We start from the raw sequence: 52,516 nt of genomic DNA on the forward strand, positions 1-52,516 counted from the left end.
ACTCCTCCTGCATGGTGGGGGAGCAGTGGGTCTCCCATCATTGACCTCTTAGGGAAGAGGCCCATTCCTCCATAAGGAAACTGGCAGGATTATGGGACTTCATGGGTATTACCAAGAAAACTGCCACTGATCAACCCCCTCAGAGCTCACCCAGACTGGTGCTGTTGAGGGGTAGCTGGTAGGGGGAAGCCAGTGCACAAAACTTGCCTTAATGCAGGGCCTCCTCACCAGTCTCACCAGGGCCATTCCTAACCCTTTGTTCAATCCTCACCATCACAATAGACTACTGCCTGGGGACAGACATCTGTCCTGCTGATCACCACACACCTCCTAAACCAGCAAGAGCCATGTGCTCAGGAACATCCATCAACAGAGTAAATAGAACCACCAACAGATCTATATACAAGATGAGTCTACCTCCCCAGAAGGATTTCCTTCCTAGGCCCCTTGCAGGAAAGATCCCACAAAGAGTAATCTTGTGGCCATCCGCCATCACTACCATTTCTGCCAGTTTGTTTACTGTGTATGCAGGATTCACTTTACGCACTCAAGGGGAGGGATGGTAGGTCCTGGTGAAAGCAGACACTGACATGAAGAAAGAAACATGAAACGTTTATTAGGGGGATACCAGGAGTGACAAAGCACAGGGGACAGGATTGAAAGGGGAAACACTCTGACCATTAGGCAGATCTGACACATGTTCTAAATATACACTCTTCATAGCCTGGTTGTTACTGCTCAGGGAGGTCTTCAAATCTGAAACAGTCCTGTAAGGCAAAAGGATCGTGAGTTATTTCAATGGGATCTTCTGTTTTGCTATATGCATTTTGCCTTCACAGTATATGTGAGGCTTTGGGTCAACACTTGCATGTGTGGCTGTCAGTGGGACCAGTACAGGAGCTGGTCCTCTTGTATTCACAGGGATCTGCAGAACAAAGGTATGTTGCCATGTCAGTTTGAAGGATAATGCTCTCCAGCCTGAAACCCAATAGTAGGTATAATACCATGGTTCTTTGTTCACCCTCAGCTTCCAGGAGAGCAGAGCACCAGGGCCAGGAACCAGAGGCCTCCCATTTGATGCCACTACATAGTTCAGGGGCAAGGGAAGGATGCTAAAGGAAAGAACTTAGTATTCCCACACATCACCAAACATCTCTGAGAAGATGGGACTTCAAAGCATCTTGTCCTCCCAGTTGAATAGAAGCCATGACAATCAACTCAAAAGGAGTATATTCCAGACAGGCAGGAATTTGTGGCCAGGCCCACTCTGTTCCCACGTCCAGCGCAGCCACAGAGGGTTATGTATACTCAATAAGCACAAACACTGTGAAAGGAAATGGGAAGCCCAGTGTCCACACATAGAATCACAGCCTCTCATGGGTCAAACTGCTGCTGCCAGCCCCCTCCTGACCCCACTCTGCTTCGCTCCCTGAGAAGGGGTCTTCTACTGCCCACAGTGCTGTTCATGATGACAGATAACGCTGGAAAGATGTACATTTCTGGAGTCCCACAGGGAACCTGGAAAAGTGCTTTCTAAGAGGACCACAATCCCTACGAGTGAGTGGGAACCACCTCTGTAGATCTGCATCACCATTGATCAAATGATCCTTAGCTTAGGCACAGAGCAAGTGCAGAGTCCTTCAGTGCCAAGGACCACTGAGGAGCTGACTCTACATCACTGGATGCAAACAAATGTGGCTGGAGAGTAGGTGTGAAACTCCCATGGTGGGTCAGGGGAGACCCTGTCAGCTGGCACAGGTTCTCAAATGAGAACCCATTCACAGGCACACAACAGAAAACATGGGTGAGGTTTTGGCCCTGCAGGTTGTCACTGGTTTTCCTTCTTCACAGCTGTTGGTCCCATGGACATTTTCTACTACACGTATGTCACCTGGCAGAGTTCACAACTGTCTCACCCAGGACTCACCTGAAGGGATTCTGGGTTGTCCCTACCCCCACGGAAGAAACACAGATGACTTGGGAATCCCACCTTACCTAAGAACACTCAAATCTTCCCAAAGCACCAAAGCACGCAGTACAAAGTGCAGACTGACTCATAGCTTTTCACATTTCCCAGCTGTGAGGAACACCAGAGACATATTCCCAGGTTAGTCTCTGGACCTGAAAAACCACAAGGCTGCCCCTCCCACATAACCAAAAACTAGAGGAGTCAACTAGACTGGCAGACTTTAGTGCAGAGAGAGGAGTCACCATCAAGTTATTTTTAGACACATACACACACACACACACACACACACACACATACACGGTGTGCATCCTGCAATCGTTCATCTCTAAGCATCTGTGGCTTCAGGAGGCACCACCTACGGTGAGGATCTCTAATGGAGAAGCCTATAGGCCCCTGGGAAAACATCCTGAATTTTGAAATGTGAACATGCCTCAGACAGATCACAGGATACACCTAACAGACACTAGGCCAGGACAGGGTGCTGTCCAAAAAGGAATAATCTTCCAGAAGTGGCTACAACAGAAAAATCACACAGCATTTATCTTAGCCATCTCTAGGTCCTTTTTAGGGATGGTAGTGCTATTCATCTCAAGAACTGGTCTAGATTCTAAATCTGACAAAGAATGAAAGTTTATTGTGGTTTGCGCACCCTCTATGCCTTCCTCCCCCATCTTGCACTCTTTCTCACACTCAGTCCCTTATCAGAATAGATGGCTTCCCACATGACCCAAGTGACTATTTTGCTAAGGGAGATACCATCACGTGATGTTAGGGAGACACTATAGGGCCCAGGTTAAGTGTTTCCATAAGGAATCAACCAACAGAGGACAGCACAGGGTACAACTGGCGGGAAATCAACACTGAAATTCGGTTATCAAGACACATCAAAGAAAATCATGTTTTCTTCATAGATTAATAATTGAACTGAGAATAGCCATGGGTGGGTACCCCCATGGGTGGGATATCAGTGCATCCTCCAAATGAGTGGCATGCATTCTCTTCTCAGGCCACAGGTTGATGGTTCAATATTTCAGTCTACAGATGAGGCCTAGCATATGCGACTGGCCATTACAGAAATATTTAAGGAATGTACTTAGCCAATTGTATAGTCATGAGCAAAGAAAAAATAGGTGGATTTAGCAGTAAAGCTGCGGTGTTCTACTCATAACATTAAAGGAATAAAATTACATGAACTGATGAATGCAGTACTGTAGATTCCAAATAAAAATAAAATATCAGAAAGGAATACAGAACATAAAGACTCCTAACTCTGGGAAACGAACTAGGGGTGGTGGAAGGGGAGGAGAGCAGGGGGTGGGGATGAATGGGTGATGGGCACTGACGGGGGCACTTGATGGGATGAGCACTGGGTGTTATTCTGTATGTTGGTAAATTGAACACCAATAATAAAATTAATTCATTAAAAAAATAAAGGAAACTCCATAAACAATAAATAAAGGTCTTTTTTAAATAGTCTTTTTTCCCCAAAAAAAGTCTTCACCACTAGTTCAAGGTGGGAAGAAGCTCAGGACCATCACCCTTCCAGGTACATTTCTTCAGGATGGAGTGATGGAGGGAGTAGGAGGGTCTGCAGTCAGGGGAGGGGTGGGAGCTCCAGCTGTCATGGGGACAGGTGCCCTGCGGCCTGGGGGCACCTGAGGAATATACCCTCCTGTTACCCCTTCAGACAAGCTGCTGTCCTTAGGTAGTGCTTGTGATTCTCTCCAGGACACACAAAGATCACCCACAGGAACTGGAAGGACGCTGAGTGGTGGTTCATAGCAGCAATTGGGCTGCTGCACTTCACAAAGTGCCCCTTACCTCTCCCTGGAGGGTTCTGCGTCTCAGGTCTTCCCGGAATCAGCTCCTGCCTCCTGTGTCTCTCAGGCAGCATCTTTCTTCCAGTAAGCCCAGTCTTGAACAGATAATGGATATATATAAGAATCACAATACCAGCAACTCTCTTGACAATAAACAGCATAGCCGTCCTCCCACAAATGCCCGTTACAACGTCTGTCAACCTCCCGTACCTGTGTTTCAAGTAGGCTTTCTCCCTGCTTTGCTGCGCTATCTCCCTCTCCCAAAACCGAGCCTTGACCTGGGGGAGAAAAACATCTCCACCTTCAGTTGTGCCAGACTGTGCACCAAACAAAGAGGATGAAAAAGCAACCACTTACCCAGTTGTCTTGAGCATTCTTCTCATGAACTGCGATCTGAAAAAGCCAGCACACCAAAAGCCCATGGTTAAGGACTCGAGGAGCCACTGCTGTCCCCTGCAGGAGGTGCCAAGGGTTCATTACATTGGGCAGAGCTCAGGTTACCTGGTGTCTGAAGGTCAGTTCTGACTCCTGCAGCTGTTCTTGCATTTCTTGGACTTGTTGCCTGTGAGTTACAATAGCTTTCATCAGATAAAGCCCATTATTGGGTAGGATTTTAAATAACTGGCCCATGTGGCCATCCTCCTCTTATCTGTCCCCTCATCCAATTTATCCTGGCACAGGAAAACACTTATCACATGATTACAAATGTACAGTTGGATCAAAGCTATTGTTACATCCTTCCCTTACTCACTTTGTCACACCTGCAGGGTTCAGAGTTGATATAATTTCCTTACCTGTCTTCAATCATTCCCTAATTTATCCTGTGACAAGTGTCTTTTGTCATAAAGCTCTTCTCTCCTTTAAGTTCTATCCTTACCATGTTTCCCAGGGTGGCAAAGACCAGGGCCATCAGATGGCACTGCTGTGTTTTGGGTATGATTCAACCTACAACAAACTGCTTTCCTAAAATGAAGACAATTTACACCACCCTCGGGGACACTGGTGTGGATGAATTTTCCACAGAGTCAGGCTAGCGCTGGAGATCAGGGCATGTTTAGTAATGTAATTGTGTGGTCGTCTCTAAAACTTCTATTTTTGTGTCTGTTCTCATTGGATGTCCTATGAATTTTTCTTTCCATTACTTGTTAATTGAGTCTAAATGTTGTACCAGGGTTAAAAATAAAGAGTTAACAGATATTTCAGATGCTGCTAGTATTTAATAGCTGAACTCACTTGTATTTGTCTATTTCTTCTGTGGCTACTTTCAAATTTTTCTCTGTAGCTGACAGCTGATTCTTCTTTGCCACCAGTTCATAGTGTGTCTTTTTCAGTTTCCTAAAATGGGAAAGGTATTTACATAGTCCAGTAGTCAAGGCCTGCAAGCTCTGTAGTTTTTTCTCCCAGGACTCTTGATGGCCTAGATTTGAATGTCCCTTCTCCCCTCCCCGGCCAGTAAACACACAGACTGACAACATGATCAGAGAAATGAATCGAATCCCCCATTTAGGGTTAAAGAAAACCAAACTCTGGCTGCTGCCAAGTCCCCTGCAATTAGAGATGTCTTTATATTCTCTACTTCAATTCATTCATCATCAAGTCTTCAAATAACATTACACTTTGTGCCCTCTCAGAGCTGGTCTTTGTTTGAGATGGTAAAGGCTCATTTCAGTTCAAAGTGAAAAGCCATGTCTGACCAACTATACCCATTAGGATGAAGCAGGGGATCAACATTAGTCCTATACCTCCTTGGGGAGCCCTAATTCTCAGGCCAAGGATGTGCCTGGACAAACAATCAGCCCAAAGAAAGCCTTCCAGAATATGACTTCATCAGTATTGCAGCTCATTCCCAGTCATCTATAGGGTTTAGAAATACAACACCTGCCGCCCCTTTGAACATCCCAGTGGAAGAAAAAGCCTATCTTACTGCCGGCAAAATGTACTGAAGTATAAAATTATGTGAACTGTCACATAGTCAGGGTGTTAAGTCCAGGAAACAGATTTCAGGTAGAAAACTATCAACCACATGGAGTCAACCTACTTTCAGAAGACTGAGTTCATTGATAGTGAAGGTAGCAAAGGGCAATGCTTAGAAAGGCTGATTGGCTGTGTTGTGCTTATATTCTAACACTTGATTGACTCAAGAATCACATGCAAAAAGTCTCTTAGAAACTAGACAACTCTCTTTCACCATACACAAAGATAAACTCAAAATGGATGAAAGATCTAAATGTGAGACAAGAGTCCATCAAAATCCTAGAGGAGAACACAGGCAACACCCTTTTTGAACTCAGCCCCAGTAACTTCTTGCAAGATTCATCCACGAATGCAAAAGAAACAAAAGCAAAAATGAACTATTGGGACTTCATCAAGATAAGAAGCTTTTGCACACCAAAGGATACAGTCAACAAAACTAAAAGACAACCTACAGAATGGGAGAAGATATTTGCAAATGACGTATCAGATAAAGGGCTAGTTTCCAAGATCTATAAAGAACTTATTAAACTCAACATCAAAGAAACAAACAATCCAATCATGAAATGGGCTAAAGACATGAAGAGAAATCTCACAGAGGAAGACATAGACATGGCCAACATGCACATGAGAAAATGCTCTGCATCACTTGCCATCAGGGAAACACAAATCAAAACCACAATGAGATACCACCTCACACCAGTGAGAATGGGGAAAATTAACAAGGCAGGAAACCACAAATGTTGGAGAGGATGCGTAGAAAAGGGAAGTTCTTACACTGTTGGTGGGAATGTGAACTGGTGCAGCCCCTCTGGAAAACTGTGTGGAAGTTCATCAAAGAGTCAAAAACAGACCTGCCCTACGACCCAGCAATTGCACTGTTGGGGATTTACCCCAAAGATTCAGATGCAATGAAACGCTGGGACACCTGCACCCCGATGTTTATAGCAGCAATGTCCACAATAGCAAAACTGTGGAAGGAGTTCGGTGCCCATCGAAAGATGAATGGATAAAGAAGATGTGGTTTATGTATACAATGGAATATTACTCAGCCATTAGAAACGACAAATACCCACCATTTGCTTCAACGTGGATGGAACTGGAGGGTATTATGCTGAGTGAAGTAAGTCAATCGGAGAAGGACAAACAGTGTATGTTCTCATTCATTTGGGGGAATATAAATAATAGTGAAAGGGAATATAAGGCAAGGGAGAAGAAATGTGTGGTGGGAAATATCAGAAAGGGAGACAGAACATAAAGACTCCTAACTCTGGGAAATGAACCTGGGGTGATGGAAGGGGAGGAGGGCGGGGGTAGGGGTGAATGTGTGACAGGCACTGAGGGGGACACTTGACGGGATGAGCACTGGGTGTTATTCTGTATGTTGGTAAATTGAACCCCAATAAAAAATAAATTTATTATTTTACAAAAATAATAAAAAATAAAGGGTTAAAAAAATGAAATAGGAAAAAAAAAAGTAACCGAGACAAAAGCCCTAGACACAGAAAGACCCTTGAGTTTGTATCTGGTCTCTCAGGCAATCATGCAGCAAATGTTTTCTGGAAGGGCTGTAATGTAACGGCTCAGTTGTAAGGTGTTGAAGAGAGAAAGGTGGTCAAAGCAATGTACTTTCCCCCAGAAAAGAACTTACCAATGAACAAAAACAAGATACCAGTGAGAAAGAGCAGTCTCCACCCCTGCTGTGTTAAGGAATAACACAAAGCTGAGACTCCAGGGAAGAGAAGGAACAGTTTTACTTTTCAACATGAATGAGGGACTCTAAGGTACTCATCTCCTCTTGAGAAAAAAAAAAAAGTAAATACTGGACAAAAGAGGAAACTCTGGCTTGAATGCATCAAACTAACTAGCACAAGAAATAGGAGAACAAGATGGAGAAGAGGGTAGCCTAGGAGAAAGCTAGCCTGGCAGTTGGAACCAATCTCCCCAGGACTTATCAGTAAATTCTGGAACAGGCAAGTGAACTGCAAAGAAGCTGAACAACTTTATAGGCACAGGCTTAGGAGGAAACAAGTGAATCTCAGGGTCAGCCAGCAATGGTGAGCCCTGGTGAAACTACAGGCTTTGGTTTGGACCCAAGAGGGTCACACACAAAAAATCAGGTGAATGGGAAATACCCTGGCCTTCTTAAGAATTGAGCCTGCAATGAATGATCTCAACTGCACACTGGATGAAGCAATCCAGTACTGCTGGCGCCCCAACCTACTTTCCAGAAAGAAACTCCCACTGTTTCTGCAGCAAGAGAATTCTACTTTTCTCTACACATTCTTGACCCAAGTCTCATACTAAACAAATGACCTCATTTAGGGCTAATAAGAACTTGTAATGAGACTGAAACCTAAAGGACAATGTAGACAGACCCAAAGGGGATCCAGGTATCAAAGGGATTAATGCTGTTATGTACTCTCTTCTACCCCAAGTAAATCACACAACAACATGTGACAAGCAGTTAGAAGAGAAAGGAAAAGGCAGGTTCCAGAAATCAAGGTAGGCAAGGCAGACACCAATTCTACTGAATACATTTGGCAAAAATACTGTAGATCCTATTCTAAAAGGAAGACAATTTTCCATACTGGCCACCACACAAATTCATACAACATTATTTGTGACAATTAACACAGGAATATCTTACTCTTCTGCAGCCACTTTTGTCTGTTCATAGAATTCAGTCAAGGTATCCACTCTCTTCTTCAGCTGTTTCAATTCTGCTTCCTTCGTTGTTTTCATGGAACTCAATGCATTGCACTTGTCTTCCAGGACCTTTTTACTGTCTGTAAAGGATGGTTTTCTTCTGTGTGTGTGCACATGACCTGAGAACTTGCTTGTGACGGGGGAAGGAGAAGGGTAATGACCTTCAGGACAGGAAGGCATTCTTTCCCTTCTCAGTGCACACTCGTTGCCACCACATGGGGATATATTTCCCCCAAACCACATACCTTCCAGGTCATATTTCTTGGACCTCAAGACTCTCAGCTCTGGATCTTCAAATTCATCTTGCAACTTAAAGACAGATATGAGAAAAGACATTCAAGCAATCATGATCGCAGAACAATGTGAGTGTACCTAATAGGACAGGATCATTCAGTACAAGAAAGAAAGATCTTGAGCCATAAATGGGAGAGGGTGAAAGTAAGGAAGGTGGAAAATAGTTCAAGTCGAAGAACTCATAAATGGCTTTCCCCTATTCACATTGAAAATTTTATGTTAAGCATTAAGAGAAGGAATGGACTGTATAACTTGGCTAGCTATCACCCTTCATCTCTCAAATATCTTATAGGATTTTCTACATTTCTCACAGGGCAGGGCTGAATGATGTGATAATTGCCTAGCTATGAAAATAAACCATACTTCCTAGTCTTTGAAATAGCAAAACTCATCATAGTGGTCCTAAGTGAAATTCAGCTCACTGTTCAGAAGGAGTGTCTGTTCCCAGATTCCCACTCTCAACTGTGGTAAACAGCAAGCAAATAGGTGCACTCATCTCACTCAATGAACAAAAAGCCTCCCAAGCTACATTATGGTAAAACTCAACAGCCAACACTTTAAATTTTTTTATTTTATTTAAATTAAAATTTTAAAAATTAATTAAATTAACATATATTATTAGTTTCAAAGATAGAATTCAGTGACTCATCAGTTACATATCACACCCAGTACTTATTACATCATGTGCCCTCCTTAATGTCTATCACCCAATTACCCCATCCCCTAATCCACCTCCCTTCCAGCAACCTGAATTTTGTTTCCTACAGTTAAAGTCTCTGCTATCCACGTTGAAGCAAATGGTGGGTATTTGTCATTTCTAATGGCTGAGTAATATTCCATTGTATACATAAACCACATCTGGAACTGGAGGGTATTATGCTGAGTGAAGTAAGTCAATCGGAGAAGGAAAAACAGTGTATGTTCTCATTCATTTGGGGAATATAAGTAATAGTAAAAGGGAATATAAGGGAAGGGAGAAGAAATGTGTGGGAAATATCAGAAAGGGAGACAGAACATAAAGACTCCTAACTCTGGGAAATGAACTAGGGGTGGTGGAAGGGGAGGAGGGCGGGGGGTGGGGGTGAATGGGTGACGGGCACTGAGGGGGACACTTGACAGGATGAGCACTGGGTGTTATTCTGTATGTTGGTAAATTGAACACCAATAAAAAATTAATTTATTAAAAAAAAGTCTCTGCTATCTTGTCTCCCTCTCTGATTTTGTCTTATATCTCGCTCCCTCCCACTATGATCCTGTTTTGTTTCTTAAATTCCACATACGAGTGAAATCATATGATAATCATCTCTCTGACTTATTTCACTTAGCATAATATCCTCTAATACCATCAAGCATTGTAAATGGTAACATTTCATTTTTTGATGGCTAAGTAATATTCCATTATATAAATACATATATATTCCATTATATGTGTGTGTATATATATATATATATATATATATATATATATATATTCATACACTACATTGTCTTCATCCATTCATCTGTCAATAGACATATAGACATCTGGGCCTTTTCCATAGTTTAGCTATTGTGGACATGCTGCTATAAACATTTGGGTGCAGGTACTCCTTCAGATCACTGAGTTTGTATCCTTTGGGTAAATAGCTAGTAGTCCAATTGCTGGGTCATAGGGTAGCCCTACATTTAACTTTTTGAGGAACCTCAATACTTTTTCCCAGAGTGGCTACAGCAGCTTACATTCCCACCAGCAGTGTAAGAAGATTCCCCTTTCTCAGAATCCTCACCAACATTTCTTGTTTCATGACCTGTTAATTTTAGCCATTCTGACTGGTTCAAGGTGGTATTTCATTGTTATTTTGATCTGTATTTCCCTGATGCCAAGTGATGTTGAACATTTTTTCATGTGCTTGTTGGCTGTGCGTAGGTCTTCTTTGGTGAAACGTCTGTTCGTGTCTTCTGCCCATTTCTTGACTGGATTATTTGCCTTTTTGATGTGGAGTTTGATAAGTCCTTTATAGTTTTTGGATACTTGCCCTTTATCTGATGAGAGATTTACAAATATTTTCTCCCATTCATAGGTTGTCTTTTGGGTTTGTCAACTGTTTTCTTTGCTGTGCAAAAAGCTTTTTATCTTGATGAAGTCCAAATGGTTCCTTTATACTTTTGGTTCTCTTGTCTTTGGATACATATCCAGCAAGAAGTTGCTGTGGCCAAGGTCCAAGAGGTTGCTGCCTGTGTCCTCTCTAGGATTTTGATGTTTTCCTGTTTCACATGTAGGTCTTTATCCATTTTGAGGTTATCTCTTTGTATGGTTTAAGAAAGCTGTCCAGTTTCATTCTTCTACATAATGCGGTCCAATTTTCCCAACACTATTTGTGAAGAAACTGTCTTTTCTCCATTGGATATTATCTCCTACTTTGTCGAAGATGAGTTGACCACAGTGTTGAGGGTCCATTTCTGGGTTCTGTATTTGGTTCCATTAATCTATGTGTCTGTTTTTATGCCAGTACCATATGGTCTTGATGATTAAAGCTTTGTAATATAGCTTGGGGTCTGGAATTGTGATGCCACCCACTTTGTTTTTTTTTTTTTCAGTGTTTCTCTGGCTATTGTCTTTTCTGGTTCCATATAAATTTTTACTATTGGTTAGTATCTGGATCAGAATTTTGGCATCCATGTTCATCAGGGATACTCATCTGTAATTTTCCTTTTTTGTGGAGTCTTTGTCTGGTTTGGGGATCAGTGTAATGCTGGCATCTTAGAAGGAGTTTGGAAGTGTTCCTTCCATTTTATGAAACAGCTTCAGAAGAATAGGTATTAATTCTTCTTTAAATAGTTTGTAGAATTCACCTGGGAAGCCATCTGGTCCTGAACTCTTGTTTGTTGGGAGACTTTTGATGACTACTTCCATTTTTTTGCTGCTTGTGGATCTGTTAGGTTTTCTATTTCTTCCTGTTTCAGTTTTGATAGTTTAGATGTTTCTAGGAATGCATCCAGTTCTTCCAGATTGCCCAATTTTTTTTGGCATATAGTTAGTTGTCCATAATATGTTCTCATAATGTTTGTATTTCTTCCATGCTGGTTGTGATTGCCTCTCTTTCAATCATGATTTCATTCATTTGGATCCTTTCTCTTTGTTGATAAGTCTGGCTATGGGCTTATTGATCTTATTAATTATTTCATAGAACCAACTCCTAGTTTCACTGATCTGTTCTACTCTTTTTTTGGTTTCCATTTCATTGATTCCTGCTCTAATCTTTATTATATCTCTTTTCCTGCTCGATTTAGGTTTTATTTGCTATTTTCTTCAGCACCTTTAGATGTAAGGTTAGGTTGTGAATTTCAGACTTTTCATGTTTCTTGAGAAAGGTTTATATTGCTATATATTACTCTCCTAGGACTGCCTTTGCTGCATCCTAAAGGTTCTGAATCTTTTTTTTTCATTTTCATTTGCTTCCATGAATTTTTAAAATTCTTCTTTAATTTCATGGTTGACCCATTCATTCTTTAGTAGGATGTTCTTTAATCTCCATGTATTTTTCTTCCTTCCAAATCTTCTCCTGTGATGAAGTTCAAGTTTTAAAGAATTGTGGTCTGAGAATATACAGGGAATGATTCCAATCTTTTGGTACCAACTGAGACTTGATTTATGACCTAGTAAGTGATCTATTCTGGACAATGTTCCATGTTCACTGTAGAAGAATGTGCATTCCGTTGCTTTAGGGTGAAATGCTCTAAATATATCTGGGAAGTCCATCTTGTCTAGAGTGTCAAAATACTTGTTTCCTTTCAATAATCAACTTGTACCACGTCTGTCTGATTCTTGACTTTCCTCTCTCAGACTGCATGTTAGCAGGTGTACATTGAAGGGTGTAATTTAAGTTTTCATTAACCAGTTCAAATGTTTTGATGTTCTCCTTCAACAAAACATATATTAAATGAGTCATAATTATTCATTACTTACTTGGGGCACCTGGGTGGTATGGTTGGTTGATGTCTGACTCTTGGTTTTAGTTCAAGTCCTGATATCAGAGTCAATGAATTGAGCCCTGCATCAGGCTACACACTCAGCATGGAGACTGCTTGGGATTCTCTCTCTCTCTCTCTCTCTCTCTCTGACCACCTCTCTCTCAAATAAATAAATAAATATATAAATAATAATAATAATAATTCACTACTTTTACTTATGTCATTAGAACACAATTCAAGCAAAGAAGGGTTTATTACCTTCAATTTAGGAGTTTCATCAGAGAGAAACATATTTTCTGTCTCAGTTTCTGATAGATGTTTCTTTGCTTCCCTGATCTATAAAACATATTAAAAAGGAATCAGAATTTAAAAATAGCATAGAGCTAGACAACCTATCTTCTAATGTGTGACTCCTTTCACAAAAAAAGAGGCAGTGCTCTACATCTGTGATGATTATCTTGAATTGATACTGTTTCTGGATCACATGAAATAGGTCAGTAGAATGAACTACCAGAGGTGGAAGTAACTGAAATGAAATCACAAAAAATATTTGAAAGAGTATCTATACCTTCTGCTCCCAAATGGATATTTCTTCAGCAAGTTCTCTGCTTTCTTTCTCAAACCAATTTATCTTCTCAGTTATTTGCTGTAAATTAACTAAAAGGAGAGGAAACAATGTCTAAGATTATTAGCAAAACCAGTGACATCGAATAATTCCAGTGTATTAGCAGCTGAGACCCAGTATCTGACACTTCAGTGTAACTAACTTTTTAGCATTCCCATTGTGACTGAAGAAAGCAAGTTTTCGCAGCATTTGAAACCTAGATGACCTTATTTCAGTGAGATCCCTACTTAAAATATTTTCAAAAATAAAGAAGTGCAATAAAACATCTTCTAATTTTTCTCCCATCTGTAGACACCATTCTTGGAAAATTTAATCACTTTATTTATTTTTTTTTAATTTTTTTTTAATTTTTTTTAATTTAATCACTTTAAATGCTTATGTCATCACCAGAGATGTAAGAGAAAAATCAAGCATCCTATCAACTTACATTTCTCTCCTCCAATGATTAAGGTACATAAATAATTCCTTGCAAACAACCTAAAAGGAACAAAACCATCCTTGACTCCTGGTTTGTGTCACATCCACTTCCAGGTGCTACTTGGAATTCCACACAAGGAAAGCTCAAAATGTCAATTGACTGACTACTCAAAGGCCTTCAGTGACTTCCTGCTGTTCACAGACTTTTATGAACCCTAGGCTGGGGGCTCTGGAGGACAAGGTCTTTGGAATCAAACATGCTTGGGGACAGTCACCACATTACACACAATCCCTGGAGGGCATGGATAACTCACAGTCCCTAGAAGCCAAGCTTTTTTCATCCCAACATGAGAATTTTACCCTCCACCCTTACAGGAAAACAACACTCATGAAGTATCCTATCACAGGTGGATAACACATGTAAGCTCTAGAACTACACAGACTCCTGTAACAGGCATTTAATTCTCTTAGCCAACCACAAAGTACAAACTTCTCTTCTACTGCCTCAGTGTGAGAGCTCTCATGCCCTGAGATCTCTCTTCTCACCACCAGTACTGCGGTACTCAAAGTGAGAAACACCAGCACTCAAGGCTTTGCTAAGTGCCAGGCAGCACCATGGCTCTCAACAGACAGCATCATGGAATCACTACAATCCATGAGGCCCTGAAATAATACGTTACCCCCATTTGCGCATGCTCATTTCCACTCATTTGTTCCCCTGGAAGGAAAGGCTCCCTCCACTGCAGACTCAAACCATGGTTTAAACCTCTCTTGTGACATACACTGCCTGGCAATATCTGGCTTCTTGTCGAAGTTTAGCCTTTTTGATAGAATCAAAGGAGTGTTTTCTAACCTTCACATTTCACCAAGAGCCAAGTCAGGATTCTATTATCACTTGCCTCCTAAACATCTCTATGAAAGATTACAGTCTTTCTCTTCTCCCTACTCCCATAAAATGTTCCTCCTCCTCACCTCTTAAGAGATGGCAACTCCCTCCACATTGTCACTTAGATTCCAAATGGGGAACAGGAAGATTTTCAAGAGTTAGCAAGTCAATTACACATCAGAAGTCACCATATTTAACCCTAGTTAAAACAAGCTGTACTGAGAAAATATTACAAAGAAAACTAAAGCCTAAAATCTTACCTTGATATTCTTGAGGCTCTACCTAAGAGAGGAAGAAACAAAATTAAGTTTGATGTCAAAACATATTATTAGGAGGAAAGCCCAGTCCTGGAGAAGTGAGAACTTTAAAAATCCCTGCTGGAGTTTTCCCTGACAGAAAAGGGCTTAGCAGGGAAATCAGGCAGAACCGCTGGAGGGGCAGTGAAGCCCCCTCCAGCAAGAGCCCCAGAGTCACTATAAGAGGAGGGGAGCCCGGGGGAGGGGGCGGGCAAAGCTCACTGCAAACCACAGTCCAATCTCGGTAAAGGGCTGGAGCACCACAGCCCTCCAGGGCATTCGGGAGAAGCCAGTCGGTTAGGCGAGCCAGCTCTGTACATAGGTGGCTGTCCACTGTCTCCTTCGGGAGAGTCGGTCCCCGGGAGTGTGGGTCCAGCGGCCCAGGGCCCCAGATCCCTGGGCGCCCAAGTGAACAAAGCCGCCAATCCTGCATTTCCCCTGGGACAGGCAGAAGCAGGGAGGGCACAGGAAAGCGAGGACTCTATGGCCACCAGGCCCACCCCCAAGCTGTGCAGATCAGTGCACCTGCACCTGCCCCCGGGAGCATCTAGCCCAGGGCGGACTGGGAGACTGCAGTTAGTTACTTGCAGGGAGCTCCACTCCAGAGCTGGAAATCTGGCTACTGCCATTCTTATTCCTCTTTGTTTCACCGTGTGCCCAGGAGAGGCGGGGCCTCTAAGGAACAAAGGCCTTACAGGACAAACAGCTCATACTGAGCCCAGCACCTGGCAAGGGGGGGGCATCTTCGCCCAGGCACAGACACCTGAGAATCAGCACAGTAGACCCCTCCCCCAGAGGAACTGCTGGAAGAACAAAGAAAGAGCAAGTTTACTGACCAAGTGGCACTGGAAAGCTACAGGACTGAGAGAAAATAGTATATAGAGCTAGAGGGTCCTTTTTTTTTTCTTTTTCTTGTTTCTGTTTTTCCATTATGACTCCATTTTATATCAGACTAAAAATTTCCAATATTTTTTCTCCTTTCCCACGTTAACTACAGTTTTTTACCAGCTCTTCATTTCTCGGCTGGGTACAGTATACTTTATCGATGGTACATGACAAGGTAGGGTTCCACAAGCCTCTCCCCTTCCTCAGGGTCTGGGATGTAAATTGGAGGTCAGGAGATTCTCAGTGTGTTGGGGGATTAATTTGGGGCAGGGACCCCCCAGCAGCTGAGGGCCACTCTCTTCCTCTTGTTCTTGCTGGGGCTGGTGGTTCAGGAGGCTCTTACTCCTTGGAGGCCATGTGGACCATGAGGTCCACCACCCAGTTGCTGTAGCCAAATTCATTGTCATACAAGGAAATGAGCTTGACAAAGTGGTCATTGAGGGCAATGCCAACCCGGCATCGAAGGTGGAAGAGTAGGTGTCACTGTTGAAGTCGCAAGAGACAACCTGGTCCTCAGTGTAGCCCAGGATGCCCTTGAGGGGGCCCTCCAATGCCCCCTTCTTGATATCATCATATTTGGCAGCTTTCTCCAGGTGGCATGTCAGATCCACAACTGGCATGTTGGGGATGGGGACATGGAAGGCCATGCCAGTGAGCTTTCCATTCAGCTCAGGGATGACCTTGCCCACAGCCTTGGTGGCACCAGTGGAAGCAGGGATGATGTTCTGGGTATCCCCTCGGCTGTCATGCCACAGCTTCCCAGAGGGGCTGTCCATGGTCTTCTGGGTGGCAGTGATGGCATGGACAGTGGTCAAGAGGCCCTCCACGATGCCGAAGTGGTCCTGAATGACTTTGGCCAGAGGAGCCAAGCAGTTGGTGGTGCAGGAGGGATTGCTGACAATCTTGAGGGAGTTGTCATACTTCTCGTGGTTCACACCCATCACAAACATGGGGGCATCAGCAGAAGGAGCAGAGATGATGACTCTCTTGGCCTCACCTCTCAAGTGAGTCCCAGCCTTCTCCATGGTGGTGAAGACCCCAGTGGACTCCACAACATACTCAGCACCAGCATCACCCTATTTGATGTTGGCAGGATCTCACTCCTGGAAGAAGGAAATGGACTTCCCATTGGTAACAAGTTTCCCGTTTTCGGCCTTGACCATGCCATGGAATTTGCCGTGGGTAGAACCATACTGGAACATGTACACCATGTAGTTGAAGTCAATGAAGGGGTCATTGACGGCGACAATATCCACTTTGCCAGAGTTAAAAGCAGCCCTGGTGACCAGGTGCCCAATACGACCAAATCCGTTCACTCTAACCTTCACCATCGTGTCTCAGGGATGTGGCTGGCACTGTACCAGAAGATGTGGCTGTCTGTCGAATGGGGAGGAGCATATAGCCCAGCTCTTCATTTTTAAGTTTTTTCCTTTTTGACTTTCATATTTCTACAATTAAATGTCTTAGATATATTTTTCATTTCTGGATTCCCTTCAACGTATTCAATTTAATTTTGGTAGATATACGAGATACAGATTTTTGTTTTTTGCTTTTTCTGCCTTGCTTTGTTTTACAAGAGTGGAAGTTAGTACCTTCTAAAACAGGATGAACATACACCCAGAACCAAGCGGAATACTGTGTTAGTTCATTCTGTGAGATTATATTCTCTCTTTCCCTTCCCATTCTGCCCCCCTATTTATCTTGTTTATATTTTGGTGGTCAATGTTGGGGCTGTCTAGAAGTATTGCTGGTTTATATAAATTTGGGATTGAGCATCTTCTAACATACAGAACAAAATACCCTTGGAACCAAGAGAATCACCTAAAAGGACCCCTCAGGTAGACTACATTCTCTCTCCACTACCACTTCCTCACGACTACCATCTCCCCACCACACCTTTTTTCCTTTTTCCTCTTTTTTTCTTCTTTCTTTTTCTTCATCATGTGTTTTTAATTTTTGGCTTTTTCTACTTTGTATTAAAATTTGTTTTTCACTTCAGTGGTCCTTTTGATTTATTTTGTTCTGTACTTCTTTTTCTTTTATTTTCTGGTCTCTGTCCTCTTCAGAATCATCTAGGGTGTATTTTATTTATGTTGTGGGTGATATTTTTGACTCATCCCACTCATACAGCCACAATGCACTGGACAAAATGACTAGAAGGAAGAATTCACCACAAAAGAAAGAACCAGAAACAGTACTCTCAGCAACAGAGTTACAGAATTTGGATTTGAATACGATGTCAGGAATTCAATTCAGAAGTACAATTATAAAGCTACCAGTTGCTCTGTCAACAAAGCATAGAGGACTCTAGAGATTTCATTACTGCAGAATTGGGATCTAATCAGGCCAAAATTAGAAATAGATTAAATGAAATGCAATCAAAACTGGAAGTTCTAACTGCTAGGTTTAATGAGGTGGAAGAGAGCATGAGTGACATAGAAGACAAGTTGATGGTAAGGAAGGAAGTTGAGGTAAAAAGGAAAACAATTAAGAGCCCATGAAGAAAGGCTTAGGGAAATAAATGATAGCTTCAGAAGGAAGAATATATTTCTGATTGGGATCCCAGAAGAGGCTGAGAGAGAGAGAGAGGACCACAAAGTGTATCTGAACAAATCATAGCCGAGAACTTCCCAAATCTGGAGAAAGGAAACAGGCATTCAGATACAAGAGAGAGGACCCACCCACAAAAAATAAATAAAAACAATTCAACACCTCAACACTTAATAGTGAAACTTGCAAATTTCAAAGATAAAGAGAAAATTCTTGCAGTGCAAAACAGATTCTTAACTTATATGGTGAGAAATATCAGATTAACAACAGACCTCCCCACAGAGACCTGGCAGGCCAGAAAGGGCTGGCATGATATATATAGGGTACTAAATGAGAACAATGTGCAGCCAAGAATACTTCATCCAGCAAAACGTCATTCAGAATAGAAGAAAAGATAAAGAGCTTCCAGGATAGGCAGAAACTGAAAGAATATGTGACCACCAAACCGGCTCTGCAAGGAATATGAAGGGGGATGCTGTAAAAGAGGAAGCCCAAAGAAATAATCCACAAAAACAGGGACTGAATAGGTAATATGATGACGCTAAATTCATATCTTTCCGTAGTTACTCTGAATATTAATGGGCTAAATTATCCTATCAAAAGATGCAGGGTATTGTACTGGATAAAAAAAAAAAAAGCAACATCCATCTATTTGCTGTCTACAAGAGACTCATTTTAGACCTAAGGACATCTCCAACCTGAAAATTAAGGGGTGGAGAACCATCTACCATTCAAATGGTCCTCAAAAGAAAGCAGGGGTAGCAATCCTCATATCAGATAAATTAAAGTTTATCCCAAAGACTGTAGTAAGAGATGAAGAGGGACACTATAACATACTTAAAGGGTCTATCCAACAAGAGGACTTAACAATCATGAATACTTATGCCCTAACGTGGGAGCTGCCAAGTGTAACAATCAATTAATAACCAAGGTAAAGACGTACTTAGATAATAATACACTAATAGGAGGAGACCTCAACATGGCACTTTCATCAAATGACATACCTTCTAAGCACAACATCATCATAGAAACAAGGTCTTAAATCATACACTGGGCCAAATAGATTTCACAGATATATACAGAACTTTCCATCTGATTGCATATTCTTCTCAAATGCACATGGAATTTTCTCCAGAATAAACCACATATTGGGTCACAAATCAGGTCTCAATCAATACCAAAAGACTGGGATTTCCTCCTGCATATTTCAAGACCATAATTCTTTGAAACTAGAACTCAATCACAAGAAGAAATTTGGAAGAAACTCAAACACATGGAGGTTAAACAGCATCCTACTAGGATGAATGGGTCAACCAGAAAATTGGAGAATAATTAAAAAGATTCATGGAAACTAATGAAAATGAAAATACAACTGTTCAAAATCTTTGGGAATACAGCAAAAGCGGTCCTAAGAGGGAAACACATCGCAATACAAGCCTCCCGCAAAAATTGGAAAAAACTTAAATACACAAGCTAACCTCACACATAAAGGAACTGGAGAAAGAACAGCAAATAAAACCTACACCAAACAGAAGAAACTTATTAAAAAGAAACCTTATTAAAAAGAAAAAAGATTCAAATTAATAAAATCATGAATGAAAGAGGAGAGATCACAACCAATACCAAGGAAATACCAACTATTTTAAAATCATATTATGAGCAGCCATATGCCAAGAAACTAGGCAATCTAGAAGTGGATGTATTTCTGGAAAACCACAAATTACCAAAACTGGGATAGGAAGGAAGAGAAAACCAGACAGGCCAATAACAAGGGAGGAAATTGAAGCAGTCATCAAAAATCTCCCAAGACACAAATGTCCAGGGCCAGATGGCTTCCCAGGGGAATTCTATGAAATGTTTACAGAAGAAATAATACCTATTCTACTAAAGATGCTTCGAAGGATAGAAAGAGATGGAATACCCCAAACTCATTCTATGAGGACAGCATGACCTTGATTCCAAAACCAAAGACCGCACCAAGAAGGACCAATATCTCTGATGAACATGGATGCAAAAATTCTCAACAAGATCCTAGCCAGTAGGATCCAACAGTACATTAAGATTATTTACCATGACAAAGTGGGATTTATCCTAATAATGTTGTTAGGGGGAAGTGCATCTGTAGAGGGCAAACAGAAAACCGTGGTTATTCTTTTAACTTCACATGTTGCTAGGAACCTCTGAGCTTCCCTGGCCCTTGTCACCTAGTCCCACAGGCGGGGGAAGTGAAAAGGTGGAAGGGCACACCAAATACGATCATCTTGTTTTTGAAGGGAAGATTTCTACATTGGGAGGGAAAGGAAGAAATACTCACTTAGAAATAAACTCAAAAGTTTTATGTTCTTAGAGAGCTCTACCCTCAAGTGAAACTGTCATCAGAGCCTAATGGGAAGTTTCCCAAAGACTAGTGAGGATAAATACTCAACTCCAGTGCTCTCTCCTTCCTGTCTCACCTGGGAGTAAACTCAGCCTAGCCCCAGATAAGTAGAAAACTTCACACTAATGTCCTAAGTGGGTAACATACACATAAAGGAATACCAGTAGAATGGAAAAGAGAAATATTTGAAGCAATAATGGCTGAGGATTTTACAAAATTAATATAGTCACCAAATCACAGATCCAAGAAGTGCCAAAAATCAAAAGCACAATAAATAGCAAAACAAACACACAAACAACTAACAAAAAAAAAAACCCAGATATGCCTAATATATAACATTCAGCTACAGATCATTAAAGACAAGAAAACAATTTTGGAAATCTAGAGCAGGGGTTGGGGTAGGTGGATGAAGAGAGAGAGGGGAGAAGTCACACCTTACCCAAGGGGAACAAGTGTAAGAACTATATCACACTTCTTTTCATAAACCATCCATCAAGAAGGATAAAATGTATAAAGTGTTAAAGAAACATCAAACTAGAAACATCAAACTGGCCAGTGAAATGATCCCTCAAAACACACTACAAAGTAAGGAAAACTGTCAAGGATAATGATGGGCATCACTTCAATGGTAAAAGAGTCAATTCTCCAAAAAGGCATAATAATTTCTAATGTGCATGCATTAATAACAGTGTCAAAATACATGAAGCAGAAACTGAAAGAATTGCTGATGGAAATAGATGAACCTATTATTACAGCTGGAGAATTCAAAATCCTCCATCAGTCACTGACAGATCAACGGATACAGAAATTCCATAAGGACACAGGTGAACTGAACAGCATCATCAATCAACTGGATCCGTTAATATCAGTAGAATACTTCATCCAACAACAGAAGAATATACATTCTTTTCAAGCTCACATGGAACATTCACTGAGACAGGCCATATTTGGGGCCCTAAGATACATCTGAACAACCAAAGAAATAGAAATCACAGGAAGTATGTTCTCAGATCACAAATGACTCCAACAGGACATTAAGAACAGAAGGACAGGTGCAAAATGACACAAAAAATGAAGATTAAGTAGTATACTTTTAAAGAATTCATGGGTTAGAGGGGAGGTGGGTAAAGGATGGGTGAAAGAAATGAAGGGGATTTAGAGTACACCTAATGTGATGAGCACAGAGTAATGTACAGAACTGCTGAATCACCATACCATGTCCACCTGAAACTAACATTACACTGTCAGTTATACTTGAACTTTACTTTGATTAAGATTTTATTTATTTATTTGAGTGGGGGGAGTGCACGTACAAGCAGGGGGAGTGGCAGGGAGAGGGAGATGGAGAAGCCCAATTCAGAGCTCCATCCTAGGACCTTAGGAATATGACCTGAGCCAAAGGCTGATGCTTAACTGACTGAGCCACCCAGGCATCCCTATACTTAAACTTAAAAAAAAAAAAGAACATATGGATCACAGAAGGCACTTCAATAGAACTTTATAAATATTTCAATCTAAATAATAATGAAAAATGAGCACATTAGAAGGAAATTTGTAGTAATGAATGCATATAAAAGGTTCAGTGACTATAACATTTTTCTGGTTACTTATGAATAAATGTATAGAAAGCACTTTAGTATACTTACAGCAAGGATGGTTCTCCAGAGGTAAATTAGAAATGCACAAATTCCCAAGGATGCAGTTATAACGGTAAGGGTCCACAGAATCTCAACACCATCAGAGCCAGGAGGGAAATGGCCAGGCAAAATACAGACAAACTGAAATAACATTTGAGATAATGAGGAATCTCAAAGACATTTACAACTTATCTGTCAGGAAGAATAAGCTTTATAAACCCTCAGCCAGCCTATAGGAGGTAAGCATACCTCTCAAATGCCTCCTCATACAGGAGAAGGAGCACAAATTGATTACAAAGGAGCAGGGGAAAATTGTTCGGAGTGATGAGTGTGTTTGCTTTCTTACTGTGGTGATGGGTTTCATTGCTGCTTACCTATGTCAAATATCAACTAACTATAGTCTTTAAAAAGATTCTGTTATCATAAATAAATTATATCACACTGAAGCTGTGGGAAACATCTAATAGGCAAATCTTAAGAGATTGTGTTTTGCCTACAAACGCATTGCAAATTTTTTTCTATAGTGAACAGAACTTAAGAATTTATAAGCTAATTTCAAATAGACAAAATAAGTAAATGCAAACTTAAAGTAGATAAGAAGTCAGTGACTTCTACTGTACGTCTGAAGTGCGTAGGTAAACTTCTTTGGAACATTTCCAAAACTATACCCAAAATTTATGGAAGAATGAAAGCAAGAAGAAATGTACTAGAGATACAAATAACAATGTTATATAGACAGATGTTGATAGATAAGGACATAAGTGAGAGAGACAGAAGGCTATTGTAATAATTTGGGATTACTATTACAACAAAAATTATAATTATTGTGTAGTTTCTGAAAACATTGATATTTCCTTTCAATGCTCACTTTGCTTCTGAACCACAACCCAAAAGGTCAGATTTCTGAAGTACATGGTAATTTGCATCATCAGGTGATCTCCTATATTTTGATGATACCTGTGAGATTTTACATTACTTGAACATCTACCTCCAAATAGCCAATGAAGGTATTCATGTTCCTATTTCTTGGTATGGTACTTAAATCAATCAATAGCAACTATGAAATGTAATTTCTAAAAGAATACAAACTTCCTGGATATGGTCACCAAAGAAAGAACACATCTCATTTGACAAAAACTAGAGTTAGAAGTATTTGAGGAGAAAAGACACTCACAATGCAATTCATCCTAATTCACACCAAGCTTGAATTTTGTGCAAACACACCTCTCTAGAAAGGAGCCTCTGAAATCTATAACATTTTCATTTTAGTCCTCAAAACTGAGGTCATGAGAACATATGCTGGTGGGAAAACACACTGTATCAGAATAGCCATGGTCTGAAAGACAGAAGGAGCTGTCAACACAATGGTTGATCATGGGGATCTAATACACAAAACAGAGGGCACTGGTAATGAATAGAAAACACCCCCAGTCATAGGCACTCTTGTACATCTGGCAGCTCTCTGGATGCTGATATCAGTAACTGACTCTTAATTAGATTACCTCCAATGGGACCAATAACACTAGGCTCTCAGAGACCATGGCCATGAACAAGTGGAGGTGGGAAACACAAGATGAGTTAGTTTATGCAAGAGCTCAGAGATGAGGGGGAAGGGAGAACTGAACTGATCTATGAGATGCATCCCAGGGTGACGGGAATAATTGCAATAATGCCTACCAAGGAATTTCCTCCTTTGAAGACTCAAAAGAAACAGAATAGAGTCTGTTTTGACTGGATGTATTCATGTGGGATGATTCTGCCTCAATACAAGGGTTGTTCCTGACTACTGGGTCTTTCCAGATCCCTCTCTAAGAATCTGGTGGATGCCAATCTAAATAAGTCTACTTATTACTATAGATGTTCCCTATCTGGCTCTTTCTCTCTCCCCTGGGGATACAAGTTTTGCTTTTTAATGCTTGCTTTTAATGATAGAGTGATATATTCACACTGGGAACCAGGTATTTCTTCATATTTGGACACTCCTAAGGACATTCGGGCCCTTTTTACTCGGGTAAGTCAACACTCTGCACTTACTTGGCCAAAGAAAGGACAATAACTTATTCACTTCCTGATCATGTCACTCCTAGTGATTTTCCTATGGCAAATGTCCCAGCAGAATGTGGCCAATTAGTGTCTGCTGGGCTTCTCAGGGCTCTCATTGACTTGACAGGATACAGACTCCCTGGGGTCAGCTTCCAAGAACAGAAGGAAAGGGTTGAATGCAGAGTTATGGGAAGTCAACCACCCAGGAAGCACAGAGCACAAAGGACATTTCACTTTTTAACTCTAGTACCTACACCGATGATTAAGATACCACGGTTCCCCAGGCTGCCAAAGTTCACAAATGTGAACAATATGCTGATAGGAACACAAACTACATATAAGATGGACCCAAAACTTACAAGGCTTGAAGGAGGATCTTGACCAGGCTTCCAGGAGCAAGTCTAATACCCATAGCTCCTATAATTAGTTCCTGACTTATTTGTGTATTTTTTTATTTAATTCATTTACTTGAGAGAAAGTGAGTGACAGAGAAGGCATGAGTGTGGAGGAGGGACAGAAGGAGAGGCTAAAGCAGACTCCCCTCCCCCATAGTAGGGAGCCTAATGTGGGGCTAGATCCCAGGACGCCCAGATCATGACCTGAGCAGAAGGCAGCTGCTTAACCAACTGAGCCCCCCAGGTGCCCTGAGTTCCTGACATTTTTAAAGTCAATTTTAATGAGATATAATCTACATATCATACAAGCCCCCTATATAAGACATAATGGTCAATGGCTTCTATATCTTCACAAATCCTTCCTTCTTGATACAATGAACCTAGTATTTACAGGTTTCCATCCAGCCAACACTGCTCTTTTTGGACCAAGCGGCACAGACAGAACCCAGAATTGATGTGGACGGCTGTGGCCACAACCCCTTCAGGCTTACCAAGAAACCTGCCCTGTGGTTCATGATCTTCAGAAAGAACTGAAGTTTTTCTGAAGTTCCCATCAAGGAGACTGAAAAAGATATTTAACCACAATGCAAAAGAACCCAATAGGATGGAAGACACCACCAGCAGCTTCTGGGCACCTGGGCAGCTCAGGCAGCTAAGTCTTGGTTTGGATCAAGTCGTGATCCCATGGTTCTGAGACTGAGGCCTTCTTTGTGTTCCCTGCACATTGTGTTCGGGATTCTCTATCTCCTTCCCCCTCTGCCCTTCCACCAGCACCTGTGCCCTTTCTCTCTCTCTCTCTCTCTCTCTCTCTCTCTCTCTCTCATAAAAAAAAATCTTAAAAAAAAAGGAAGACACCACTGATGTGCCATGTTTACTCACATTTGTGTTTGGGCAACCAGGACACAGGAATAAGGAGAACCAGAAAAGCAGACTCTGCACCTCCATGTCCTAGTGCTTTCAGGGGGCACTGGGACACCAGGAAGGAGGTGGAGATAGGCAGGAGCAGGTTGGGGTGGGATGAGTGTGGAGGAGTGGGAAAGGGGACAAGGTGGTTATTAGGGGATGGGGGAGGATGCGAACAAAGGGTAAGACTGGGGAAGCTGTTTGTCAGGAGAAGAAGGTAGCAGGGACAGTGCCAAGGTTAGATTAAGTCCTGGAAGGGAGGAAGGAGGGTTCAGAAAAGATAGTAGTTCAGCAGGTCAGTAATTCACTAGGTCAGCAGGACACAAGGAGCAGGTTAAATGGACTCTCAGGAGCAGTTGAATTGGAGGAGGATCCCTCTTCCTCCAAGCCTTCTCCTGAGTGAACGTTGCCATAGCAACCCAGAACTTTATAATCTCTCCACCAATCAGCTGCCGTTGCCCCCAGTAGATCAACATGGATACCACAGGTGAACCAATTTTTAAAAAGCCCCTTCCTACCTGGTGCTCCACAACAAAGTACAGTTACCTCCCTAGTTTCTCTAATGGAACACAGACTTGAATGGTGAAGTAAGTTGTCCAATGTCACAAACTACCCTTGGTTTCAACCTCACCATTGAACCTGTTTCATTCTAACAGGTTGTTTTCTGGCACATGGAAAGTCAATGAGATGTTCATAGGATTCTTTTCTGATCGAAGTTGAAGACCACCTCCTCCATGTCCTATTGTATGAGTGCCTTACCTTATAAGTTTTTTCGTTAATTACTACAACTCACTCTAATGTGTTATAGGTTTAAACAAGATCACATTTCTAATATTTTGAAATATTTTTTAAAATGTCAAATTGGAGATACTCTGAACTAGAAATTGCAATATCTAGTTTCCAAGTGTGCTAAGAACAGCTGAAAGAATGTGAAAAATGGCCGCTGCTTCCCTATATCCAGATTTCTGAATCACTCACTCACTCCATAAATACCGACGGAAAGCCCAGACTCTTCTAAGCAAAGTACATCATAGTTAGTGATCCAAAACACACAGCCCAGCGTCATGGGGGTTAGAAATAACGGAGCAAAAATATTTAGTCTAATAACAATACAGCAAAAATATAGCCACAAACTGAAATAAGTGCTATGAAGGGAGGGACCTGGCTAAGATTGTGAAGATATATTGTAGAAGGAAATTGCCTATTTGAGGGGATTAAGGATATCTTCCCTAAAAAACCCCTACTTGCCCTGATGTCTGAAGGATGAATGGGACATCACCAGGTGAGGGGGGCATCGATGTCACTCAAAAGGAACACTCAGAAGTTCATGCATACACTGCAGAAGGTCCAGGGCTAGGACGCCAGGAGTCATTAGACAGGTGGGTTTGGTCCATACCTTCCAGGTTATTTAGAGCCAATATGATAATTGTCACCCAACATCCATTCTCCCTTCTCTGTCACAGATAAAAATCTGACTCTAGGAGAAGCTGCACAACTTGCCATGATCACAGATTCATTCTGAGTTGGATATTTTTTTTATTTATGATAGTCACACAGAGAGAGAGAGAGAGGCAGAGACATAGGCAGAGGGAGAAGCAGGCTCCATGCATGGGGAGCCTGACGTGGGATTCGATCCCGGGTCTCCAGGATCGCGCCCTGGGCCAAAGGCAGGTGCCAAACTGCTGCGCCACCCAGGGATCCCCTGAGTTGGATTTTTTAACTGAGATATTTGCACACCCTGGGATAATTCATTGAGCACTTTTATGTAGATATGTTATACTTCAATTAAAAATTTCTTAGAAAAGAAAAAAGAGACATGTCCCCACAGTGAAATATACCGTTTTAGGTGTATAATAGGAGGATTATATTCATAAGGGTGCACAACCATCATTGCTGGAAACATTTACTTTTAGCTCCATGTTGGCCTATCCTCATTTTTAGAGAAATTATGTAAAAAATATATTTTTAATTGAGTTTATAAAATACACAATTTAAATGCATACATATTTTAAAACAGCTCAATGAGATTTTAACATGGGCATTTGTCTGTGGGAATGACTTACCACCTCAAGATGCTAAGGACATCTCCAGGTGCCTAGCTGGCTTCCCTCTGCTATTTGGTATGCCCCCCAGAATATCCATTAACCATTCTTAAAGCTCCTTAGTAGGAAACAGAAAGGCAGTAACTTAGAATGTCACTTAGAAAGAGGGCTGACCAGAACCTCCCTTGTTCCCTAGAACAGGTTTTCTCCTCAAAGGTGAGCAGAAAAGTCCTAAGAGGCCTCATCCATCTTGGAAGTGATGGCAGCAGCACGTGTCATGGCCCCAGTGGTGTGGGGGCTAGAAGACTTCATCATGGCCCTAAAGAACTCAGCTGGTTCAGACTGAACTGTGGGGAAGGGATCTTCGGGATCCTCATTACCCCTGGCCTCCATGGGTAGGATGACACTGAGGGTACTCCCACCAGACAACAGCACAATGATGTTTCTAATGAACCTGCCACTTGTATCACTGATCACTGTGATGGCTTTGTCATGTGTCAGCACAGCATCAGACACATTTCCTAATCTACATGTAACCTCCACATAAAGGCAATGACCAAGTCTTGCTTCCCCGGGATCCAACTATCTCTTGTACAGCTGAAAACATACTAGAAAGGTTTGTCCTTGGGTGATGTTTTAAGTATCCTCCCTGCTTCACTCAGGTGGCTATTCCTCATGCTCTTTGCAACAGTCTTGGTGCTGGCCTCTGCTGTCGATGCTCTATGAGACACATGATTTAAAGATGTTAAAAAAGCTGATGCTGGAAAGCATTGCAATCACTCATAAAATGACAAAGGAGGATATCAGATAGTTAGACGAGGAACATTTGAGGAAGGGAAAATGAACAGGAGGCGTGAAGTGACAGACCCTTCAAGAAAGAAGGATAATGACAAGAATTAGCCTCTTGGGAACATTGTTGAAGCCCTCAAATATTTTTCTTTAAAAGAGAACCATTTTTATGACGGTGCTGTGCACTTAGGAATGGATTTTAAAACATGACCATATTTGACATATAATTTTCTCAGGGAGTTTACATCAAAACTCCCCTCCACCAACTCTTGACTCAGTATGTGTTTCTTCCAGGAAACCTTTAGCCAGAGTCATCAAAAAGAGAGAGGATAAAAGAAATAAAACCACAAATGTAGCAAGTGAAATAGCAACCAACACCATAAGAACACAAAGGATTATGAGAGAATATTATGAAAAATGATCTGCCAACAAAGTGGACAATCTACAAGAAATGATCTATTCTTAAAAACATATAAACTTCTACAATGAAATGAAGAAGAAATAGAAAATTTAAACAGACCAACTACTAGCAATGAAATGGAATCAGTAATCATAAACCTCTCATCCAAAAGATGAGAACCAGATGGTTTCACAAATGGATTCCACCAAACATTTAAGGAACATTTAATACCTATTCTTCTCAAACTATTCCAAAATACAGAAGAGGAAGAAAAGCTTCCAAATTCATTCTACAAGGCCAGCATGACCCTGATGCTCAAATCAGATAAACATATGACAAAATAAGAAAAACACAGGCCATATCTGTGATGCAAAAATTCTCAACAAGATTTTAGCAAGCTGAATCCAATGAGACATTAAAAAAAAAAAATTCACTCCCATCAAGTAGGATTTCTTCCAGCCATGCAAGTGTGGTTCAATATACACAAATCAATGTGACAGATCACAGTAACAAGAGAAAGTATAACCACCATACAATCACGCCAATACATGGAGAAAAAGCATTTAACAAGGAAAACATTCATTCATTATAAAAACACTCAACAAAGTATGAATAGAGAAAATGTACCTCAAAATAATACCTCAAAGTTCACATATGAAAAACCCACAGCTAACCTCACTCGGTGAAAACCTGAGAGCTTTCACTTGAAGTTCAGTAGCAAGACAAGGATGTTCACTCTAACCACTTTTATTCAACGTAATACTGTGAGTCCTAGTCATAGCGATCACACAAGAAGAAGAAATAAAAAGCATGCATGAAAAAAAAAAGCATGCATGTTGGTAATGAAAAAAAAAACTTTCACCATTTGCAGCTGACACGAGACTATACAGAAAAGACCATAAATATTCTACAAAAAAAACTACAAGAACTGATCAATAAATTCAGTAATGTTTCAGGATATAAAATTAAAGTACAATAATTTGTTGCATTTGAACATGCTCCTAAAGAAGCTGTAGAAGAAAATTAAGAAAAGATCTTAATGTGAGACAAGATTCCATCAAAATCCCAGAGGAGAACACAGGCAACACCCTTTTTGAACTCGGCCACAGTAACTTCTTGCAAGATTCATCCATGAAGGCAAAAGAAACAAAAGCAAAAATGAACTATTGGGACTTCATCAAGATAAGAAGCTTTTGCAAAGCAAAAGATACCGTCAACAAAACTCAAAGACAACCTACAGAATGGGAGAAGATATTTGCAAATGACATATCAGATAAAGGGCTAGTATCCAAGATCTATAAAGACCTTCTTAAACTCAACACCAAAGAAACAATCCAATCATGAAAAGGGCAAAAGACATGAACAGAAATCTCACAGAGGAAGACATAGACATGGCCAACAAGCACATGAGGAAATGCTCTGCATCACTTGCCCTCAGGGAAATACAAATCAAAACCACAATGAGATACTACCTCACACCAGTGAGAATGGGGAAAGTTAACAAGGCAGGAAACCACAAATGTTGGAGAGAATGCAGATAAAAGGGAACCCTCTTACACTGTTGGTGGGAATGTGAACTGGTGCAGCCACTCTGGAAAACTGTGTGGAGGTTCCTCAAAGAGTTAAAAATAGAGGGGAGGGGCAAGATGGTGGGAGAGTAGGGTCCCCAAGTCCCCACCAAATTACCTAGATAACCTTCAAATCATCCTGAAAATCTACGGATTCGGCCTGAGATTTAAAGAGAGAATGGCTAGAATGCTACAGTGAGGAGAGTTCACGCTTCTATTAAGGTAGGAAGGGGGGGGGGGAGAAATGAAACAAAGGCCTCCAAGGGGGAGGGGCCTCACGAGGAGCCCCAGGACAGGAGAGCCCCGTCCTGGAGAAGAAGGAGCTGCACCAATCTTCCCGGACAGAAAGGGGCTCGCAGGGAGTTAGAGCAGGACCCCAGGAGGGCGGGGATGCCCTCGGGCTCCCTGGGACACTAACAGACACCTGTGCCCCAGGGAGAGTGCACCGAGCTCCCTAAGGGCTGCAGCGCGCACGGCTGGACCCGGAAGCAGCTCGGAGGGGCTCGGGTGGAGGCTCTGCGCGGAGGGGGCTGCGCCGCCAAGGGAGGAGCTACGCGGCGGCCCGGCAGAGGAAGAGGCTCCCTGCGGAGGGGGCTGCACGGCTCCGGGAGCAGCTCGGAGGGGCTCTGGCGGTGGCTCCGTGGAGAGGGGACTGCCGGGCCGGGAGCGTGAATACAACAGCGCAGGCCTGGGAGCACAGGGCACCGGGGACACAGCCCAGGATCCGGCCTCCCCCGGGACAGGCAGAGGCCAGGAGGGCACAGGACAGCAAGGACAGGACGCTCCTGCCCCAAGCTGAGCAGATCAGCGGCCCGCCCCCGGACCATCCAGGCCCCTGCAGACAGAGAGCTCTGTAGTTACTGCGGGAGCTGAATCCAGGGCTCCAGAGCTGGCCGTGCCACTGTGGTTGTTCCTCCTGGGGCCTCACGGGGTAAAAAAAACCCCACTGAACCTCACAGTGGACTCACTGGATAAACAGGATAAACATCACTCACTGAGCCCTGCACCGGGCAGGGAGCAGAGCAGCTTCCCCAAGTGCTAACACCTGAAAATCAGCACAACAGGCCCCTCCCCCAGAAGACCAGGTAGCCGGACAGGGGAAAAACAAATAGCACTGGAAAGTTCCAGGGGAAATCAAGGGTCTTACAGTATACAGAATCAGAGGATATTCCTCCGTTTTTTTTTTCTTTTTGATTTCTGTTTGCTTCCCCACCCCGTTCTTTTTTCTTTCTTTTTTTCTCCTTTTCTTCTCAATTTTTTCTTTTTTTCTTCCTTTTTTCTTTTTTTCTTTTCATTCCTTCTTTCTCTCCTCTCTTTTCCTCCTTTTCCCAATACAACTTGTTTTTGGCCACTCTGCACTGAGCAAAGTGACTAGAAGGAAAACGTCACCTCAAAAGAAAGAATCACAAACAGTCCTCTCTCCCACAGAGTCACAAAATTTGGATTACAATTCAATATCAGAAAGCCAATTCAGAAGCACTATAGCTACTGGTGACTCTAGAAAAAAGCATGAAGGACTCAAGAGACTTCATGACTGCAGAATTTAGATCTAATCAGGCAGAAATTAAAAATCAATTGAATGAGATGCTATCCAAATTAGAAATCCTAACGACGAGGGTTAACGAGGTGGAAGAACGAGTGAGTGACATAGAAGACAACTTGATGGCAAAGAGGGAAACTGAGGAAAGAAGAGAGAAATAATTAAAAGGCCATGAGGATAGATTAAGGGAAATAAATGACAGCCTAGGGAAGAAAAACCTACGTTGAATTGGGGTTCCCGAGGGTGCTGAAAGGGACAGAGGTCCAGAATATGTATTTGAACAAATCCTAGCTGAAAACTTTCCTAATCTGGGAAGGGAAACAGGCATTCAGATCCAGGAAATAGATTCCCCCCCTAAAATCAATAAAAACCGTTCAACACCTCGACTTTAATAGTTAAGCTTACAAATTCCAAAGATAAAGAGAAGATACTTAAAGCAGCAAGAGACAAGAAATCCCTGACTTTTATGGGGAGGAGTATTAGGATAAAAGCAGACCTCTCCACAGAGACCTGGCAGGCCAGAAAGGGCTGGCAGGATATATTCAGGGTCCTAAATGAGAAAAACATGCAACCATGTTTTTACTTACTTTACTTATTTTATCCAGCAAGGCTCTCATTCAAAACGAAGGGGAGATAAAGAGCTTCCAATTCAGGCAGGAACTGAAAGAATATGTGACCTCCAAACCAGCTCTGCAAGAAATTTTAAGGAGGACTCTTAAAATTCCCCTTTAAGAAGAAGTCCAATAGAACAATCCACAAAAACAGGGATTGAATAGATATCATGATGACACTAAACTCATATCTTTCAATAGTAACTCTGAACGTGAATGGGCTTAATGACCCCATCAAAAGGCGCAGGGTTTCAGACTGGATAAAAAAGCAGGAACCATCTATTTACTGTCTACAAGAGACTCATTTTAGACAGAAGGACACCTACAGCCTGAAAATAAAAGGTTGGAGAGGGATCCCTGGGTGGCGCAGCAGTTTGGCGCCTGCCTTTGGCCCAGGGCGCGATCCTGGAGACCTGGGATCGAATCCCACATCGGGCTCCCGGTCCATGGAGCCTGCTTCTCCCTCTGCCTGTGTCTCTGCCTTTCTCTCTCTCTCTCTCTCTCTCTCTCTCTCTCTCTCTCTCACTATCATAAATAAATTTTAAAAAAAAGGTTGGAGAACCATTTACCATTCAAATGGTCCTCAAAAGAAAGCAGGGATAGCCATCCTTAGATCAGATAAACTAAAATTTACCCCGAAGACTGTAGTGAGAGATGAAGAGAGACACTATATCATACTTAAAGGATCTATCCAACAAGAGGACTTAACAATCATCAATATATATGCCCCAAATGTGGGAGCTGCCAAATATATCAATTAATAACCAAAATTAAGACATACTTAGATAATAATACACTTATACTTGGTGACTTCAATCTAGCGCTTTCTACACTCTATAGATCTTCTAAACAGAACATCTCCAAAGAAACGAGAGCTTTAAATGATACACTGGACCAGATGGATTTCACAGATATCTACAGAACTTTACATCCAAACACAACTGAATACACATTATTCTCAAGTGCACATGGAACTTTCTCCAGAATAGACCACATACTGGGTCACAAATCAGGTCTGAACCGATACAAAAAGATTGGGATCATCCCCTGCATATTCTCAGACCATAATGCCTTGAAATTAGAACTAAATCATAACAAGAAGTTGGGAAGGACTTCAAACACGTGAAGGTTAAGGACCATCCTGCTAAAAGATGAAAGGGTCAACCAGGAAATTAAGGAAGAATTTAACAGATTCATGGAAACAAATGAGAAAGAAGATACAACCATTCAAAACCTTTGGGATACAGCAAAAGCAGTCCTGAGGGGGAAATACATCGCAATACAAGCAGCCATCCAAAAACTGGAAAGAACTCAAATACAAAAGCTAACCTTACACCTAAAGGAGCTAGAGAAAAAACAGCAAATAGATCCTACACCCCGCAGAAGAAGAGAGTTAATAAAGATTCGAACAGAACTCAATGAAATCGAGACCAGAAGAACTGTGGAACAGATCAACAAAACCAGGAGTTGGTTCTTTGAAAGAATTAATAAGACAGATAAACCATTAGCCAGCCCTATTAAAAATAAGAGAGAGAAGACTCAAATTAATAAAATCATGAATGAGAAAGGAGAGATCACTACCAACAACAAGGAAATACAAATGATTTTAAAAACATATTATGAACAGCTATACGCCAATAAATTAGGCAAACTAGAAGAAATGGACGCATTTCTGGAAAGCCACAAATTACCAAAACTGGAACAGGAAGAAATAGAAAATCTGAACAGGCCAATAACCAGGGAGGAAATTGAAGCAGTCATCAAAAACCTCCCAAGACACAAGAGTCCAGGGCCAGATGGCTTCCCAGGGGAATTCTATCAAACGTTTAAAGAAGAAATCATACCTATTCTACTAAAGCTGTTTGGAAAGATAGAAAGAGATGGAGTACTTCCAAATTCGTTCTATGAGGCCAGCATCACCTTAATTTCAAAACCAAAGACCCCACCAAAAAGGAGAATTACAGACCAATATCCCTGATGAACATGGATGCAAAAATGCTCAACAAGATACTAGCCAATAGGATCCAACAACACATTAAGAAAATTATTCACCATGACCAAGTAGGATTTATCCCCGGGACACAAGGCTGGTTCAACACTCGTAAAACAATCAATGTGATTCATCATATCAGCAAGAGAAAAACCAAGAACCATATGATCCTCTCATTAGATGCAGAGAAAGCATCTGACAAAATACAGCATCCATTCCTGATCAAAATTCTTCAGAGTGTAGGGATAGAGGGAACATTCCTCAACATCTTAAAAGCCATCTACGAAAAGCCCACAGCAAATATCATTCTCAATGGGGAAGCACTGGGAGCCTTTCCCCTAAGATCAGGAACAAGACAGGGATGTCCACTCTCACCACTGCTATTCAACATAGTATTGGAAGTCCTAGCCTCAGCAATCAGACAACAAAAAGACATTAAAGGCATTCAAATTGGCAAAGAAGAAGTCAAACTCTCCCTCTTCGCCGATGTTTTCCTTTTTAAAATTCCCCTGGCGATTCGGGGTCTTTTCTGATTCCACACAAATCTTAAAATAATTTGTTCTAAGTCTCTGAAGAAAGTCCATGGTATTTTGATAGGGATTGCATTGAACGTGTAAATTGGCCAGGGGAATTTTAAAAAAGAAAACTATATCTGGGGGCATCACAATGCCAGATTTCAGGTTGTGCTACAAAGCTGTGGTCATCAAGACAGTGTGGTACTGGCACAAAAACAGACGCATACATCAATGGAACACAACAGAGAACCCAGAAGTGGATCCTGAACTTTATGGTCAACTAATATTCGATAAAGGAGGAAAGACTATCCACTAGAAGAAAGTCTCTTCAATAAATGGTGCTGGACAATTGGACATCCACATGCAGAAGAATGAGACTAGACCACTCTCTTTCACCATACACAGAGATAAACTCAAAATGGATGAAAGATCTAAATGTGAGACAAGATTCCATCAAAATCCTAGAGGGGAACACAGGCAACACCCTTTTTGAACTTGGCCACAGTAACTTCTTGCAAGATACATCCACGAAGGCAAAAGAAACAAAAGCAAAAATGAACTATTGGGACTTCATCAAGATAAGCTTTTGCACAGCAAAGGATACAGTCAACAAAACTCAAAGACAACCTACAGAATGGGAGAAGATATTTGCAAATGACATATCAGATAAAGGGCTAGTTTCCAAGATCTATAAAGAACTTATTAAACTCAACACCAAAGAAACAAACAATCCAATCACAAAATGGGCAAAAGACAGAAATCTCACAGAGGAAGACATAGACATGGCCAACATGCACATGAGAAAATGCTCTGCATCACTTGCCATCAGGGAAATACAAATCAAAACCACAATGAGATACCACCTCACACCAGTGAGAATGGGGAAAATTAACAAGGCAGAAAACCACAAATGTTGGAGAGGATGCGGAGAAAAGGGAACCCTCTTACACTGTTGGTGGGAATGTGAACTGGTGCAGCCACTCTGGAAAACTGTGTGGAGGTTCCTCAAAGAGTTAAAAATAGATCTGCCCTATGACCCAGCAATTGCCCTGCTGGGGATTTACCCCAAAGATACAGATGCAATGAAACGCCAAAACACCTGCACCCCCATGTTTCTAGCAGCAATGTCCACAATAGCCAAACTGTGGAAGGAGCCTCGGTGTCCATCGAAAGATGAATGGATAAAGAAGATGTGGTTTATGTATACAATGGAATATTACTCAGCCATTAGAAATGACAGGTACCTACCATTTGCTTCGACATGGATGGAACTGGAGGGTATTATGCTGAGTGAAATAAGTCCATCGGAGAAGGACAAACATTATATGGTCTCATTCATTTGGGGAATATAAAAAATAGTGAAGGGGAATATAAGGGAAGGGAGAAGAAATGTGTGGGAGATATCAGAAAGGGACACAGAACATAAAGACTTCTAACTCTGGGAAATGAACTAGGGGTGGTGGAAGGGGAGGAGGGCGGGGGGTGGGGGTGAATGGGTGACGGGCCCGGAGGGGGACACTTGACGGGATGAGCACTGGGTGTTATTCTGTATGTTGGTAAATTGAAGACCAATAAAAATTAATTTATAAAAAAAATAGTGAAAGGGAATAAAGGGGAAAGGAAAAAAAAATGAGTGGGAAATATCAGAAAGGGAGAAGAACAAGAGAGACTCCTAACTCTGGGAAGTGGGTGGTGGAAGGGGAGGAAATGAACTAGGGGTGGTGGAAGGGGTGGAAATGAACAGGGGTGGGGATGAATGGGTGATGGACACTGAGGTGGGCACTGACGGGATGAGCACTGGCTGTTATTCTATATGTTGGCAAATTGAACACCAATATAAAATAAATTTATAATAAAAAAATAAAACTAAAAAAAAAAAAGAAAACAGTCCTGTTTACAGTTGCACCAAAAGGTTTAAAATACCTACCAATAAACTTAACCAAAGAGGTGAAACACCTGTACTCTGCAAGATATCAAACAATTATTGAATACTACATCTGAAACTAATGATGTACTACTATCTGTTGACTAACTGAATTTAAATAAAAAATTTTAAATTAAAAAAAAACCTAACCTGCTGATGAAAGTAATTGAAGATGGTAAACAAATCCATGAGCAAATTCCACTGGGAGAACCAATATTAAAAAGTCCATACAACGTAAAGGAACCTACTGATTTAGTGCAATTCCTATTGAAGTACCAATAGCAGCTTTTCACTCAACTAGAACAAAGAATCCTAAAATTTGTATGGAACACAGAAGACCTTGAATATCCAAAGCAACCTTGAAAAAGAATAAAACTAGAGGTATCACAATTCCAAATTTCAAGATATACTACAAAGCTGTAGTAATCAAAACAATATGGTCTGGTCCAAAAATGAACACAAAGATCATGAAACAGAATAGAGAGTCCAGAAATAACTCCATTCTTGTATGGTCTATTCATCCATGACAAAGGAAACAAGAATATACAATGGGGAAAAGACTTGTCTCTTCAACAAATGGTGATGGAAAAACTGGGAAGTCACACACAAAACAATGAAACTGGACCACTGCCTTAAACCATGCACAAAAATAGACTCAAAATGGATGAAAAGCCTAAATGTGAGACCTGAAACCATAAAATTCCTAAAAGAATACAGGCAATAATTTTTTTGACATCAGCCATGGAAATATTTTTCTAGATGGGCTCCTCTGAAAAGGGACACAAAAGCAAAATTATACACTGAGATTACAATTAAATATAAACTTTTGTTCAGTGAAGGAAACTATCAACAAAATAAAAAGACCACATACTAAATGAGAGGAGATGTTAGCAAATGATGTGTCTGAAAAGAAGTTAATATTCAAAATACAAAAAGAATTTACACAATGCCACAACCAAAAAAATTCCAAGTGATCCAACTGAAAAATAAGCAGAGAACATGAATAGATATTTCTCTAAAAAAGAAATACAGGGGCACCTGGGTGGCTCAGTGGTTGAGCATCTGCTTTCAGCTCAGGTTGTGATCCTGGGGTCCTGGGATCGAGTCCCACATCTGGCTCCCAGTGGGAGCTTGCTTCTCCCTCTGCCTATGTCTCTGCCTTTCTCTGTGTGTCTCTCATAAAAAAATAAAATATTTTTTAAAAAAATAAATAAAAATTTAAAAATACAGATGAGCAGCAGTTACATGAAAAGATACTACTATCACTATCATGGGGGAAATTCAAATCAAAATAATGAGATATCATGTCATAAGGGGTAGAAGAAGAAACACAAGAAATAAGTGTTGTTGAGGATTGGAGGAAAAGGTACCCTCATGCACTGTTGGTGGGAATGCAAACTGGTGCAGCCACTGTAGAAAACGGGATGTGAGTTCCTCACAAAAGTTATAAATACCATAGGATCCAGTAATTCCATGACTGGGCATGTACCCAAAGTAAGTGAAAACATTAATTTGAGAAGAGAGCTGCACCCCTACGTCAACTTCAGCATTATTTACCACAGCCAAGATATAGAAGCAACCCATATGTCCATCCATACATTAATGGACAAAGAAGATGTAGTATATATTCCGTAGAATATTAATCAGACATTTAAAAAAGAACAAGGTCTTGCCATTTGCAACAATATGAATGGATCTAAAAGATATGTGGGGGGAGGGGCAAGATGGCGGAAGAGCAGGGTCCCCAAATCACCTGTCCCCACCAAATTACCTAGATAACCTTCAAACCATCCTGAAAATTTACGAATTCGGCCTGAGATGTAAAGAGAGACCAGCTGGAATGCTACAGTGAGAAGAGTTCACGCTTCTATCAAGGTAGGAAGACGGGGAAAAAGAAATAAAGGAACAAAAGGCCTCCGAGGGGGAGGGGCCCCGCGAGGAGCCGGGCTGAGGCCGGGGCGAGTGTCCCCAGGACAGGAGAGCCCCGTCCCGGAGGAGCAGGAGCTGCACCAACCTTCCCGGGCGGGCGGAAAGGGGCTCGCAGGGAGTTGGAGCAGGACCCAGGAGAGCGGGGATGCCCTCAGGCTCCCGGGGACACTAACAGACACCTGCGAGCGCAGGGGAGTGCTCCGAGCTCCCTAAGGGCTGCAGCGCGCACGGAGGGACCGACCGGAGCAGCTCGGAGGGGCTCGGGCGGCGGCTCCAGGGAGGGGGCTGCGGGGCGGGAGCGCGAATCCAACAGCGCAGGCCCCGGAGCACAGGGCGCCGGGACACAGCCCAGGATCCGGCCTCCCCCGGGACAGGCAGAGGCCGGGAGGGCCCGAGACAGCGAGGACGCTCCTGCCCCGAGCTGAGCAGATCAGCGGCCCCGCCCCGGAGCCTCCAGGCCCTGCGGACGGAGAGCCGAGAGCCCCGAGCCCCGTAGTTCCTGCGGAGGCTGAATCCAGGCTTCCAGAGTTGCCATAGCAACTGCTGCTGTTCCTCCTGGGGCCTGGCGGGGTAAACAACCCCCGCAGAGCCCTGCAGCAGGCAGGGGCAGAGCAGCTCCCCCAAGTGCTAACACCTGAAAATCAACGCAACAGGCCCCTCCCCCAGAAGACCAGCTAGAGGGACCAGTGATACTCCCCCGTGTTCCAATACAACTTGTTTCTGGCCACTCTGCACTGAGCAAAATGACTAGAAGGAAAACCTCAACTCAAAAGAAAGAATCAGAAACAGCCCTCTCTCCCACAGAGTTACAAAATCTGGATTACACTTCAATGTCAGAAAGCCAATTCAGAAGCACTATTCTACAGCTACTGGTGGCTCTAGAAAAAAGCATTAAGGCCTCACGAGACTTCATGACTGCAGAATTTAGATCCAATCAGGCAGAAATTAAAAATCAATTGAATGAGATGCAATCCAAACTAGAAGTCCTAACGACGAGGGTTAACGAGGTGGAAGAACGAGTGAGTGACATAGAAGACAAGTTAATGGCAAAGAGGGAAACTGAGGAAAAAAGAGATAAACAATTGAAGGACCATGAAGACAGATTAAGGCAAATAAACGACAGCCTGAGGAAGAAAAACCTACGTTTAATTGGGGTTCCCGAGGGCGCCGAAAGGGACAGAGGGCCAGAATATGTATTTGAACAAATCCTAGCTGAAAACTTTCCCAATCTGGGAAGGGAAACAGGCATTCAGATCCAGGAAATAGAGAGATCCCCCCCTAAAATCAATAAAAACCGTTCAACACCTCGACATCTAATAGTGAAGCTTGCAAATTCCAAAGATAAAGAGAAGATCCTTAAAGCAGCAAGAGACAAGAAGTCCCTGACTTTCATGGGGAGGAATATTAGGGTAACAGCAGACCTCTCCACAGAGACGTGGCAGGCCAGAAAGGGCTGGCAGGATATATTCAGGGTCCTAAATGAGAAGAACATGCAACCAAGAATACTTTATCCAGCAAGGCTCTCATTCAAAATGGAAGGAGAGATAAAGAGCTTCCAAGACAGGCAGGAACTGAAAGAATATGTGACCTCCAAACCAGCTCTGCAAGAAATTTTAAGGGGGACTCTTAAAACTCCCCTTTAAGAAGAAGTTCAAGTAACTCTGAACGTGAATGGGCTTAATGACCCCATCAAAAGGCGCAGAGTTTCAGACTGGATAAAAAAACAGGACCCATCTATTTGCTGTCTACAAGAGACTCATTTTAGACAGAAGGACACCTACAACCTGAAAATAAAAGGTTGGAGAACCATTTACCATTCAAATGGTTCTCAAAATATACCCTAAAAACTACAGAACACTTCTGAAAGAAATTGAGGAAGACACAAAGAGATGGAAAAATATTCCATGCTCATGGATTGGCAGAATTAATATTGTGAAAATGTCAATGTTACCCAGGGCAATTTACACGTATAATGCAATCCCTATCAAAATACCATGGACTTTCTTCAGAGACTTAGAACAAATTATTTTAAGATTTGTGTGGAATCAGAAAAGACCCCAAACAGCCAGGGGAATTTTAAAAAAAGAAAACCATATCTGGGGGCATCGCAATGCCAGATTTCAGGTTGTACTACAAAGCTGTGTTCATCAAGGCAGTGTGGTACTGGCACAAAAACAGACATATAGATCAATGGAACAGAACAGAGAACCCAGAAGTGGACCCTGAACTTTATGCTCAACTAATATGCGATAAAGGAGGAAAGACGATCCACTAGAAGAAAGACAGTCTCTTCAATAAATGGTGCTGGGAAAATTGGACATCCACATGCAGAAGAATGAAACTGGACCACTCTCTTGCACCATACACAAAGATAAACTCAAAATAGATGAAAGATCTAAATGTGAGACAAGATTCCATCAAAATCCCAGAGGAGAACTCAGGCAACACCCTTTTTGAACTTGGCCACAGTAACCGGAGAAGGACAAACGGTGTATGTTCTCATTCATTTGGGGAATATGAATAATAGCGAAAGGGAATATAAGGGAAGGGAGAAGAAATGTGTGAGAAATATCAGAAAGGGAGACAGAACATAAAGACTTCTAACTCTGGGAAATGAACTAGGGGTGGTGGAGGGGGAGGAGGGTGGGGGGTGGGGGTGAATGGGTGACGGGCACTGGGGGGTACACTTGACGGGATGAGCACTGGGTGTTATTCTGTATGTTGGTAAATTGAACACCAATAAAAATTAATTTATAAAAAAAAATAAAAAAAAAAAAAAAAATAAAAGATATGTGGCTAAGTGAAAGAAGTTAGTTACAGAAAGACAAATACCATATGATTTCACCCATACCTGGAATTTAATAAAGAAAAAAATGAATCAAGACAGACTCAAATATAAAGAACAAACTGGTGGTTGACAGAGGAGAGGTGGGGATAGAGGAATGGATAAAAAAGGTGAGGAGGATTAAGAGAACACTTATGGTGATGAACACAGAGTCACATATACAATGGTTAAATCATTATATTCACACCTGACACTAACACTGTTACTCACACACAAATAAAAAATTTAAAGAAGAATAGCAGTAAGACAACAGATTTAATGATTTTGTTATCTTGGAATGAAAAAGTGATACATTGAGTTTCTGAAAACATTAATAAATTGGGAAAATGGGTTTATTATCATAAAATTGCTTATATCCAGATATATAATTGAGTAACTATGGCAAGTCTGTGCAGTATAAGCCATTATTTCCACCCCCAGAATAATAAAGCCCCCTCGTATCTTCCTCAGCAAATTACCTTAATTCCATACATAAAAATTCTCCAAGTATGAATTCAAATGTGTAAACCTTAAAATTGTATATAAAGGAAATATACCTCTTTTCAAATTCAATTAACTAGGGGCATAGTCTCATATCTAAAATATACCTATATTAAAAATATATATATATACCTATATTTACTACATACATACAAAATGCCAAATGAAATACACTATGATGAAATGAAATCATACTGATACAGATACATTTCTTTTTTATATGACTTGTTAATGTGGGAAGATATTTTCAACTGTGTGGGAAAAGTTAATAATAACCTACCACAACAAATCCTGAAGTTATAGAAAGCTGCACCCTCCTTAGAAAGCCAATCTTCTTTGTTACAACCTGTCACAGAAAGGAGCCTTCACAGTATGTGTGATGAACATAAATTTTAGGAATTTATATGAATATAATATGTGAATTAGAGAATAAGCAAAAAAGAAAAGTGAAGAATTTGGAAATATATGAATTGGTAAAGGCAAGTATTTTAACATATTAAAAAATACCATTATATGTTTTTCTTCTGAAACAGATTAAAAACTCTACTTAGTACAATATTATCCATATTAGAAGTTGTCTTGATAGTTTCTTTTTTTTAAGATTTAATTTCTTATTTTAGAGAGAGATACAGAGAGAGCCCAACCCAGGACAGAGGCAGAAGGATGGGGTGGGAAGACAGAGAAGCAGACTCCCCACTGAGTGGGGAGCCTGATGTGGGGCTCAATCCTACAACCCTGAGATCATGATATGAGCTGAAATCAAGAGTTGGATGCTTAACTCACTGAGCAACCCAGGTAGCCTCCTACCCAGGGTTTTGAGGACAAGTTTTCTCCTAGATTTCAAGCTCCACACCCTGTGTCTGAGTTCTCCAAGCTTTACTTGGGATCTATTGAAGGTCTTTTTTTTTTTTTAATCACCTCTAAGTGTGGTCCATTAGCCTTCAGGTCTGATTTGCATTCTTCCTGAAGGAACTTTGTTAGCCTTTGATCTAATTCCTGTTTGAAATGAGACTGCTCCTAATGGAACAGGGCTAGCCTTTTGTCTGAGACTTTTAAAAGCAGACCTTCCCAGTTGGGACCGTACCAGTTGGAATTCTGTAGGCTTTGGCCCTATTCCCTTTTGCACCTGCACTCTTCCCATTGGAACTGTGCCTGTTGGAACTGCCCTAACCTCCAGTCTCTGATCTGTTTGGGACTGGAATGTTCTCTCTGAAACTGAGCTGGCTTTTGGTCAGATTCTTTTGGAAACAAGCTGTCCCTGAAACACTTCTAAGAAATGAGATCATGGTCTTCAAAATGCTCTGAGGGCACCTTGCCCCTGGGACTCTGGATGGTTTTATGCTTAAAAACACTGGTATGTATATACAATGGAATATTACTCAGCCATCAAAAAATGAAATCTTACCATTTGCAATGACATGGATGGAACTAGGGGGTATTATGCTAAGTTAAATAAGGTAATCATAGAATTACCCTATGATTTCACTCATATGTGGAATTTAAGCAAACAAAACACAGGATCATAGGGGAAGGGAGGGAAAAATAAAACAAGATGAAATCAGAGAGATAGAAATCATAAGAGACTCTTAAGTGTAAGAGACAAACTGAGGGTTGCTGGAGGGCAGGCGGGTGAGGGGATGGGGTAACTGGGTGATGGGCAATAAGGAGGGCACGTGATATAATGAGCACTGGGTGTTATATGCAAGTGATGAATCAATGAACTCTACCTCTGAAACTATTAGTACACTACATGTTCATGAATTGAACTGAAATAAAGTAAAATTACATTGAAAAATAGAAAATTAAATCAAAAAATAAAATAAATAAATAAATAAATAAATAAATAAATAAATAAATAAATGCAAACTATGGTCCATCTGCATGCACATTTATAAATAAGTGGACTGACTTAACCAGGAATAATTTTAGAACTTCAATGGCCATGATGGGGAACTTTCTATCATTCCAACCTTAATTTTCTCAAAGCTGAATTGGGCAAGCATGGTTTTAAAATTGACAAACCTAAGCACGGTACCTACTTCAATCAGTATTTTGAAGCTTCCAAATGCTATCAAGAATTAAAAACTGCATTTCTCCAAATACAATTTATAAACTAAATGAGGCAAGCTTATAATTAAAAGGACAAAAAAGGGTTCCGAGTCTTCTTTCCCACCTTCTTTGTCTACAGAAGGAAGGCAACTACCTAGTGCTCAGGACACACCTCTGGCACCACCCGCCCCTGCTCTTTCTGTGCCCTCTCACCTCCTCTGCTCTCTCCCTCTCATCCTTCTACCAAACCTTCCTTTTCCTCTGAAGCTCCCTCACTCCCTCCTCTCCTAAACCTAAGCCTTTGAAATTAAGGCTTCTGAGGATCTAAACAGACCCCATATTTCTGAGTTATTTTCTCTTTCCTTTTTTTTTCTTGAGTACAGTTGACACATGATATTATGTTAGTTTCAGGTGTACAACTGATTTTACAAGTTTATACATTATGCTCTGTTCACCACAAGTATAGCTACCGGTAGTCTATCCCTTTACATCACTATTACAATATCATTGACTGTATTCCTTACACTTTGCTTTTTATTCCTGTGACATACTCCATAACTGGAGGCCTGTTCTCCCTATCTCCCCTTTACCCATGTTGCCCACACATGACAGAAAATGCTCCGTGGGCTCTCTTTTGTTACAAAATGCAGATGATTGGCATCTCTGCTCCCCTCCTCATACCTCTTCACAGGAAGACTGCATCCATGTGTGAAATCTTCTGGCCTTACAAGAGACATAAAGTCTCCAAAGAAAAACTCTAGTTTGCTCAAATTCAGGTTAGATACATAGGTCACCTGATCTCAGAACAAGGGCGACATCTGGATCCAGGGAGACTCGAGGCATCCTCAATTTCCCACAACCTAAAACTAAGGACTAATGACCAGGCTTCCTTGGATTCCAGTTGGCTACTTTCAGACCTAGGGACCTGGTTTAGAACCAACATATGCTTTGGGATTGTCATCTTGCTTTTGATTCTGTACTTGCTATCTCTGAATCCTTTGTAGAAAGGCTGTCCCTGATGAGGTGATGCTGGCTCTCCGGCCTCAATCATAAGCAGATACAGTTCTCATATGGGACACAACGTGGGAATTTCTGCCTTCTAACCCTCCTTGTTCCTCAACTGTCACTTAAGTGGTTTACGTCTGCTGTGCACATTGCCTCCAAAATGAGACATGCCAACCAGAAAAAGGCCTTGCTGGCACTGAAATACAATCCAACCAAATGCAAAGAACTTGACTGATGATCACAAATCCTTCCAAGGAAAGTTTTCTAAAGTTTTTAAATCACAATTAGTTTACATACACTGTTATATTCCATTCAGGTTTACAATATAGTGATTCAAGGCTTTCATGCAACACCTGGTGCCCATCACAAGTGCAGGACTTAATCCCCATCACCTGTTGCACCTGTTTCCCTGCCCCCCCCACCTCCTCTCTGATAACCATAATTTTGTTCTCTAGAGTTAAGTCTGTTTCTTGGTTGGCCTCTTTTTTTCTCTTTGCTGATTTGTTCTATTTCATAAATTCCACATATGACTGAAATCACATAGTAGCTGTCTTTCTCTGACTTAATTTGCTTATCAAGGAAAATCTTGCTCAGAAGGTGAAAAGTCTTAATGGGAAATGTCACAAAACAGACTCAGGAGATTGTGGCAGGGGAAGCTCTCACATACAACCACTCCAAATAATCGGGGGACCCAACAGGAAGACATGGACTTGACCTGCACATGGATACTTCACTAATCCAACTAGAGGAACTCGTTTTCTCTTTAAAAAAAAAAAAAAAAAAAAAGATCCCTGGGTGGTGCAGCGGTTTGGCGCCTGCCTTTGGCTCAGGGCGCGATCCTGGAGACACAGGATCGAGTCCCACGTCGGGCTCCCGGTGCATGGAGCCTGCTTCTGCCTCTGCCTCTCTCTTTCTCTCTCTGTGACTATCATAAATAAATAAAAATTTAAAAAAAAAATTTAAAAAAAGATTTTATTTATTTATTCATGAAAGACACAAAGAGAGAGAGCGAGAGGCAGAGACACAGAGGAGAAGCAGGTTCCATGCAGGGAGCCTGATGTGGGACTCGATCCCGGGACTCCAGGATCATGTCCCGGGCCATGGCGCCAAACCATTGAGCCACCCAGGGATCCCCAGAAACTCGTTTTCTCATGTCTCTATCACCACCTCACCTCCTCCAACAAGACTCACCCACTTTCCACAACACTCTGAACTACCAGATGCTCCAAGGACTTTCTGTTCACAACAGCCCCCAAATAAGCCCCCTTTTCTCCTGAAAACAGTGAGACTCTCCAATTCTCCCTAAAGTGCCTAAGGTTTAGTCACAGCTTCTTTGTCACGCATTCATTCTTTATTCCAAAAAAAAAATCCAATTTTTGCTGATAAATCCCTGAGAGTTTCTACCTTTTAAGGTTACAAACAGGAGGGCAGTTCGTGCTTTCGCCTCAGGCTCCGGTTCCAGGAGGACACGGAAAGCGGGACCCCAGCTCCCCATTCTCGGAGGAGCTGAGAGTCAGCACTTCCTGTATTTACGTCGCCGCTGAGTGTGGCTCCAGTTCCTCTGATTTGGGGTCAGGATTTCTCCCCGGGAACGAGCCTGCATCTGTAATAAACCAACCACAGCATCTCCGACGTGGCGTCGAGGGACCCCCCAATCCCCGGATCCCTGAGTAAAATACTTCTTGTTCAAACACCCTCAGGGAAAATGAGGACCAAACGACGCGAACAGCCCAGAAAACACAAGGGATTGTGCTGCTCACCCACTGACCAGCGTGTCCCCGGGGCAAGCCCCCCAGAGGCCCCTCCTCAGCACTCAGCCCGACAAGGCAGCTGCTGTCCCGCTCGTACCTCAGGAGACGCCAAGTAGCTGCAAAGCCCCCAGGGTCTCCCCGGGCGGCCGGCAGAACCTGCTGGAAACGCAGCTCTGGCTCTGTCCTGAGGCACCTGCAGTGCACTGGGCCGGATCCTCCTGTGGCTGCACAGGCCCTTCCCGCCCTGAGGCGCCCTGGGTCAGCGAAGCCGATGCGCGCCCTCTGCTGGCCGTGGCTGCGCACGCAGAGACCCTGCCCCTCCCCGGGGTGGCGCGCGCGCGCCCTCTGCTGGCCGTCCTGGGAAGCCCTGCAATGCTCAAGGTCCTGGCCCCTCAGCTGGAGGCAGAGAGGGTGCTCTGCTCCAGCCAAGCCATCTCTCTATGACAGATCCTGAGGCTGGGCCCCACAAATCCATGCAAAAAGGAGGTGCTCCCATCTTCCCAAGTGAAATGACCTCTGCAAAGCTCAGCCCCAGGAAGGTGGGAGCAGTGGACTCAGGGAATCTGATGCCCAGAATTCCTGCCTCTACTGGTCCCAACACTCAGATCCCCTTCATTGACCCCTCCATCCTCGTCCGTGGTTCCCCCTCCCCACCCCTGGACCAGGAAAGCCCATTCCTCCTTGTAATTCCTCTTTTCTCTGCTTCTCCCTACCCTGTCTTCCTCTTTCTTCCACTCACTTTCTAGGACTTGCCCCTACCACCACCTCCCCATTCACTTACTGTCTCTCTCCCTGACAGTCTCTGTCTCTCCTCAGGCCCTCAGATCTTCTGCTCTGTGTAGTCCTGTCTAGGACAACAGGGAACCACATCTCCTCTCTTTCCTGCTCTCCTGCCATGTTTCAGTCCACGCCCTGCTCCCAGTGCATGACCATCCCATTTACAAAGGCTGCTTAAGCTGACCTTGGCTGCAGCAGTGAGGTCACCAGTCACCCCTGGACAGCATGTGGACAGACAGACCTTAACACCATTGTGGCCCAACGATCACCCCAAAGCTGCTGGAGGATGGCTGCCTCCACAGCCTGGAAAGGAGGGCTCTGCAGGATCATGGAGCTCTGATGCACAGTGGATTGGCCTGGAGGACCTAAAAAGTTCCAGAAGCACACACCCAACTTCCCCAACTTCTCCTGCATGGTGGGGGAGCAATGGGTCTCCCATCATTGACCTCTTCCTTGCCCATTACTTCATAGGAAACTGTGGGAGGATTATGGGACTTCTTGGGTCTTACCAAGAAACTGTCACCATCAGCCTCCCTCAGAGCTCACCTAGATTTGTACTGTTGGGCGCAGCTGGTGTGGGGGAAACCAGTGCACAAAACTTGCCTTAATGCAGGGCCTCCTCACCGGTCTTCTAGGGCCACTCCTGACCCTTTGTTCAATCCTCACCATCACAACAGACCACTGCTTGGGGAGAGACACCTGTCCTGCCGATCATCACACACCCCCTAAACCAGCAGGAGCCATGTGCTCAAGAGCATCCATCAACAGAGTAAATAGAACCACCAACAGATCTAAAAACAAGATTAGTCCACCTCCCAGAGGCGAATCTCCTGGATTTCCTCCAGGATTTCCTGGGCCCCTTGCAGTAAAGATCCCACAAAGAGTAATCTTGCAGCCATCCCCCATCACCACCATTTCTGCCAGTTTGTTTACTGTGTATGCAGGATTTACATTATGCACTCAAGGGGAGGGATGGTAGGTCCTGGTGAAAGCAGACGCTGACATGGAGAAAGAACCATGAAAGGTTTATTACGGGGGTACCAGGAGTGACAAAGCACAGGGGACAGGATTGGAAGGGGAAACACTCTGACCATTAGGCAGATCTGACATCTTTTCTAAATATGTTCTCTGCACAGTCAGGTTGTTAGTGCTCAGGGAGGTCTTCAAATCTGAAACAATCCTATAAGGTTTGGGGTTATTTCAATGGGATCTTCTATTCTGCTATATGCATTTTGCCTTCACAGTATATGTGCAGCCTTAAATGAACAATTGAGGGTATGGCTGCCTCTGTGAATCTATATTATAGAAAATAACTTTCATCACAGCTCTGATATAAATCTCTGAATGTACGTGTTGTCATGAATACCTTTTACTTCATTCTTGGCTAGGACCTGTAAGTTAATGGAAAAAAGAGGTTCTTTGCCTTATCTTTGAAATGAGGATTGCCAATCTCTGGGCTGAGGTGGTAGTTTCAAGGACTTAATGAACATCTTTGATGATTATCTGCATGGATCTATTTTCATGTAAACAGTGAGAAGGGAGAGTGGCCAATAGCCCGATTATTTTGCATAATCTTTTTTTTTCTTTTTTTTTTTTTAATAGAGAGAGAAAGGGCAAACTTGTGACAAAAACGGGCAGAGGAAAGAGAGAGAATCCCAAGCAAGCTCCACACTCAGTGCCAAGCCCAACACGGGACTTGATCTCAGAACCTTGAGATTATGACCTGAGCAGAAATCAAGAGTCAGATGCTTGCTTAGCTGACCGACCCACCCAAGTGCAGCACAGGCTTCTGAATGGGATCTAAGCCCTAGAAGGGATGGAGGTGTATTCAGACTGGCATTGACCATGCAGTGTTGAAGCCAGCCCTCTACACCTGCCCCACTCTGTTCTACCCTCTCCCACTCTCAGGTCCTCTTCCAGAGGCAGGGAATTCTCACAGGTCACTGCTGACCCCTGACACAAAGGGAAGAGCCATCCCTTACCCTTCAGGAAGGGACCACAAGTCCCCCTTTGCTTCAAGCTTTTACAGATCTAAGAAAACAATGGTGATATGCTTGGGCTCAACCAGCTGACATGTAAGTGACAAATGTGTCCCAACCCTCCCAGAGCCTGAAACTTGGTCTCTGAATACTTCCTATCTACAAGACCAGAATATTGGCTGTTCCACCCAATGAACATCACCTTCTCCAAAAAGGCACCTGCTCCCCCAGATAAGTATGGGGGGAAAAAAACAAGCCCAACCTATACATCTGCTGACAAATTTCAAGAATGTTACAGTATCCCCAGTTGGGATTCCTCTTGCAATTCCAAGCCCTCAGCACAAACTCTGCCTTTGCTCCACTGACCCAATAAGAAAGAAGAGATGGATAACCTTTGCAAGGCAGCTCATTCAGTTCACATCACCCTACCCTGTGGTGTAGGTCAGGGTACAGGGTGAGAACCCCAAGGCCACTGGGTGGGTAGACGGAGATGTACCCTGGGGCCCCAGCATGGTGATGAAGGGGTATCTGTGGAATACGGTAGACAGAGTGGGCCCAGGACAGGAGCTGTTCCTCTTGAATCCACAGGGTTCTTCAGAACAAAAATCAAAGGTATGTTGCTATGAAAGACAGAAGCAGAATGCCCACCAACCTGAAACCCAAAGAAGCAGGTGTCAGCACCTAGCCCTTTATTCACCCTCAGCTTCCAGGAGAGCAGAGCACCAGGGCCAAGAACCCTAGGCCTCCCATTTGATGCAACTACATAGTTCAGGGGCAGGGGGAAAATGCCAAAGGAAAGAACTTAATATTACCACACATCACCAACCATGTCTCAGAAGGCAGGATGTCAAGGTATCTTGTCCTACCAGTTGAACAGAGGCCATGACATTCAACCCAAAAGGAGCATATTCCAGACAGGCAGGAATTTGTGGCCAGGCCCACTCTGTTCCCCACATCCAGCGTGGCCAAGGAGGGTTATGTATACTCAGTAAGAACAAACACAGTGAAAGGCAATGGGAAGCCCTGTGTCCACAAATAGAATCACAGCCACTCATGGGTTAAACTGCTGCTGCCAGCCCCCTCCTGACCCCACCCTGCTTCCCTCCCTGACAAGGGGTCCTCTACTGCCCACAGTGCTATTCATAGCCACAGACACCCCTGAAGAGATGCAAATTTTTGGAGTCCTACAGGGGACCTGGAAAAGTGTTTTCTGAGAGAAGCACGATCCCTAAGAGTTACTAAGAACTAGCTCTGTGGATCTGAATCACCGTCAGCCAGAATACTCCTTAGCTTAGGCATGGAGCAAATGTAGAGTCCTTTGGTGCCGTGGACTGCTGAGGAGCTGATTCTACATCACTGGATGCAAAATGTGTCTGGAGAGTAGGTGTGAAACTCCAATGGTGGGTCAGGGGAGACCCTGTCAGCCGGCACAGCCACCCAAACCACAGGAGAACCCGTTCATAGGCACACAACAGAAACCATGGGTGAGGGGTTGGCCCTGCAGGTCGTTACTGGTATTCCTTCTTCATGGCTGCTGGTCCCGTGGACATTTGCTACTACACCTGTGTCACCTGGCAGATCATCTCACCCAGGACTCACCTGAAGGTATTGTGGGTCATGTCCTTACCCAGTGGATGGCACATGAGGTAGCAAACCTTCTCTACCAACACTCAAATTTGTCCAAAGCACATAGCACAGAGTACCAGGCAGCGCATGGTTTTTCTCATTTTCCATCTGTGATGATTACTGCAGACATACCCCCAGGTTAGTCTCCTGACCCAAAACCCAGCAACTCTACCATTTCCACATGAAAGCAAACAGCAAAGAGGCAGCTAGACAGGCAGACTTTAGTGCAGAGAGAGGAGTCACCATCCTCAAGTTATTACACACACACACACACACACACACACACACACGGTGTGTGTCCTGCCATCATTCATCTCTAAGCATCTGTGACTTTGGGAGTCAACACCTAAGGTGAGGATCTCTAATGGAGAAGCCTGTAGGCTCCTGGGTAAACAGCTTGCATTTTGAAAGGCAAACATGCCTCAGACAGATCACAAGACACACCGAACAGACGCTAGGCCAGAACAGGGTGCTTTCCAAACTGGAATAATCTTCCAGAATGGCTACAACTGAAAACACCAACAGCATTTACCTTAGCCATCTCCGGGTCCTTCTTAGGGACGGTAGTGCTGTTCATCTCAGGAACTGGTCTGGATTCTGAATCTGACAAAAGATGGAGGCTGATTGTGGTTTGTGTACCCTCTATGCCTTCCTCCCCCATCTTGCACTCTTTCCCACACTAAGTCTCTTATCAGAATAGACGGTTTCCCACATGACTCAAGTGGCTCCTTTCCTAAGGGAGATGCCAGTCATGTGACATGAGGGAGACATTACAGGGCCCTGGGTTCCAGTGTTTCTTTAAGGAATTAGCCAGTGGTGGACAGGGCAGGGTAGAACTGGCTGGAAATCAACACTGAAATTGGGGTGCTCAGTGTATATCACAGAAAACCCCTTTCTCTTCATAGATTAAAAGTCAACGTGAGAATAGTGTTTGGCGAGTGATATCAATGTACCCTCCACACAAATGG

At 42.6% G+C, this 52,516-nt stretch overlaps 1 protein-coding gene across 7 annotated transcripts; it reads right to left on the minus strand.

Moving 5' to 3' along the window:
* Window positions 1-591: 591 nt before the first annotated feature.
* LOC129519985 (transport and Golgi organization protein 1 homolog) lies at window positions 592-52,310 on the minus strand. 7 transcript variants are annotated; one of them, XM_055340844.1, is made up of 14 exons: window positions 52,081-52,115; window positions 32,655-32,757; window positions 22,397-22,528; window positions 14,903-14,924; window positions 13,283-13,371; window positions 12,973-13,050; window positions 8,715-8,778; window positions 8,411-8,549; window positions 5,023-5,124; window positions 4,291-4,351; window positions 4,147-4,182; window positions 4,000-4,067; window positions 3,791-3,884; window positions 592-767 (listed from the first exon to the last, which is right to left on the minus strand). In XM_055340844.1, exons 2-13 carry the CDS (start codon window positions 32,682-32,684, stop codon window positions 3,830-3,832), a joined length of 876 nt encoding a protein of 291 aa, XP_055196819.1. In that variant the 5' UTR covers window positions 32,685-32,757; window positions 52,081-52,115; the 3' UTR covers window positions 592-767; window positions 3,791-3,829. The 7 variants fall into 7 exon arrangements, with proteins under 7 accessions (XP_055196819.1, XP_055196820.1, XP_055196818.1 ...); XM_055340845.1 differs by lacking the exon at window positions 52,081-52,115 and adding an exon at window positions 46,820-46,849; XM_055340843.1 differs by lacking the exon at window positions 32,655-32,757 and having other exon boundaries at window positions 52,081-52,310.
* Between the last annotated feature and the right edge of the window lie 206 nt (window positions 52,311-52,516).

The sequence above is a fragment of the Nyctereutes procyonoides genome, unplaced genomic scaffold (genome assembly GCF_905146905.1).
Source record: "Nyctereutes procyonoides isolate TBG_1078 unplaced genomic scaffold, NYPRO_anot_genome, whole genome shotgun sequence".
Lineage (NCBI taxonomy): Eukaryota > Metazoa > Chordata > Mammalia > Carnivora > Canidae > Nyctereutes > Nyctereutes procyonoides.

Excerpts from the sequence above, each read along its gene's own strand:
- LOC129519985 (XM_055340843.1), bottom strand. The coding sequence starts at position 52,209 with ATGGGGGAGGAAGGCATAGAGGGTACACAAACCACAATCAGCCTCCAT. Across the intron at positions 4,352-5,022 it reads GAAGAAATAGACAAATACAA|GCAACAAGTCCAAGAAATGC; the intron begins GTGAGTTCAGCT and ends TGTAACTCACAG. Across the intron at positions 3,885-3,999 it reads AAAGCCTACTTGAAACACAG|ACTGGGCTTACTGGAAGAAA; the intron begins GTACGGGAGGTT and ends TATCTGTTCAAG.